The sequence below is a fragment of the Acartia tonsa genome, chromosome 13, assembly GCF_053477335.1.
Source record: "Acartia tonsa isolate MP-2025a chromosome 13, ASM5347733v1, whole genome shotgun sequence".
NCBI classification, from domain to species: Eukaryota; Metazoa; Arthropoda; class Copepoda; order Calanoida; family Acartiidae; genus Acartia; species Acartia tonsa.
In genome coordinates, this window is record NC_137272.1 from 19,506,799 (window position 1) to 19,578,887 (window position 72,089).

Sequence of the window (72,089 nt, forward strand, 5' to 3'; positions counted from 1 at the left end):
GCTTCTTATAGGTCCTGTGAAGGTTTTAAACAGTTATGGGAGGGTGTCTTGACCCCCCTCCCCCCAAAAATATATTTTTTTATTCTTTTGAAACTCAAATTTAAAATGGGAAGTGGTCGAGTTTTCCCCCTCCTACCTTAAGTGCCCCTAAAGGTTTCTAGGGGCGTAACCGCTAGTATTATATAAAGTAGTAAGATTGTTTTGTCTGTAGCAAAAGAACTCGCTAACAGCTAAATAGATTTGGGCCTTCTTTACAGAGATACTACTTAAGTGACTAAAAAAGGTTAACTATTTTTGGGGAGGGTACCCCGCCTTCTACGGATAAATCAACCCTAGAATGCATATAACCCCCCCAACTCAAAAAATTAGTGTTTTACTTTATTTGAATGAAAAGGGGTGTAGGGTGCCTCCCCCCTCAACACCCAAGTACCACTAGAAGCATCTAGGAGCGTAGCTTCCCATATCAAATAAAAAAATCATAATTTAATTGTTTTTTATTTTAATAAGCAGTACAATATTAATGTTTATTTACAAAAAAAATAGATAAATCAATTGATACATATAACAGTTAGGGAGTTGAATCCATTTTTATAGAAGCAGAAATATAATCTATGATTATGGTTTGGACCCTCTAAAACTGTAATCTACCCTTCCACTTTCCCCTCTCTTGGTGAAGATATCTTCAACGCCGATACGATTTTTGAAATATAAGATTCCACTTTTGTCTCTCTTGTTAAAGATATCTTCACCAAGAGAGGCAAAAGTGGAATCTTAAATTTCAAAAATCATATCGGCGTTGAAGATATCTTCACCAAGAGAGGGGAAAGTGGAATCTTACATTTCAAAAATCGTATCGGCGTTGAAGATATCTTCACCAAGAGAGGGGAAAGTAGAATCTTACATTTCAAAAATCGTATCGGCGTTGAAGATATCTTCACTAAGAGAGGGGAAAGTGGAAAGGTAGATTACAGTTTTAGAGGGTCCAAACCATAATCATAGATTATATTTCTGCTTCTATAAAAATGGATTCAACTCCCTAACTGTATAAGGATAAAATTATATTTATTGATTAAAACAATGATAAAACTGGTTTGAAATGACTTAAATACGTATATTTACATATGTTACAGTTCTGTAATCTGGGGTATTGATGTACGTTTTGTATTTAAAAGTCTCATTAATTCCTCCTCAATTTCTGATATGTCGACATCGAACTCGTGTGGTTCAACACCACCCTCAATCAACCAGCGGTCGTCAAAGGTGATAAAGGTAGGGAGTAGCTCGTCTGGCTGTGGTTGGGCTTTTGCTACTGGATAGGGTTTCCTGGAAAAAATGTATGTAATATTAAGTACAATTAAATTTTAAAAGCTATTTTTTTAAAATCTAAGAGGGGTGGGTAATTTTAAGTTTTTCACTTCTATAGGTCAAGCTAGGTTAGGTTACACTGGGGACTGGATTGCCAGCCTGGTTAGCCGAAAAGGGGAAAAGAAAAATGTTACCCCTCCCTCCTCCTAAAAAAAAGTCTGGACGTCCTTACTGAATTAAAAAAAAACTGCTAATATTAATTATCATAATCAATTTATAGTAAGTGTTTTCACCTTTTATCATAACTTTTTTTAGCAAAATGCACTGTTTTGCGTTCCACTTTCGGTGCCGGCAGCTGCTGCTCATGTTTGATAACCGCAACAGGAGAATTCTTCCTGCAAAAATACAAACTATGATTTTTTGAAAAGGAAAAAAATGTTTAAATCGGCACAGGACAAACGCAGGAGTAACAAACGTCGGAGTGGACAAAAATATTAAGTTAATTAAGTATTTCTATAAATGCTAGGTTAAATATGAATGTACAAATAAGTCCCACGCAGAGGTTAGCCTTAAAAAAATATATACAATGGTTTTAAATAGGTTAGGTTAAGTGTTCACTCCGACGTTTGTCCCTCCTGCAGTTGTCCTAGTGACGTTTAATTGACAACAACATAGTCATGTTAGAGGTGGGTGTCTATTTCTTAATCCCTTTTATGCCCAGACTCCCAGGTAAATCTTTGTGAACGCCAATGGCTTAAATGGGGATGAGCAAAAATAAGATTAACAAGCAACCACCAATATGAAGGTTTTTTTTTTTTTTTTTTGGGGGGGGGGGGGTAATATCAATTTTTAAAGTGTTTCAGTGGCACCCCAAACTTTAAATTTTTGTTATGTGTAAAATCTAATTTATTTATTAAATTTAAATATTTTGTTTGAGGGGGGTGGCGTGGGGTGGTAATCCAATCATCCCAGCCCCCAATTGGGATGTCTTTGTTTTTATTAAAAACTATACCTTTGCTCAACTCTCTTTTGTTGTTCTGGCCATTCTGGCCACTGCAACCAGACCTGCTGACTTTCACTGAAAATAAAATTGTTTCAATATTTCATAGATCATCAGTTCCACTTAATATGTTAAAAAAAGAGATAATGAAAATAAAATAAAAACGCAGGTTTCGTCGTATTTGCACAATAGCTTTTCTTCTATTTCTACCCCCAAAATAACCTATCAAAAACTACTGTAAAAATACGACGAAATCCACTACTTTGTATTCTTTCCATCATCCAAAATAAGAATTAATAGATATTTGCTTTTAGAATTTTTCGAATAGGCTCAGTAAAAAGTTAAGAAACGGTGTTTAAGTTAATACAAACCAAGACCAAAGCGAGATCTTTTGAAAAAAACAAAAATACATTAAAGGATTTCAAATCACATACAATCAAATACAAACCACACAGACAGACAAACTAACATTGATAATTGTATAGTGACAGCACTTTTGTTGTCTAAAACTAATTGTCCTAAAAATGGCTATGAAAAAAATAAGGTTGATAAAAAAGCTAAAATATAATCATTAAATTGTATATATGGCTTTTAAAATATGGTTATAACAAGGATGACAACATCCATAAAAGCGAAGCACTGAAACGGTAGGACAAACGGACATTAACGCTTGTATAGTGTCTGAACTGAATAATCAGAATATAGAAGTATAAGATTCGAAGGAAAATTATAAGTAAATTTGTTGAAAAACTGCTTGATACAGGATAATGTTTATGGATATACTTACATTTTTAGGACTTGATTATAGAGTTGCTTCGCTTATAATATTGTTCTTTGTTGTTCCAGAAATCAATATACAAAAAATCAGATCAAACGGATAATTAGATCACATAAAAATTTGTTGTTAAAAAAGTAGAAAAATCAACATGTTTAAAATGGACGTACGGACATTCTGGTACTGATTACAGAGTTGCTACGCTTTCTAAATCGTACCTAACTACTACAGGAATCATCATGCAAAGTTTGAAATCGATAGGACAATTCTAACATGCCTAAATTAACGAATAAAAGCTATCTATCTCGGACGGACGGACGTACGGACGGACGGACCGACCCTAATTATAGAAAAGCTTCGGTTTTAAAATTTATACAATTTCCTAGTTATAACGGATTATTACAGAAATTTCCAGGCAAGCTTAAAATAAATAAAACATTTCAAACATGTCTTATCTAACGATAACTGCTAACCGTTAAGGACACAATTAAAAAAAAACAATTATGACAACATCAATAAAATGGAAGCTCTGATATGGTAGGACAAACGACCATTACAACTTGTAGTGTCAAAACTGAATAAGCAGAATAAGTAAATATGTTACAAAAATACTAATATAGTTACATTTTTTGAAATTTATAATTATAACATACAGAAATTTGTTGACATAAAAGAAAAAAACAGCATTTTTTAATTGGACTTACGGATGGACCGACCCTTATTATAAAAAAGCTTCACTTTTAAAAACTTTAATTATAAAAAATGTTTACCTGTACTCTAGCTCTACACCCGAGTCTGTTGAGCTAACACTTCCACTCTCACGTTTTTTCGACAAAGACTTATGAATTTTATTCAGTAGAGAACTCTTTTGGGGTTTAACTTGCTCACTTTGTTCCATATTTTTGTCAGCTTCTTTAGTTTTTAACTTGTAAGGTATACGAAACTTTATTTTGGTATTTATTAACGTGATGGAGAACTTCTTACATTTAATGTAATACATGTTATGATATTATGGTTTAGGATTCAAAACAATTTACAACTGGTTTTATTTTCAAAACTTTGGCGTATATGAAAACTTTATTTTAGGGGGTAAGGGGACAAAGTTTACTTAGCAACATAATTTGACCACCTTCCAGTCCCCTGTTAAATTTCAATAGGAGCACTTTGTGTTGACATCAAATTCAGATAATAATGTCGACGTTAAGGATTCCCCATCAGACAATAGTATTTTTCATATATTATTTATAGGGTATCGAATTGTAAAAAATACCTGATATCTTCATCGACATCTAGACAAAAATAAATGTTGGCAAGTGGTGGTATCATTATGATGTTATGTCACAGGAATCATCATGCAAAGTTTGAAATCGATATGATAATTCTTATTGGTCTATTTTAATAATTACATCATCCAAAAAAGTTAAAAAGAGCATGTTTTAAATGGAAGTACTGACTTTCTGGTTAAGATTATAGAGTTGCTACGCTTTCTTATTTGTACCTAACTGTTATAGGAATTTCCATAACATGCATAAATGAACAATGAGAGCTAACCGTGACGGACGGACGGGCCGACCATAATTATAGAAAAGCTTTGCTTTTTAAAATGCTAACACAAAACTTTGATAGGGTTCCTTGTTACCCAAACTTTTATATTATTATTATTATCAATTATTTTATTTGAAAGGGGACGGTACTCGCCACCTAACATCGCCTTGGAAAAATAACACTTTGAAAATAGAATAATATTTACAAGGGTAATGGGAATAGGTAAATGAAAGATATGTTAATATTTATTGAACCAAAATCAGGGAGGTTATGGAGGCTATATCTTTATTAAAAATAATCATAGGGAGGTTCAACACCCACCTGCCACAAAGGGACTTGTATATTCCTATACTCCTATATATTCCTACTAGTGGCTTCTTCGCTGAAAAAAATGCGAATGGATCGCAAATTTTTGCGAATAAATGGCGAATTTGCAAAATTCGTAAAATTAAGTACCTGTGCAGGAGATGCCCCCGCTTCACCACTATTTTAAATAAAAATTGGTGGGGGAATTTTTTGTTTTAGGAGGGGTTGGGGGTGTCAAACCCCCCAAGAAAATAGCCCAAAACCACCACAGGACCAGTATGTATATTCCCTGAAGAGTAGAATCCGATCGGTTCAGTGGTAACCGAGATCTTAAGGGACAGACGGGCATACATCATTCTACTTTGTATTGTAGATAGTATACAGAACCCCCCTATAACCTACCTGATAATTTTCGTAGAAATGTAATTTATTTTTTTTTTACAGAGAGTTGATTATTTCCAGGGTGTAAAAGTTTTATTCGTCATTTTTAATATCTCTCAGTCCAATCTTGTTTTGTGAAATATTTTACCTTTCATTTACCTATCTTTATATCCCGTTGTATAAATTTTAGTTGTAAAGATTGGCGCGCAAGTAAAAAACAAGGAATAGCTATTTATTGCATCGTATTATAGACAGCTTTCCGCGGATATTGAGATAAAATATTTTAAGGATAAGACAATGGACGACAAATTGATATACATACCTAATCAGCATAAACAAGAGAACCCCTTATGTTGTATAGATTAAAAGACATTGGATAAAAAATTTGGAGACAATTATTATGAAACGAACTAAACAAAATTTAAAAATAGTACATAGTAACCAAAGTTTTTGTGCCAACGAAAAAGATAACGTGTTAACAAACTTCAGTGAAAAGTAGAATCAAATGTCCCCTACAGGCTTCCTCCCTGAAGAAGAATTAAAAAATATAAGTAAACTATTATTGTTTAAGAGTTCTGATAAGTTATTCAATCTGTAGTAAAATTGCTGTACATGCAAAATATGGATCTAATAACTTTTTTTCGGGGCCATATTTCTTATAGCCCAATACCTGCGTGCCCAGAACCAATAAGCCAATTTTGGTGTACACGGTCTCGCCGTTAACGAGATAGTACTGCACAATGAACAAACAAACACACATTTTTGTATGTTGATTTGTCCTATGAATAGGTTTTAAATCAATAAAAACAATTCTTTTATTTGAATATATTTTTTCAATATTCTACTAGAAAGAAAAGAACAAATCTAAGAGAGAGACAGTTGTTGATTTTAGGAAAATTGTATTTTTTTTATATTTTTTGAAGTTCAATTCTTGACACTAATAAAATGAACATAATGGAAATAATTTTTAAAACCTTATTGTGATGTATAGTATTTGGGGGTTGCCACTTCTACCACTGTGTTTTTGACAAAAGTTGGTGTGATTTTTTTCAATTACCTTTTTGGGCCGTATTTTTAGCAATATTTTTTATCCAATGTCAAAATTACTCTTTTACCGCTGTCATTAACACAATTGGGTGACATTTTCACACCCATGAATTTCAATGAGGCTGTCAAATTTACAGTTTTCATGACAAAAATACGGTACTACGTCAAACACTAGATACGTCAAACAGTAGATGCGACAAACGCTAGACAGACAAACAGTAGATGCGTCAAACGCTAGACAGACAAACAATAGATGCGTCAAACACTAGACTACGACAAACAGTAGAATTTTCAATTTCGCGACAAACAGTAGAATTTTTAAAGTGCGACAAACACTAGAAGCGACATAAGCTAGAATTTAAACTTAAAAAAATATTTAAAGATTTTTTCGTTCATAAACACTAAATTTATATTACTATCAATGCAGGGATCTAAAGGGATAAGATAATGGCCGAAAATGTACATCCCCTATAGCATAAAATTAGTGGTTAAAACGTTTGAACACTCAACTTATTAACCAACCAATCAAATTTATTAAAGTGCCAAAAGTTGCTTAGCCAACGAATAAGAAAACTTCCTTATAAAACTTTTGACCCCCCCATCAACCTCATTTTTTATTTCAGTATATTTTAAAATATTATTTTTTTTTTTTGGGGGGGGAGTAATTTCTTCTAGGGGCGAAATATCTTAAGAGGGTGGTGGTACCCTCCCCCAAAATAGTTATATTCCTTCCCAGGACCTATGAGAAGCTACCCTGTTCAGGAGAATCCGATCGGTTCAGCATTTAGCGAGATCCTTCGATATAGACAAACAAACATCCTTTTACTTTTTCATAAGGATTAATTCTAGCGTTTGTCGTATCTATTGTTTGTCGCCTTTAAAAAAAATCTAGCGTTTGTCATATTCTAGCGTTTGTCGCATTCTAGCGTTTGTCGTATCTAGTGTATGTCGTGTCTAGGGTTTGTCTGTATACTGTTTGTCTGTCTAGCGTTCGTCGCATCTACTGTTTGACGTATCTAGGGTTTGACGTAGTACCAAAAATACACCTATTTTTATTATAATCAAGATTAAGTATTTTAACTAAACGCATATAAACAAGGTTGACAGCATCCATAAGTAGCGAAGGTCAGAAATTATGAATGTATATTATAAATGTATTTACAATATACCAGTGTCATCCTATATATTTGATGAAATAGGGAAATGATGAAAACTTCAAAATCACGCAACCTTTAAATCACGAAAAATTAAAAATCTAGGAATCGATCTAGCACCACAATTTATAAACAAATCTTATTGAAACTTGATGGAAATATGTAGAATATGAACATATTCAATCCCTGATAATTTCAGCCGCAAATCCTGAATAGGAATTGAGAAAACAATAGAAAACCTAAAAATCTAGGAATCGATCTAGCACCCCTATTAATATAAAAATCGTAATAAAACTTAAGGAAAATGTGTAAAATGTAAATGTAAGCAATCCCTGAAAATTTTTAGCCCATTATCTTAAAAAGGAGTTGAGAAAATCAGAAAAACATGAAAATGTAGGAATTGATCTAGCACCCCAAATTACAGACGGATGGACAAAACAATGTATAGATTAGATGGGCATATGTTATAAGAATCTTCACTAAAAAATTCAGCTGCCTATCTTTTATAGGAGCCGAGAAAATCATGTTTCCCCCACTTTGTCTCAGACGGACGGACAGACGGACGGACATTTCGAATTATAGAGTAGCTTCGCTACTAATAATATAACCCACAACTATTTTTATAATAGTGTATATAACACTACACCTTTGTTTTCCTGACTCTGGGCGTATGTATGTAATGGTACTTTTCTCTATTTGGTGTTCTTAGTAAGAATTAAATTTAACTAAATTGGGTTATGTAGTTTGTTTCATTATTTTCTACATATATTTCGCTTCTGACAACTGAACATATAACTATAAATCCGGTCAACTGAATTTGAGTTTCCGATTGTGAAAAAAATTTTGATTTTGATTTTTTTTGTTTGAAGCTTTTTTAGCTAGTAGTAAATATTGAGATAGGATGTGGGTGCTATTTACACAATCGAAAACTTAATAATTATTTTTTTTGTGGGTGTTTTATCTAGTTGCCACCTTATCAATCCTTAATTTTGACATATAATAAATCAATCAGTTATATTTTTAAACAAATGGTTACATACATATAACATTATTATCTTATATATCAAAGTAAAACTGTACAAAATTTTAGTTCAAATATTGTTCCAGTTTTGTTGATGAAATACAATAAAAGAATTTGTAGAGGATTTAAGATAAACTGACAATTCCCTTCTGGATACAAAACAAATTACTTTTCATTATTTTTTCAAAAAAATATGAAAACAATGATGACAGCATCTATTATTTGCGAAGAATTGAAGCAGATAAAGTAATTTAGTGGATTTTTATTTGTCAGCTTTCTAAGGCTAACAGCTGTTAAGTAAATTACATAATCCTTTAAAAAACAAATTTCCTTATTAGGACGTCCGTGGGGCAAAGGAGTGTAGGTGATGGTTTAAGCCCTTAACGTTTTTTACAAACCAAGTGAATTTTCGACAACCAAATGAATTAACAAACAAGGATGACAACATCCATAAGTAGCGAAGCTCAAAAATTATAAATATATATCAGGAAAAATTACTATAAAGTGTCATACAATAAACATTAATGTTGATAAAATAGGGAAATCAGAAAACATTTAAAATCACGCAACCTTAAAAATCATGAAAATTTAAAAATCTAGGAATCGATCTAGCACCGCAATTTATAGACAAATCTTAATGAAACTTGATAAAAAATATTTAGAATATGAGTATATTCAATCCCTGATAATTTCAGCCGCAAATCCTGTATAGGAATCGAGAAAACAATAGAAAACCTAAAAATCTAAGAATCGATCTAGCACCCCTATCAATAAAAATCGTAATAAAACTTAAGGAAAATATGTAGAATGTAAATTTAAGCAATCCTTAAAAATTTCAGCCCATTATCTTAAAAAGGAGTTGAGAAAATCAGGAAAACATAAAAATGTAGAAATCGATCTAGCACCCCAAATAACAGACGGATGGACAAAACAATGTATAGATTAGATGGGCATATGTTATGATAATCTTCACTAAAAATTTCAGCTGTCTATCTTTTATAGGAGCCGAGAAAATCAAGTTTTCCCCACTTTGTCTCAGACGAACAGAGGGACGGACAGACGGACGGACATTTTGAATTATAGAGTAGCTTCGCTACTTAAAATGCCAATGTAAGTTTGAGGGTAAAAAATTAGTAGTGGGGAATTTTAGCCCTTGTTCAAGATTTGTATTCTCCTCCCATTACCATCAGACCAACGGACCAAGTCAGTTATGGACCAGATTTTCATTGACATGAGCACCTAATCTTTTAAATATTTCAAAACGTTGCTGTCTGATTTTAATTTTACATTAAGTTTTTTTAAAATTTTATAAACGAGGAAATTACATTGGTTTTACTTTATTTAGTTTGACTGATTGACGTACGGAAGGATTAGCTTTGCCTATAACAGAAAAAAATAGAGATTAATATATAGATAGACAAGTTTCTAATTATAAGCATGTAGATATTTATAGATATAGATAGATAAATAGCAGGTATAAGGTATAGCCAACAAGCGAGATAAATCTAAAATAAAATTTGGGGGTAAACGGAGAGGTCGTCAATTTTAATAAGTATTGCCCCCCAAAGACAGCTGAAAAACACGTATAAGTTTTGTTATTTTTTCCTGAATTAATTTCTTTGTTGGTGGGTAGATAGTCTAATTTTGTCATCTGATCTAATTCACTAACCAAGAGCTCTAAATCCCAAATTCTTTTTCCAGTCTTAAAAAAGAAACAAGATCACAAATAATCATTACAAGGGACGTGCACAGGATTTTACACTTTCCTTGCAATCTTTAACACCCCATAAATTAAACTCAAGAGGGTTGTAGGGGTTAGTTAGCTTGGGGGGGGGGGGTGTAATACCAACGTCAAAGGGGGTGTTATATAAATTTCGGGGGTATTGTTGGTGTGAGTTCAATTATGATAAGGGAGGAAGGTTAAATTGGGCTGAAATTACAAAATACCCAAATTTTTATAAACAAATTCTCTTATCTGTTGGCTTAAAAATGTTGGGCACTTTGTAGAGATTGTAGAACAAGCTTCGCGCTTTAAAAATGTTTTCCAACTCGACAATTTACTAAAGATCAATTGTATTATATGATACAAGAGGCTTCACCTTTTAAAAAAATACCCCCCTAGTTCTAATTTAGTTTCAAAAGTTTGACTACTTCTCAATCAAGATTTTATTGAACTATTCAAAGATTTTTAGACAATAAATAAAAGATAAATGCTTATTAAACATGGGGTAAGGTCCTATGTCCCCTCCATTCCCAGCAAGATATTACGCCATAGAGTCGCCTTCGAGCTTGTGTAATATATGTACCGAGTCCTAAGCTACCTCGAAACCCATTCGCCATGAATTAACACCTAATTTTATGGCGATAAATGTTGGAAAATTGGCCTTTAAAGCAAAAGGTAGCATACGAGTTTGCCATCAATATCGTACGGAGTATGAAGCAAAGTCGCACAATAGTAGCATAAATTAAAAGAGAGAGAGAGAGAGAGAGAGAGAGAGAGAGAGAGAGAGAGAGAGAGAGAGAGAGAGAGAGAGAGTGAAAGAGAGAAATAGAGAGTGAGAGAGAGAGAGCAGATAAAAATAGAAATAGTGAGAAATAAGAGCTGAGAGGCTTTTATACTGTAGAAAAAACCGAATAGAGAGCAGCATTATGCTACTCTGCTACGATATAGATGGCGAACTCGCCTGCTACCTTTTGCTTGAATGGCCGAATTTCCAACGTTTATCGCCAAAAAATTAGGTGGTAATTCATAAGCTACCGTTTGAGATATCGAACAACGTAGCATGCTACCTTTTAAAAAAGTTTCGCTGGGTTGATATTAAACATGTATTTTATATAACATGTTACAAGGCGATAAAAATAGATAAAGATATCCTTAAAATTTGTATGATACCCTATAGAAAAAATAGGGGATTAACTGATTATCCCTCTGCTATCCCCAAATGTGTATAGGAGACTTTGGGTTATAGCCAGTTGTCCTATTACTAAAGATCTGATAATGATTTGTTTACCGAGAGGAAGTTGATTGCTCGCTGCAACTGATTTTGATCAAATATTTTAGTCTAGATTGGTCCTACACAACATCACCAGGAAGAGGACAATGGACAAAAATTAATCTTTTCCTCTATTCATATGTTTAAATTTATCAGCTTATAATCATTGGAAAAAGATAGGGATGTTAAGTTTATTTAAAGAGCCATTGTCCCCTACCTCTATGAAAAAAACAACATAGATTGAAGATAAAAATAAAATAAAATTGTCAGGAATAAAAGGCAATTTTTTCACGCATCATATTGTTCAATAAGTTGCTTGCAAGGTAGTGGTCTTGAAGGCTAGGTATCGAGTTTGTACTAAATTGTATCCTTTAATTGGTGCCTTTATTCAGAGAGGGAGGAAGCAATGGGCTGTTTATTACACTAGTCCCAAAAAGTTTAAAATTCCGTTTTCTTATTCGGTGGCTTAACAACGTTGGATTTTGATTGGTTGATTTAATTAAGTTAAGTTAAGGCCTTGCAAAGAGTTGGTTGTCTGTAGAAAGTAATAGTAAGTTTTAGTTTTTGAATATAACTGCTACTCTACAAGTAGTGTCATCGACCGTACCACCGTCCAAAGACAGAGTTTAGTGATTTTCTTTTCTTTTCGCACAAAGTTGCTAATCTGCCGAATTCATAGAAACAGAAATCTTTGAGCAGGGATTTATGTCAATAAGACGATTCCAACATGCCTTTTTGTTTACTTTTTTTTAGGTGTTATATCCCTGTATTTTTTATAAAATTGGTGAGAAAAGGAAAAGCAAACAACTTTAATGTTATAGTCGCTACAAAATTACTCAATTTTTGATGCTTTTCCTCAAAGCGTCTATCGTGCACTGACCCCCTCGCACCCTATTTTTTCCAAAACATAACCCCTTTGGATTGCCTAACCCTTCAGAGCTAACAAGAACCTAATATATTCTGACCTAAACTGATCTATATTGACCAACAAATAAAAGAAATTTTACAACCCTCTTATTTTTAAATATATTTCAAAATAGTGTGGGGGATGGGGTTTATGTACTTAACTAGGCACTTTGACGGAAACTAACCAATTTTTGATCATGTTAGAAAGAGATTTTATTTACTAAGTATATTTGCGATTACTTTTATTTAATGAAATCTTCCAATTTTTAACATGTACAAAACGGCCTGCTTAATTGCTTCAAGATCCATGTCAGATCTATATAGGAAATAAATGTCTATAAACGGGCTCAAGTTTTCCAAGGAATATATGATTAAAACTCATAGTGCTCCAATAATCCATAATAAACTCTCATTGCCCAGAACGATAAGACCCATTATTTTACTTTATTAAAAATAAATTCATTTTTTTCATTTCATGTTGCTATTTACCTTATATTGATGTATTTAATTTCTAATCATAAAAAAGAAAATTTAAATTTATAATATGATAAATTTAAGAAAACTATGTTTTAAAAGAATTCGATTGTGGCGACATTTTGTGTGTTCAAATATTAAACTAAAATTGTAATCATCATCATTAACCCTTTGGTGATGGTAATGTAAAGAAAAAAATATAATTTAAAAAAATCTTTTAAAAATCATTTAAATTATTAAATATTTACTTTCTTTTAGATAGTAATGCCGGGTGAGGAAAATAGATTTATTGAGAAATAGATATGCATATAGAAAACTAGCCAATAGGGAGATAATTATATCGAGCCAACTCTAGTATAGCACAAGCACAACTTTTCTGTATTAAGAGCATATCTGGCTGTAAAGGATATCTCTAATCATAGGCGTCCAAGGGGGGGGGTAATGGGCCATTTGGCACCCCCAAACGATTTTGGGGGTGCCGTAGGCACCCCCAAAATTTTGTGAACAATACCCCCCCCAAAAAAAAATTACCCCTACCTTGGGGGTGCCGTAGGCACCCCCAACGATTTTGGGGGGGGGGGTATTTACCCCCCCAAACGATTTTGGGGGGGGTAATTACCCCCCCAAAATAAATGTTCTTTAAAAATTTTTTTTTGGGGGGGGGGTATTTACCCCCCCCAAATTGAATGTTCTTGAAAATTGAATTTTACTGAAAATTTTTTTTTGGGGGGGCCCTAGTTGTTTAATCTGAAATCATAGGTTTATAATTGCATAATACATGGAAAATCGCTATTAGAATTTGCCCATAGTAATCAGGTTAAGAGTATTTAAAACGCAAAATCTTAAAAGTGGCTAACATTAAAAAAAAAATGTTTAATAGAAAAGTCTTTAGTTTTCTTGCTCGAATAAAATGTGTAAGATAAAAAGTGAAAAATACTTTTGGTTTTTGATATAAAAATAGTGAACTTTGGATGTTATAATTACCTTATTTTTGTCTGAACTTCTTACTAGAGAAAATAGGAAAATGTCTTATCAAGTCTCCTAATTTTTACGTAGGGTCAAGAAATGTCACCATAGATTCATTAATCAAATTTGTTTAAGTGTTTCCTCAAAACTGTACTAGAATTTTTATTGAAATGAAATGCTTTATATTTTATCTAAAAAAGAAATTCTAAATGCAATTTAACTCTAGAGTTTTCCCAAAATTAAAAAAAAATATTTTTAAATATATTTGACTATTTTCTGAGTCTTTTTTTAAAGACATTGTACAAACAACCATACTGTCTCAAAATCGAAAATGGGATGGGAGGCATAAACTAAAAACAAGGATAACATGTTCCCTAAAAGTAAAGCTTAACAAAACAGGCGGATAATCGAATCTTGACAAACATTATTTATAAAAATTTCTCATAAAAATTAAATACAAAATATGTTTTATGCACCAATGTTTTTTTGAATGAGTTAAAGAGAAAATTATTATTACAGGGTGCCTGCCTAACAGCCATAGGAATAAACATTGCAAATTCCTGTTATTAAATCATCTATGTACATAATCTAAACATTTATATTCCTAATGTCTAAAGCATCTAAGTTTAATATGTACAAATTGAATTATTAGTAAAGTTTATAAATTGTTAGGTACATTTTTAAAATTTGTACCTACATTTAAAAAATATGTAATGTTTCAGGAATCGCATGTTTAAATCAAGAGGACAATTCCAACATATTAAGATTAAAGATCGAAGAAAGCTATACATTATGGACAGCCCTACCCTAATTAAAGAAATGCTTCACTTTATGGATTGAAATGTGTTTACATATTTTATTTATAGTCTTGAAAACTATCTTCTAATATGTTTAAAGTTTCATACAGAAAGGGGAAAGAAAGAACATTATAACTCCCCAAACCCCTCTTTTTACCCCTCCTCATTTATTACTATTGAAAGGTATTTCTTTAATACAATTAATAATTACTAATTCAAATTATGGACCTGTGGATTCGCCAAAGCATCTAGGGGAGGCCTAATACTAATAAGTCCTAAACCCAATTCCACGCAAAAAGTTAAATTTGATAATAAAAAAGGTCAAAAACCACTAAATTATGCTTCTCTAATATGGAAAGCTCATTCGCCTCAGCTGTTAACAGAAAAAAAGCTAAGTCTAACATATATGATGATCAATTTTTATAAAAAATGTAGCACAGCCACTCTATAGCTATGGTCGGTTTGATTGTTTGTCAGTCTGTATAATAGAGTGAGAAAAATAGATTTTCTCATCAAAGATAGAACCCTTCATTCATATAATATTAAGTTCAGACTTGTTTTTGCTATTCAAATATTTGTTGCCTTGTAAAAACGCTTTACACTGAGTCTGTTAGTTGACCGTTGGCGTTCAGTTAGTTATAGATATTCAAGGCAATAAGACATGTGCACATTGACAAAATGAACTAGAAACAAACAAAGAAATTAACAACAAACAGCATTAAAGTTAATCATCAAATTTATCCAGGGGTATGAAACTCAAAATAGGTTTCTTCTTAATAATAAAATACTAATTAAGATGAAAGTTATTTTTGTTTTATACTTCTAAATTGCTACTTTTTTTTGGCGTGTATGTGATATACAAATGAGGAGGATAGTTATGAATAGTTAATAAATCCAATTAAAATAATGATCATTTCCTTATTATTCAACTAAATTGAAGTTTTATAATAAGTATCTGTATCGTATCTTCATAATTGGTAAACTAATTATCAAACATGAAAGAAACAAAACTATTTGCAGATGGATTGCCAAGCTTCTGTATAAAACCTTAATAAAATTTTTGTTTGTTTTCTTCTTTTATCTATGAATACATATTGTTTTTTTGTGTCTATGTAATTTTTAGTATTAAAAAATATAATATTGAAGATTTTATTTATGAATACAGTATTTTCAAAATTAAGTTTACATCTCTTTATCCTTACTTTCGAAGGGGGGGATTTAAAAAGGGGGTAATGCCTACGAAGGGGGGGTTAATTTAAAAAGGGGGTTGCCTAGTCCTATGAAGGGGGGGGGGGCGGGAATAGGAGGGGGATAAGGAAGGGGGAAGGAGGCTTCTTAAAAGGAAGGGGGAAGGAGGCTTCTAAAAGGAAGGGGTTAGGAGGGGTCTTTCTTATAAGGAGGGTTCGAAAATGGAGGGGGGACTTTGGATAGTATTTCAAAAAAGGAGGTAGAAATTGGGTGGGGACTCCAGAATGGGAGGTAAAGTAGAAAAAGATTGGGAGAGGGTTAAACAGGGCTGCATATATTTGTTTCATTTTTGTACAAAAATAATTTAAAAGATTATATTGACAAAAAACTTCTTCAAGTGCAATGATTTTAAAAACATTTTTATGTTTAGTATATTTACCCTGAAATATAGGGGTCAACTTGTTTTAGGGGATATGCCATTACTATTGTCAAAATTTGGCATAAAGAAAGTAAACAGAAATTTGAGAACACTATGTTTATAATGAAATGCAATGATATTCCCTTTAATAGAAGACATTGGGGAACCTTGGCACCATGCTGACACTCTGAATTTAGCGTCTTAGACTACATCGGCGTAATATTATAAAAAATGAGTAGTAAATTTCTGAAACTTGATGACTATATTCATTTTAAAAGATTATTGTTAAAGTATTGTACTAAATTTATAAATTCAAATGAGTAGGGGGGGAGGGAGTAAACTAGTTATAAAACTTACCAGGACCTATAAGACGCTTCACTTTAAAGTATAATCATATTGGTTCATTGGTTAGTGAGTTAATTATTGTATTTTTATGTTCTAAAGAATGAGATACTACTATATATTTGAACTAGCGGCTACGCCCCTAGAGCTCTAGGGGCACTTAAGGTAGGAGTGGGAAAAGTGGACCTCATCCCATTTTAAATTTGAGTTTCAAAAGAGTAAACAAAAAGATTTTTTAGGGGGTAGGGGGTGAAGACACGCTCCTCAAAAATAGTTTAAAACCTTCCCAGGACCTATAAGAAGCTTCACTGTAAAGGAGAACAATATCGGTTCAGCGGTTAGCGAGATCCTTCGGGACAAACAAAAAAAACGCTTACTACTTTATATAATAGGATAGTAGTGGCGCCCTAAGCATCTAAGAACTCGTGTTTTCTAAAGGGTGAAAAGGGAGGAGAAAAATAGCCTAAAACCACTCAAAGGATTGACCTATAATAGTGTGGAACCATCATGGGATCTATGTGAAGCTTTCCTAAAAAGGAGAACTCAGTATTAAAAGTAATGAAATCTGAAGCTATAGTCAAATAAACCTTACTTACTACTTTATGTTATAGGATAGTACTTATTAACTTAATAGATTAGGTAGGTGCTTTTTTTACATAATTAAATTACCCCCCCCAAAAATTTTACCCCCGGGGTAAATTAGTTTGGGGGGGGTAATTCCCCCCCCCAACAGATTTGTGGGGAGTATTTACCCCCCCCAACAGACTTTAGGGGGGGTAATTACCCCCCCCAATCAAATTTTACCCCCGGGGTAAAAATTTTGGGGGGGGTAAAAAAAAATTTCGGCGCGCTTCGCGCGCCATTTTACCCCCCCCAAACACGAATTACCCCCCCCCTAAAATTTTTTACCCCCCCCCAAAAAAAAAGCTTGGACGCCCCTGTCTCTAATAGTAAATTTAGGTATGTTAGAACCGGTTTTTTTATTTAAAACCTTTAAGAAGGATCCCGTAACTATAAGAAACCCTGGCAACTTCAATTATAACCAAAAAGCTTAAAAGTCAATTTTGATCATGTAGGTTTTAAAACCAAAATGGTCCTAGAAATACGTCTGATTGGAAAAGATTAACGTGAATTTCATTTTCTTTGAAATTGCGGTCAATTTTTATAATGTCAAATATGTTAAGATCGCTTGTATGGACGTTGTCATCTTTGTTTTATAATACTTCCCTCCTCTGTCTCTTTTTATGTTTCAAAATATTTTCTTTCGTCAATCTTTGACCGTGTAAATACAACTCCCAACGGACAACCAGTTCTAACGTTACTTAATAGTATTAAAGTTGCACTAGAATTGTTATTATCCTAGGTTGACATTTTATTGTTATATTTTCGGGCAAAGGGCCTTGATGATTTTTGTAGTGTTTATTTTGTCGTTTTGTGACTTTCTTCCTATTTATTGTTTATTTTGCAAAAGAAGAAGGGATAGGATTTTTTAACAGCTGTATTATGCACAAAAATATCATGATAACCACTGGACCAATTTGGTTTTACTTTATAGATAAGCTATTTTAAAGACCAATTTTTGTTTTATCTCTTTTAAAAGTTCAGCAAATTAATACTGCTGTTGAGCTCGCTTTTAAGTAGCGAAGCTACTCTAAAATTCACTATGTTTGTCCGTTCTGAGCATCCATTATGTAATTTACTTTGATCGTCAGTCTGTTAGTAACCATACAAAATATAAATATTTAAAAGTATAAAAATATGTGAGTAGGTTCCGTGATTTTTCACATATAAATCTGTTTTGTTGACTTAGACAAATGCTCTTTAAATCTCCTTGTCCGTAAGTTTTTTTGTGCTTCGCTAATTATGGATGTTGTCATCCTTGTTTCTTGAAATAATTTCCCCTTTTTTCTTCTTTTCAATAAAACATAAAAATTCTGTGTAAATTTTTTCAATTTGTTTTATAATACCTTTTTGAATTAAATTCTTTATGTAAAATAAAATAAGGATTCAGATTCTAAGAAAAACAATTACGATAAAGTCTTAGTAGCGAGGTAAAATAATAGGAAATTGGCATTGCCTCCTAGTCTATGTCCAGTTCATACTTTAGTATCCTATTAGCAGCTACGCCCTTAGCACCTTGGGGCTCTCTATTCGAAGGGGCAGAGATGGGTTAGAAAAATAGTTTAAAACCCTCCAAAGACTTAAATCTGAAATCAAAAAAGCATAAAACCACCACAAAACCAATATGACGCTTACCTAAAATAGAGATCCAAATCGGTTCAGTAGTTTTTCAGCTTCAAACAAAAAAAAACCTTACTACTTTATCTAATAGGATTATTTACTAAGTATATTTGCGATAACTTTTATTTAATAGATTCTTCCAATTTTTAACATTTACAAAAGGGCCTGCTTTATTGCTTCAAGATCCATGACAGATCTATATAGGAAATAAATGTCTATAAACGAGCTCAAATTTTCCAATGAAAAATCGTTTAAAACTCATAGGGCTCCCATAATCCATAATAAACTCTCATTGCCCAGAACGATAAGACCCATTATTTACTTTATTAAGAATAAATTCATTTTTTTCATTTCATGTTGCTATTTACATTATATTGATGTATTTAATTTATAATCATAAAAAAGAAAATAAAAATTTATAATATAGTAAATATAAGAAAACTCTGTTTTAAAAGAATTCTATTGTGGCGACACTTCCTGTGTGTTCAAATATTGAAACTAAAATTTTAATCATATTAACCCTTTGATGATGGTAAACTGAAAAAAAATATAATTGAAGAAATCTTAAAATCATTTAAATTATTAAATGTTCACTACTTTATTTTAGATAGTAATGGCGGGGGCGGAAAATTGATCTATTGAGAAATAGATAAATAGATATATACTTATAGAACACTAGCCAATAGCGAGAGAGTTATATCGAGCCAACTCTAGTTATCCTATATTGAAGGTAGTAAGGTCATTTTCTTTCAGTTAAGACCTCAGTAAGCACTGAACTGATTGGGTTCGCCATTTTAGGGAAGCTACTTCTCTGTGGTTTTAGAATATTTTTTCATCGAAAAAGAGCATATTTTTGGCATATTTGTAAAGAAATAGAGAATAAACAGAAGAATATTCATACTATCCTAAGCTGTTCTGTTAAATTTTTTTTTAATACTTTTGTTCTGCATCCCTGTTTGTTGAAAAGATAGCAATGTCATGACATTTTTAAACAATAAAACACATTTTGTAACATTTGAAGGAAAGTAGCAGGATATGAAAATAATGAAAGTTTAGATTAAAATTTTATCTTATTTAAAATAGCATGTTGTTTGTTGAACCTAGTAATAGTGTCTAACTTTTTATCTTTGTGACGTAACAAAAATCCATATCTTTTTTAGGGGTTTCCTTTCCCACCTCCCCTCTCATCCTTCGATTTTTGTTACGTCACAAAAATAAAAAGTTAGACACTATTACTAGGTTCTGTTTGTTTGTTTTATAGTCTTTTTTTCTGTCATAAAATATCTTTCTTTGCCGCTGGATCGAGTTGGTGCTAAACGCTTTGGGATACTTGTTACATATCAAAGGCTGGTTTTCACCTATTTTGGTGGTTGAAATGACCTTATGATAAAGATGTATAAGGGTATATCGTATGAGAAACACCATAAATTATCAATAGGTGCGATTTTAACAAGTACAGTTTCGTGCAATAGTATTTTTTAAAAGCATTAAACAAGGATAACAAAATCCATAAAGGAAAGCTCTGAAACGGGAGGACAAACGAAAATCTACACTTGTAGAGTGACAGAACTGAATAGTCAGAATTTACATAAATGTAAGAAAGTCGAAACAAAATTATAAGTAAATTTGTTGAATAACTGATTAATACAGAATAATGTTTAAGGACATACTTACATTTTTCCTACATCAGATCATTCGGATTACAATTTTAGTTGTTAAAAGGTTAAAAATCAACATGTTTAAAATGTACGTACGGACATTCTGGTATCGATTATAGAGTTCTAATTGTAACAAGCCTAAATTAAAGAAAAAAGCTATCCTCTACAGACGGACGGATGGACGTCCTGACCGACCCTAATTATAGAAAAGCTTCGAATTTAAAAAGGAAAGCAATTATTATATTACTATACTTCTATACGATGCTTTCTAATAGTATTTTGTCAGGTAGTTGGAAAATAGAAAAAAATATTAGGTTAGGTAGATAGATACCATAGAAACCAAATAGACAGAAAGCTTTCTAGTTTAATATTATTATACGTATTTACAAAATAGTTCTTTAGTGATTTACTAAGAAATGTCATTTTAATTCTGTAATATATTTTTTTTTCAAATATGTAATAAATCCTTTTTAATAGTCCTTAATTAAGGTTGAATTCGGCCATAACACGCAGAGGTGAATAGTAAGATAAAAGCAAACAAAATGACAATGTGCATTTATTACCTATTGTTCTTATTCTTTGGTATTCGATACTTTGTTTTCAGTTAATTGATAATATTATACTAGCGGTTTCGCACTAGGGTCCCCACCCCCCTATTTTTAATTAAGGTTTAAGAAAATTAAATTTTTTTTATAGATGGGGTGGGTTAATTTTCTCTTGGGAGTGTGGTGGTACCATCTCCCAAAATAATTATTATCCTTCCCAGGACCTGAAAAGCTACCCTGTAAAGGACAACCGTATCGGTTGAGCGGTTGGCAAGATCCTTTCGGTACAAACAGACAGACATTCTGTTACTTTATTAAAAGGATTTTTATTCACTGTTCTGTTTAGTAATCTTAATAATGTTTCTTAGCTAATTTAATGAATTAAGTGTTTTGATTCTTTAAAGTAGACCAAAGAAAAAGATAAAAATAATAACAAAACCCATAAAAATGAAGCTTAACCAAACAGACAGACAAGAGAACCAAAGAGAGTTAAGTTGAGTGTTCAAACATTTCAACCAATAATTTTAATCTACATAAGGGGTAACTTTGTTTATAAACATTGGGAATGTACATCAATTTATCGGCCATTGTCTCATCCCTTTAGATCCCTGCAAGAGAACATTTACAGACATAGGGTGTTTACACTTCAGGGGTTCCCAAGGGATTTGACAATGGACGATAAATTGTTATACAGATGATAAACACGATTACACATTCTATATATTATAGTTATTGCTTGAAACGTATGGACACTGTAAGCTTTTGAACCAACCAATCAAAATTTGATAAAAGTACCCAAATGTTGCTTAAATCAAAGGAATAAGATAACGTAATTATAAAACTTTGGGTACCAGTGTAATATTAATTTCAGAAATGGAAAATGATTTGTCCAGGTATAGAGCGATGCTGTCTGTTCAGTATCTACTATTAATAACAGGTAAATTTCAGGGATCTACAGGGATAAGACAATGGCCGATAAATTGATGTACATGATCACACACCAAATTACCCTTTCTGTACGTACATTAAAATTAGTATTTGAAACGTTTAAACACTAAACTTAATAAACCAACCATCCAATCATTATTCAGAAAAACGACCCCAAAGTTGTTAGGCCAATGAATAAGAAAACGTTATTGTTAAACTTTGGGGACAAGAGCAAAAGACATCCAATTGTTCCCTCTCTCTCTCTCTCTCTCTCACTCTCTCTCTCTCTCTCTCTCTCTCTCTCTCTCTCTCTCTCTCTCCGGTGCGCTTGCTATACTTACAGAATATAATCATCCTTGTTATATTTAGATTTGTTGATTAACACACTGGTAGAGGCATTTAGACACGAGGCAGTAATTCTTCTTGTCATTTTTGTGTAAGTTTTAAAGTTAACCTTAAAAGAATTAGACAAAAATTAATGGTTGAAAAGTTCTGACACTATATTAGGATAAACCAGAAAAATCTAGATTAAATAAATGTCCCATAAGTATTTAAGCCAACAAAGAACATATTTATAAAACTTTTTGGGTACCAGTGTAATTTGCAATCCAATGATTCCTCCCTTCCCTAATATTAACAAACAATAATAAATATAGAGATGTTAAAACGCTTCCAATGTTGAAGTAACTGAATATTAGTCATCTAAAAGTCTTAAATTCTTTTGATATTAATCTAACGTAAAACTAAAACAAATTCAATTGACTCTTTCTTAAAGATGTTTACTAAATGTAGATTATCTTCGTTTTTAAAAAGTTATTAGCTATTTTATTAATCATCAAAAATAATTTAAAATTTTGTGTACGTATGTAATTGGGAAGACTATTAATTTTCAAATATTTAACTATAACAATTTCGTTTGTTTTAATTTGAATGATTTTTAAAAAGATTTAGAGGAAACTCACAAAAACATCACTTGTCTATCCTGTATAGAAATTTACATTTATCAAAAAAAAAATCAGACTTACGGACAGAAAGACATTTGGAATTAGTACAGACAAAACTATGTATAAGAAAATTTACGTTATTTTAGCTTGTTTGATCCTAATATATGGGTGTAGTTATCCTTATATAGTTATCTATGCATGCAATATTTTTAAGCCAGACTTTTCCATATTATTAATCCATTTACTAAATATTTTTCTTTATATCTCTCTTTCTCTTTATCCATCTATTTCACTCTCTCTCTTTCTCTTTCTCCCTCGAGGGGTTTCATAGAATAAAAGATAGCTATAGTATTCCAGTGGCTTTGAATCCGATTAATTTTCACTGGATTAGAACCAGTTCTGAACAAATATAGTAGCATATTGTGGACAGCTTTCCAAGGATATGAAAATTATAAGATTAATTCCAGTTTTGTAGGCTGTGAGGTGATTCTTATTTTACTTGTTACATGATACGATACATGAATTTTCAGTATGTCTCATAATCGATTCCAATTTAATGGATTTTAATCGGGTCCTTGTTTTACATAACATATCTCTATATATCCTTGTATATCCTGCAAAGAAGGTTTGTACACAGGAATTGAAAGGGATAAGACAATGACCATAACTTAATTTACATCCCCATTGATGATACACAACATTACTCTTTCAGTGGATTACAATTAGTGGTTGAAATTTGGACACGCAACTTAATGAACCAACCAACCAAAATCTTTTAAAAGTCTCCAAAAGTATCAAGCCAACGAATAAGAATGCATTATAATTATTAATGAAACTTAATTAATGGACCAGTGAAGTGCAATTACCAGCCTAATGTCCCCTCCCTTCCTCACTGTTTTGTATATGTTTGTACATAGTAAAGGGTATTATTGAATACGATAATTTCCATTATTGGCATTTACACATTTTTGTGTATACCCGCATTTTTTAACTTGGCAAAATTTCCCCAATCTTATAGTAGTACAGCTAGGAGAGAGAGAGGGGGAGGGGACAATGAGCTGTTTATGTGCTAGCCCCCAAAGTTTTTAATAACGTTTTATTATTCGTTGGCTTAATAACTTTGGGGAGTGAATTTTGATTGGTTGATTCATTAAGTTAAGTGTTCAAATGTGTCAATCAAATTGAACGATGCAAAGGGGGATTTGTAGTTGTTCCATTTACATTATAAAGGAATTGACCCCAGTTTACATGCAAGTACTACATAGATACCAGAATAAAATAAATTGTGGAAAATTATATTTTATTCAAACATCAGTTAATTCGCCTCTAGCGAAACAGCGTATAGTGTAATAAAAAATACAATACAAATGACCAATGATAGGCCAGTCTACATTGTAATTGGCTAATTGTATACTGGCCTATCATTGGTCATTTGTATTGTATGACGTCATTTTTTATTGTACACTATATGCTGTTTCGACCCTAGCCTCTTTTGGAGGGCAGGGAAGGTCAGAAAAATATCTTAATACTATCCAAGATATTTATAAAGCTTACCTAAAAAGCACAACGAATTCGAACCCAAAATTGTTGAGATTTTTAGCTTCTGTCAAATAAAACTTTATATTATAAGATAAATCCTCCGGGATCTAAAGTGATAAGACAATGGCCGATAATTTGATGTCCTTCCCCAATGATGATACAAAAAATTACGCCATCTGTAGATAACAAATCGCTTGAATACTCAACTTAATGAATCAACCAACTCAATCATAATTTCCTAAAGTCCCGAAAGTTATTGAGCCAACGAATAAGAAACGTTATAATAAAACTTTGGGGACTAGTTTAATAAACGTAAAAGCTTTTTATCATTACGTTCCAATATTTTTATCGGGGCTCGGAGCTCAATATTCCTTAATTACAAATTTGCATTGCAATATAAATATTGCCTGGCATCGGTGGTCCACCTCTTTTGTTTCCATCTAACTACAACAATTTTCTGATAATAGATATCTGGTCAAGAGCAGGGATGCAGGGACAGGACAATGAAGAAAAAAATTTCTATCCCATCCCAAAATTTTTAGAATCAACACTAAGTATTTTATACACTCTTCTTTATTGCAATCCAATCATAATCCAACAATTTGAGTTAAAAAATTACAGAACATTTTTATTAACTTTAGGCCCTGGGCATTTTTAATTTATTGTTCTATCTATCTCTGTAAGTCAAGAGGGCTATGTTTATTTTGTTTATTTTTAAACATCTTATGCTTTGTAATTGTATTTATTCACATACTTTTAATATTTTACTAGCAGCTGCGCCTTCAGCATTTAGCTCCTCTGTATTAATGGGGTATTGGAAGGGCAATAATAGCCATATCCATACTAAGAATCAAAAGAAAAAGTTTGAAACCATCCAGTTTAGTAAAAGTCGAATCTTATTATAGACAAGAAAAAACCTTACTAATTTATCTAAAAGAATAAATACATACATACGTATTTTTTCTTTAATAAATGAAAACTATATCCAATCATAATTTCAGGATTAGAACAAATTAAACAAAATTCCTCCCTAAGTAAATAAAAAAATTGGGAGAAAAAATGATTTTTGTTTATTGTTATCTTCTTTTTCCTTAGTGAAAGCTTCCAAAGGTAGGTACTAATTATAAAAGAAATTTTATTTATACAGAATAACCTGTAATCTGACTGAATATATCAAACGCTTTGCTGATGTCCAACCTACACTAATTACAGAATCGCGGAGGGAGGGGCATTGGAATGTAAATTATACTGTACTCCAAAGTTTTATAAAGATGAACTTTTTTGACTTTGGGTACTTTTATAAACTCTTTATTGGATGATACTTATAAACCTTTTGAATCCAAACTTTCTACGTTTCATTTTAACCTAGGGAATTTAATCATTTGTCTTATCACATAAGATCCTTGTTTACAGACGAGTTATTTTAATGTTATGTAAATTATATGAATTTTATTAAAGTGATTATAGCTGACATATTAACAACATAACTTCAACATTATTTATATAATCATCATACAAGATGTAATTTCTGTCACAATATCGAGATTATTCTCAAATCCCAACAAGATACTTATTTATTTTGATTTTAGGATTCAAGATGTTTGTTTGATATTCTCAATTATTATTGTCTTTCTTTCCTTTTTCTCAACACAGATTTTTCAGGTAATATTGTTAGAATTGCTGCTAATCTATAAGTAGGAAATGATCTTACATCAGTTACTCTGAAAGTAAAAGTAATCTATATTCTAGCTACTTGCTAGTCACATGGACCTGCCCATATATGCCCTTGACGCTCTCGTGACCATTATTAAAACTTTTAATCTTCCTCTCTAATTCTTGTACATCTTTTTATTATTAGATATGATTGGCTTAAAGCTTCCCTAATGAAGAATACTATAATTTATTTATAAAACAGTTTTGTTCAAAAGGTGCACAGCAAAAAAATATTTAAGTAGTTAGGATCTGGAAGTTAAGATACTGTTTAAACATGAGAAAATCTTAGGAGAAGTTTAGTTGTAAGTGAAGCTAAAGAATAAATATGCTGCATAATATAAATTACTTTGTGATGTTCTATTAGTGATTGAATCATAATCATAATGATAAGTATGCCGATACGTAAATAACTTATATAACAGACTTTTTTGCTGTTTTTTTATGTATTAAAGTTAGTAGGTATGTTTTTTCTACCTATTATTTTTTAAATACACTATTCATAGACATGATGATATATTTCAAGTTTAACAATCATTTTCAATTCATTTGTCTAACAAATATAGGTATGAGACATTAGAAAACAACAAATATGATCAAAGATATTTAACATAATTTTTTTTTAAATGTCACTTTTATGTCCTTGGCTAATTATGGTGGCTTTAATCCTTGTTTATTAATGCATAATTATATTATTTTAGGCTGGCTTTGTTGGGTACATCTTCAACAAGTTTCGTCTGGTTTTAATCACCTCAGTATCCTATCTTATTCTGTCAATAGTTTATCATTCTTGCTCCCTCAATATTAGATGGTAAGAATAATTTAAAAAATTAAACGCGGCATTATTAGGACTATTACGCTTCAAAAAGTCACTTTTGTACGGCATTAGAATAAAACTCTAGAGGGGGAAGGGGTTAAATAACTGTATATTCCCATCGCAGTGTCCTTGTGCCGATTCAATTGTGTTATGGAAAATCAACCAACAATTTTATAGCAGACGATAAAGGTCATTGAAAAAGGGAGGGAGGTAGTTATCTGTATATACATCTATACTATGCTATAGTTTTTCTTGTATTAGATAAACTTATAATTATTGCTTTGCTAAATTTATTAGATTGGCATATACTTGAGTACGTCTATGTGTTGCTTTTAATCTCTGAAAGGTCTATATCATATACATACTACCTTAATATAGTCTTCAATATTAGATTGTAAAAACTTAAAAGTTAATGTAAAAAAACCAAGTGTATGGGGCTTAATTACTTTAAAATTGTTGAACTTATTGATCTGTCCTACCTTATTGTTTCACTAGCAGCTTAACTCTAGGGGCTTGCTGTCTTAAATATAAAAAATCAGCATGTTGTTAATAGACGTACGGACTTTCTGGTAACGATTATAGAGTTACTTCGATTTCTAAGTAGTACCTAACTGTTATAGGAAACATCATACAAAGTTTGAAATCGATGGGACTATCATAACCTGTTTAAATTAATGAAAAAACAACCGGAAAACTCTAATGTACGAACAAACGTACTGAAAGACATTATTTATAGAGTAGCTGCACTTATTTTTTGATCCTTTAGGCACAATCCGAGATCCTACTGGTGGACTGAAGATATGTTTGTTCTTTATATTCTTCATAGGACAGGTCAGTATACGGACATGATGTTATCATAGAGTAGATGCGATGATTCACAAAAATATATCTTTGCTATATTGTAAACACTACATGGTTGAACATTATTTTTTTCATTTTATGGGGGAAACTACAATGTTTGGATCAAGGGCCATAATATCACCAAACATTTAGCTCAGATACATATCATTGGGATGAAATGTACACGGAATATTGGGTGCAAGGACAAAAACTTTATGCTTCTTGCGTGCCTAGGAAGCACAGGAAAACCCTCTCACCCTCTCATTATTTATAAAATGAATTGCATAAGGGGAAAGTTTAGTTTTTCTTTCTACCCCATATAGCCAAATTTATCCTTAAGTATAACCTCACCCCTAACCATTTAATTCAAATTTATTTCAAAATCAAGTGGAGGGTTCCGTGCTGGACTAGGCACTAATGGAAACCGCCATAAAATATTAGAAAACGACAGACAGACATGCTGTTACTTTTATTAAGGTTTTATATTTTCAGTTGCATGTATGTATTACTACACCTACAAGAAGACAGCGCTGGTTATTACTGACCCAAGGTATAATTAATCTAGTTATTTAGTAGCTGCACTACTAAAGGATATTTATTATGCTATATAAGTTGGAAAGAATTTTAATATAATAGATTTGAAATCTGCATAAAAGGGGTAGTTTCACGAAATGCATTTGAACTTAATTTAGTGAACCGCATATTTTTTGCTAGTTAATGGGTTAAACTATATTTATATGGCATATATTTGAAAGAATTTCAATTTTCTCGTATTCATTTGAATCCGGTCGATAGGAACCGGTTCTCATCCATACAAAAAAACTATGTCTAGCATCGTATTATAAACAGCTTTCTACGAATATAAAAATGTACAATTATAACCTATTTTAAAAACATATATAAAAAATATACTATGAAAACAGTAGAATCAGACTGCAGAGCCTAAATTTGAATAAGTCCCCAATAAACTTTTTTGGTGGGATTTAAAAATTAATTTTTACTGATGCTCTGGTCATTTTTGACCAGAGCAAAAGGTCTTTTTTTATTGGGGTAAAATTCGTAGCTTTTAGAGTGTTTTGCTTCATAAATCTTGTATCATGGTATAGAGTAAAATTAGGCCTTTTGATTTCATCTAAATTAATTCATTAAAAAATTAATTCTTTGTAATATATCAATGAATTAACATTAACATGTTTGTGTTCTATCACTTATTTTAAAAACATAAAAAATGGCTGTAAAGGGTTAAATGACACCAAATGTTTATGCAATACAACAAATTTATTTTTGTCACATATACAAATGTGATATAAAATAATAAAATATAAAATAAAATTATTCAAACTTTTTTTTAAAAATAATTTTAAAAAGTATATATCTTTTATGTGTATGGTTTTCATTCTTTTCATTTTAATTAAATAAAAATTATTTAACTACATTGGAAATAAGTCACTTTGTGAAAACACTCTTTTTTTGAATTGTAAAGAATTGAAATAAAACAAGACTTCTTATTGGTTAGACTTCAGAATTATTTGTTTTATTGTAAATGTTAGATTTTTCAATGAAATTAATTGTTTTGGAAAAAAAATTATTTCCAATGAACAGAGTAATGTTTTTTTATTGTACCAATATAAAGTGAATTATATAAAAATGTTCTGTAAGCCACAATATTATCCGAAGTAAAAAAAGAGCTTTTGCTCCGGTCAAAATGACTACAGCAACACTAAAAATTAATTTTTAAATCCCCCCAAAAAAGTTTATTGGGGACTTAATTCAAATTTGGGCTCTGAAGTCTGAATCTATGGGTGTCCTAGTATATTTTTGACCCACCATTCAAAAATAGGTTAAAAACAGTTTAATCTTATAATTGTACATTCTATATCTGTGGAAAGCCGTTTATAATACAATGAAAGAAATAACTATTCTACCACGTAGTTTTGAAAATATCAAGACTTGAAAATTGTCTTTTTGTAACATATGCAATTTAAAAAGACAATTTTCAAGTCTTGATATTTTAAAAACTACGTGGTAGAAAATTGAATTTCTTTTAAATATATGCCATATAAATGTAGTTCAACCAATTAAACAGGAAAAAATATGCGGTTTACTAAATTAAGTTCAAATGCCTTTCGTGAAACTACCCCTTTTAAGGATTTTTGTATAATTCGTTTTTTTGTAAAATTCTTTATTTAAAAGCGCAAATACAATTTCAGTTAATTAATTTTGACCAATAGGATAGGTGGATTGGAAACTACCTGAGCTCTAATTGGTTGAATGATGTACGACACTTAAGTTTCTCCAATCAGAGCGCAGATTGTTTTCAACCCACCAATCACAGATGTCAAAATTAATTAACTTAAATTGTATTTGTGCTTTTAGATGAAGAATTATACTAAAAACGAATTTCATAAAAAATCCTTAAAATTTTATGCAGATTTCAAATCTATTATATACATCAAAATTCTTTCCAACTTATATAGCTTAATATATATATTTACCGAACTAAAATTTCTAAGTTTGTTAAATATCAAAATGTAAATTTCGCTGATGGAAGCGTAGCAGCTTAAGAATCATGGTATGATCATACGTCTGTCCTGCGGTCACAAACAGGGATATATCTGTTCACTATATAACATTACTAGCGGCTACGCCCCCTAGAGGCCTTTAGGGGCACTTGAGGAGAGTCGAAACTTATAACTTAATTTATTATTTTAGATTTTAAAAGAAAAAGTAAAAAAAAATTTAGGAGGTGGGGGGGAGGGGGCGGTCCCAATCCCATTTATTATTTTAGTTAATTTTTTTTTTAAATTTTGGGGGGGATTTTTTTCTAAGGGCGATTTCTCTTGGTAGGCTGGTGGTACCCTCTCCCAAAATAGTTATAAACCTTCCCGGGACCTATGGGAAGCTATCCTGTTAAGGAGAACCCGATCGGTTCAGCGGTTAGCGAGATCCTTCGTTACAAACACACATACACATCCTGTTACTTTAGTATAAGGATAATATGACATGTTGTTTCGTTCGTTGGCTCTAATAACTTACAAAAGTACAAAAACGACAAAACTTTTTAGCCAATTACTACAGTCTACAGGAGGATAATGGCATGATTAGGATTGTACATTTGTTCATTTTCCTTTGTCTTATACCCTAAAATCCCTAAAAATAAAAGACACCTCTAATATAGATTTGCTATATCTTTTTATGTTAAACATTTGTATAAACCAAAACTGTATATTTCAGGCTGTACAAAGATTTGAGCTGGATCCTGAAGTAGAGAAATTTTGAAATTATGTGCCAAATCATTTTTTAGATTTATTGTATTTTGAAATTGTAATAATAAATGTAGAATTTTGAACCATTAGGCATATATGGCATATACTATTGCCTATTTTATGAATGAATAATAGTAAATTACTCAATTGAAGAAACATTCATTCAATCAAATCCGGTGGATAGAAATCGGTTCTCATCCATACGAAAAAACTGTCTAACATAGCATTATATCCAGTTTTCTACGAATATGAAAATGTAATACCATAAGATTAAAATCAGTTTTTTAGCCCCGACATGCAGGAGGCAGCATGTGCTTTTAATCTTATAATTGCACATTTTTATATCCGCGGAAAGCTGTTTATGATACGATGCAATGAATAACTATTCTATTAAAGATTCCTTTATTTAACAAATTTAGTGGGTCATTTTCTGTAAAAATGTGTTAGCGTTTATTCAAATGTTCATATGATTATTTCAATTATTTATATTTGGTCAGATTTTATAACATTTTGACTTAATAAGAGTATTTGACTAAACGCTAACACACAACATTACGGGGAAAAAGTACCCGCTTTTTTAAGTAAGCTTTGCGAGCATATTTGTAACTTTCTTTATATTTTATATGTATTTCTATTTATAATTGTGGAATAAATTTACAGTGTGTGTTTATTGTATGTTTATTTCAAATAAAATTTAAATATATTAATCATTCAATAAAATCATAAAATATACATCAGCAATCACAAATTTAAAATCATTTTAAGATCATAAAGGTAAAGTTGAATTAGTCAATATAATAATAAAATAAAATCAAAATATATATTTTGAGATCATAAAATAAAACCCAACAGGAGATGATGTGTAGTTATTTAGGCCTCCTCTGGTTTAGGCTCAGCAAGAGAAGACGCGGGAAGATTGAAATTCTTTGGAACCTAAAATCAATATTCATAGTTAAATTAATTTTAGTATAAGTATGCTTTATAATATTAACAAGAGCCCAGTCGAGATGATATGTTATGCATTTTACACTCAAACACGCCTAGTTCTTAGATAAAGTTAAAGAATGGTTGTCTGTCCGTCCGTCTTTACTACAAGATCTCGCTGGTCCGATAAATCTCTCCTTTAGAAATCACCTACTTAAATTTAAGTCCAGAAAGATTTTTATTTTTTGTAGGACCATCATATCTTCTGCAATTTTCGCCTTTTTCTTTTAAAAACTAAAATTGGAAAGGTAGAACGTAACCGTTAATTTTTAAAAAGCTGGGGAGAGGGCGGATTATTGTAAAGAGATCATATCGCCTATTCATGTGGCACTGAAATAGTTATAGATTTTTTTTCTAATTTAATATCATATTTATCCAAATACAAAATAAGACTTTACTAAAAGCCTATTACAAGCAACATTGAATCGAACGTTTTTTACAAAGTGCCCCAAACACTGTGGTTATTAAAGGCCTTCAAAAATACCTTATTTCTAAAACATACACTTACCTTATGTCTGACTTTATTAAGAATCGGGGCCATTTCTGTACAGAAGTCGATTTTCTTTTGGTCATAGGCAATCTAAACAATACATAATTAATCATAAAATTAGGGAACTTTATGATCAGAAATTAAAGTTTGTATAAGAATAGTATAATATCAAATAGTTATATAAATACTACACCATCCTAATTATCAATTCATTTACGGTAATTTACCCAGGGGGATAAGACAATGGCCGATAAATTAATGCACATCCCCTGTGTTGGAATGATTTTTCTTGTATTCCCTGGCAAGTTCGAACCCATTAATTCCCTTTTCCTTACACCAGAGAATGAGTGTGTTACGCGGCATTCCTAACTATCTCCGCGCGTTGCTTGTAAACAAACAAGAAGCCGCGCATTTTTCCTTTGATGATTCCCATGTGAAGAGCTACGTGAATGAAAATAATGTATTGGTTGAATATACATGCGCTCTAATCCGTGGAAGATCTCAAATAAGCCTTCCTGCTTAGTTTGACATCATATGTGGTAAGAATTTATCTTTAATTCTTAATAATAAGTGTAGTATGGTATATTTTTACGAAGAAATTTAAAACATTAATTTTTCAACAAATAGACCATTTAACTGCTAACTTTTGACATACGAATATTTTCCTTAATTTTATTGATCATTTGAATCTAAAATTATCAATTTCTGATGCTATTTAATATGTTTCTTGCCAATTTAAAGTTTTTTAGAAATTTTATATTTTTAATTAAATTGAAATCACGCAACCTCGATCTTACAAAAATAATAAACCATTAATATTATGTAATTAATTTTTATATTTTTGTTTTAGACTCACTGTTTTCATGGTAATAAATACACATTTGTAAACTTCGCTATGTTGGTCATTCGGAGGGCTTGGAGATAAGATTTCGAGAACGGCAAGGCATGCGTTCCGAAACATCCCCAATGATGAAACAATAAAATAACCCTTCTGTAGATTAAAATTAGTGGTTCAAATGTTTGGACACTCAACTTAATGGATTAACAAATCAAAATTCATTAAAAGTTCTCAAGTTGGGAAGGCAACGAATAGAAAGTTTTTTTTAACTTTGGGAACTAGAGTAATTAACAGCCAATTGTGTCCTATATCTCTGGTAATTTACCTGTGTTTCATATGGATTTTTCTGAATCCAGGAGAGAATTGTCTCTATACTTGTGGTTATCTTGATTCCCTCACTGTCAGTCAGCGCCTCCATTACCTTAACACAACAATATATTGATTTATAAGCAGTGCAGCAATTAAGCTAAAAAACAACGATATTGAAGGGAGGAATATTGAGAAACTTCTGGTTAAAAGATCAAAACAATTTAGTTGTGTGGTAATTATATTCTGTTTATTTTTGCTTTTTGGAGAAAATATTTTTACAAACTTATAATTTTAGGTTAAGGGGTTTAAAAGCTATGCCACATTTTTCCCTTAATCATGTTAGAAATTAGTACTTAGCTTTGCTATAACAAAACATAATTTTTTGGGCGTGATTTTCAAAACAACAAGTACTTGGGGCAAAGATAATTGTAAAGTATTTGCCTAAACCCTTTTATTATGTCATACTTTAATAAATATTGGCCATTTTAGGTATGACTGGATTTTAAAATAACAGACCAATCCTAGTATAGAGTCGCTACTAAAACTAAAAGTTGAAAGCAAACCTCCTCTTCAAGTAGTTTATCCCTGAGTCCGGCCAACAAAAATTCCAGACAAATCTTGGCTTTGATTCTCTCTTGTTCTTGATGATCCTAAAACGACAAATAAATGCAAAATTGAATTCAGTGTTGGGTTCAACTAATGATTTCTTCGGAAGGAAGGGGGGAAGGTAGGGGGGTATTCCTCAAGAAAATTGCTTAAAACCATCAAAGGAAAAGTAATGGTAAACAAAATAACCCCTTCTGTAGATCATAATCATTGGTTTGAAAGTTTGGACAAAACAAGTTTGAAAAAAAAACAATCAAATTTCCATCAAAGTATCCAAAGTTTTTGAGTCCACAAATAAGATAACGTGGTTACAAAACTGTGGGTACCAGTTTAATTTACCTCATATCTATATTCTTCGGATTCTTTCACAATTCTCTCCACCTCTTCTGCATTTAGACCACTAAAAATATGTTAAAATTTTGATGGAACAAGCTTTGACAAGTTTAAAAGAGAGAGGGGAACTACTAGCGCAATGTCGAGCTAACTTCCAGCTTAAGCTTTTATTGTACACAAAGTTTATTTTAGAAAATGTTAGACCCAGAAAAAAAGTTGTTAGTTGCATACACAACAGCCTATATTCATTTACAATTTTAATACGGATGGACATACGGAAACCCCTGATTATAGAGATACTTCCCTACTAAAAATTATTTACCTGTGATCATGGTGAATGGTGACCCTCTCATGAACACCTGACTTAGGTTCTATAGCAGCCACACTTAGAATTCCGTCCACATTTACATCAAACTTCACCTCAACAGTTCTAAAAGAAAAATACAACTTTTTAAAGACCATTGTTTTAGAGGACCTTAGAACCATATAAAATTTTAAAAGTACCATTAAACTTGTTTTTAAGGGAAGAAAATGTAAAAATTATAATCCTTTTTTGCAAAAAAAAAGGCATAAAAAAATTTAGTTTGTTTTAATTTAAAGATTTAGAGAAATTCAATTTACCTTTGACCTCTAGGAGCAGGTTCAATGCCATTGAGGTCAAATGTTCCAATAAGAATGTTGTCCTTTGTCAAAGCTCTCTCTCCTTCATATACCTAAATTAAAGAATTTTTATCAAAAAGCAACTATATTACATTTTAGATATGATTTTTGTACATATAAATGCTCTTTTGTTTTATAAATATGACTAGCGGCTTCGCCCATAGCCGCTAGGGGCTTTGAACCAAGAAATGATTTTAAAAAATTAAAATTAATTACTACTGGTGCTGCCAGTAGTTTTATGTGAACTAACTTGCCCATAAACAAAAAAAAGTGGGAGGGATTATTTTGTTTTTTGAGGGGTAGGGGTGGCCCACCCCCAAGAAAATAGCTTAAAACCACCACTGGACCAATAGGTATATACCCTGAAGAGTAGAATCCGATCGGTTCAGTGGTTACCGAGATCTTAAGGGACGGACAGACATCAAGCTACTTTGCATTATAGAGATTTACAACATGAATTTGTCCTTTTATCTTCATGTGTTTTGACTGTGTATTAAATCTTACTCTTTGAATGAAAATCAATAATATAGAAATAACAGGATGTCTATGTGCCTCTCTGTAAATTAAGATCTTCCTAACCGCTGGACCGATAAAATACTTCTAATGAACTATTAAGGGATATTACCTCCCCAATCCCAAGAGAAATAGCCCTGTAAAAAAACATTTAGAGGCCTCTAAGGGTGCATCTGCTTTGAAATTATGAACTATTTTTAAAATTATTCCAATGAGGACAAAAAGCTTCAGTAATAAACATACCTTAATTGTTACAGAAGTCTGGTCATCAGCATTTGTAGTGAAGTGATGGACCTTGTGGGCAGGCAGGGGGGTGTTTCTGGGCAAGACTGTCGTCATTACACCTCCAGATGATTCAATACCTGGTAAAAAACATATAACCTACATACAGAAAACCAGAGAAAGAGGGGACAATGGGCTGTTTATTACACTAGTGCCCAAAGTTTTGTAATCACGTTTTCTATTCGTTGGCTTAAAAACTTTGGAGTCTTCAGTGAATTTTAATTGGTTGCTTCATTAAGTTGATTGTATAATCGTTTCAACCACTATTTTTAATCACTAGAAGGGTAATTTTTTGTATCATCATTGGAGTTGTACATTAATTTATCGGGCATTGTCTTATCCCTTTAGATCCCTGCAGTAAACAATTTGGTAACACAACCTTTGTCTTGAAGAAATTCAGTGTGATGGTAATGATTAAAGGGATAGTTCCACGAAGTGTATTTAAAGAGTTAAGGTACTTAGAGTAGTGAACTTTTATATGTCATAGAAGAATATATTAGGCATTGGATAGATATGATTATGTGTTAAAGAATTTTGTATAAACAGTTTGAAGTTCTATTAACTAGTAATGCTATCTAAAGTTGTAATTTTGACAAAAAAGTTTCGCTATATATAACATTTAATGAAGATGAAAATAAAAATGAAAAACTCATCTTTTGAGGAAAATCCCTGGTCAAATCTTTTAATTTTAATCAATAACTTTATATTATGCATTACTACGTTATTTAAAACAGAGAAAACTTACAGTTCCCTTTTTTTTTTAAATGCACTTCGTGGTACTATTCCTTTGCCTTTTTCTAAATGTTTTTAAATACCATAGCATGTACAAAGTAATTTGATATCTTAATTAAAAAAACTGCCTCATCTATTTACAAACGAGGAGTTTCAGATAATTTCATGTCCACTCTTTTGTTCCAAAACAAAATGGCGTATTGTTATGCGTCAGTGTCAAAACTCTGCATTTCTACACCTATGTTCCAAAACAAAATGACGTACTGCAATTTTACAATAATTAATTGCCTATGTAAAAGTTCTGAATGTCTCCTTTATAATTCCACGTAAAGTTACCTAGTGACAAAGGAAGAGTATCAGAACTCTGCATGTCTACACTTTTGTTCCCAGACAAAATGGCGGCCTCAATGGCGGCACCCATAACAACTGCTTCCTCTGCATCAATGGAAGTGTTCACTTCTTTCCCACCAAAATGCTCCTAAAACAATGTATTAGTGTAAAAAATAAATCCTCAGAATGATTAAGTTGATAAGTTTTGGCACTAAAGCTTTATGAGAAAAGTATGATCAAACATACTGACAAACAAGCCTAATAAGTACAAAAAAAAATAGATTACCTTGAGAATTTGTTGAATTTTAGGAATCCTGGTACAACCACCAACCATTACTATCTCATCAATGTCACCTTTCTGTAATCCTAAATATAGATTATTTGATTTTTTGTGGATACAAATTTAATCAGACCAAACTAATTACGACTTTTCTCCGCCCAAAAGACCAAAGAGCTAGTTTAGAATATAAGCAAACAAGTATATTAAATCCACAAAAGCAAAGTTCTAAAATCAGAAGAAAGGACAAACGAACAATAACTCTTGTAGAATGTCAGAACTAAAATAAGCACAATATTTTGTTGTCAAAAAGTTTAAAAATAACAGGTTTTAAATGGTCGTACAGACTTTCTGGTAACTATTAGTGAGTTGCTAAGGTTGGTAAATCTACATACCTAATTGTTATAAGAATCAATGATGCAAAATTTGAAATTGATAAGACCATTCTAACATGTCTAACATAACGAAAAGACGTACAGACGAAAGACGGACTGACCTTTATTAGAGAAAAGCTTCGTTTTTTTAAAGTGCAAAAGTACAATAATAATTCTAAATTATCGACCAACCCAAAACTATGAGAGATGGTGAATACCTGCATTTACCAAAGCAGCATCTACGGATAGGAGGGTATATTGAAATAAATCCAGACAAAGTTCTTCAAATTTGGCTCTGCAGTACATAAAATAATTATAACAAGACCAGTTTTTATGAAACTAATGCCATTTTCAAATGAAAAAGAAATATTTATTTAATTCCTTTTGTCTATAGATACTTCCAGATATTTTTACAAACACACAGACAAACTTTTGGAGGTCACTGTTTTGGAGGTCCAAAGGGCCATATAAATAAAATAAAGCATTAAAAAATTTTGTGGAAGTAAACAAAAAGGCATAAATTATATAGAATTATTTTAAAATAGAACAAAATTTTAAAGATTATTTATGATAATTTGTTTTAAATCATATAAAAGATGAGATAATCATATAAAGGATTTCATAAAATTATTAATATTCCTTGAGAGACGAGTAGAGTAGTCTTGACCTTCGTGCAGAGCATCTAACTCAATCTTTGTTTCAGCAATGGTAGACAACACACGTTTCGCACGCTCAGCAGCTGTTCGTAGACGGCGGAGAGCCCTAAAAAATGATCGTATATTTGTACTTTTATTTTGTCTTAAAAATGTTAGGAAAAGTCATTTGATGCGCTCAAAAATAATAGCACAATTGGGGGGTAAAATATACGGTACCCAAGGTTTTATAACCACGTCTTATCAATTAGCTCAAAAACTTGTTTTTTTAAAATTATACTTTATATGTAGGTTAGTTCCCAAAAAACTAAACCAAAGGGGGGGGGGGGTTAATGCAACCATCTCGTAATCAGTGATTAAATGGCACTTAGAATTCGAATTTCGATCTGAACTTTTGCATGAGTAATCCTTGGTAGGTCTATTTTCCCTAAATTGAACAAAAAGTTGGAAAAGTAACGGCTGGCGGCTTAGCCGTTTAGCCGTTTTTTGCCTATTTTCAGGGTAAAATCGTCATCAATTACGTAGGAATCAACTTTTTAAAACATATTTTTGGTTTAATTCATGGTGAATGATAGTAATAACCATTTTTAAAACTTCTAGTACCAACAGCTACCGTCTAAAACCGTTTGATAGCGTTTTGAAGTAGAGAAGAGTATTATGTGGAGATAGGTTTCGTGACTAATTTGCAATATAGATATCCAAAAATGGCAAAACCGTTGAGCCGCCAGCCGTTAGCCGATACTTTTCCAACTTTTTGTTCGATTTAGGGAAAATAGACCTACCAAGGATTACTCATGCAAAAGTTCAGATGGAAATTTGAATTCTAAGTGCCATTTAATTACTGATTCTGAGATGGTTGCATTAAACCCCCCCCCCCCTTTCAGCCATGTTTGCTATTCCCATACTAACCTCTTATTAGCCCCAATGTCTTTGCCATGTTTGAAAGCAAATTCATCTGCCAGAAAATCAAGAACCCTGTTGTCAAAATCCTCTCCACCCAAGTGGCTATCGCCAGCAACACCTTTCACCTTAATAAAGAGGTTATAGATCCTATGTGTAAAAGATATAAGGGAAGAATAAAAAAAATGTCTTTTTGCAAATAATACTCTTAGAAAAGTAATAGGATTGAGTGGCCTGTTGCTTTAGATCTTGCTAACTGCTTGACTGATATGGTTCTCCTTTACAGTAATGCTTTTTATAGGACCAGGGAAGATTTTAAAACTATTAAACCCCCACAAGAGAAATCTGAAAATAACACCACCTACCAAAAGAAAAAAAATCATATTAAAACTAAAATACCTTCCATTAGTCGTGCATACAATTTACTATAGATATAGAATAGATCCAATATTTTAATTATCTATATTTAATTTCAAATGAGCTGATGATTAATTAATATTTCAATTTTAGAAACAATTTTGAATAAATTAATCCTTTTTGTGAATAATTTATCTACATCTTTGAACAGTGAAGCATCTCTAAGATTCAGGGAAGATTTAAAAAATATGTGGGGAATGGCGGGTATCTCCACCCTTCCAATAGAGAACAAGCCACAAATAATACCCACTAAAAAATAAAACATGCATTCTAGAACCAAAATTGTAAGTGGACGTTGTACCCCCCCCCCCCTCCCATCTCTTAATTGGCCAAAGATAGTTATAGAATAGAAACAATATTTCAATTAATAAGATTAATTGATATTTCAATGTTAGAAACAATTTGTAATAAATTAATACATTCTTGTGAATCTACATCTATGATTATTAATTACATATTCAACACAGGGGGAGGTGATTATGTAAAATTCTCGTAAATAAGGTATAGAAGACAACTACATATTCAGATACATCTTTTAATTCAATTTTTTTCTCAACAAAGCATTTAGTGTATTAAATTGAAAACATTATCTAAACCTATATTTATATCAGTCAAAATTATTTTTTGATTTGCATAATAGAAAAATATACATTTTCTGTTATTTTACCACTTGTCCTTAATTTTTGGATTACATTAACTACATTAATTACCTCCCCATTTCAAATCAGAATTTAAGATTCATAATAAAGGGGGGGGGGGGGGTTAATGCAACCATCTCGTAATCAATGATTAAATGGCACTTAGAATTCGAATTTTGATCTGAAATTTTGCATGAATAATCCTTGGTGGGTCTATTTTCCCTAAATCGAACAAAAAGTACTAGAAATATAAAAAATGGTTATTGCTATCATTGAACATGAAGTAAACCAAAAATATGTTTTAAAAAGTTGATTCCTACGTAATTAATGATTAATTTGCCCTGAAAATAGGAAAAAACGGCCAATCGGCTGAGCCGCCAGCCGTTACTTTTCCAACTTTTTGTTTGATTTAGGGAAAATAAACCCACCAAGGATTACTCATGAAAAATTTCAGATCGAAATTCGAATTCTAAGTGCCATTTAATCATTGATTATGAGATGGTTGCATTAACCCCCCTCCCCCCTTATTCTAAATGAATTCCTAGTATTTAATAACATGTAAATGAAATATGCCAAAGGACTTTACAATTTCGTATATCTGCTGCTCAAAAATTCTGCTGTCTAACCGTGATACTTATACTTAAAACCATATAGAGCCTGCCGTTTGACTGCATCTACATATTATTTAGATTAAAATTCACTTACATTAAAGACTACTATTAATGTGCATATGCTTGTCAGTGTTAATGTCTTTACCAATACCATTTAATGACGTACCAACGCACTAGTAGCGTGCAGACATAATCAAATTATAGAGTAGCTTCGGAAAAAAATATATTACTACACCTGTACAACGGCGCCATCAATTGTAAGGACAGAAACATCAAAAGTACCGCCTCCGAGGTCATAAACCAACACATTCAGAGGTCCCTGAACAGTACAGTAAATTCTAAAAGTTTCAGAAAATATTAGGTATTCGAAGCAAAATGCAAAATTTATCAATTCACCATGCATAAGCGTGCGGAAAGGGGATAAAGGAAGTGTAATTCCCCCCAGTAATAATAAATAATAATTTTCTACTCTTTTTTCTCTGGTAAAACCTGTCCACGCCACCGTAACTTGCAACTATTAAATATTTACTAGGGGGAGAGCTACTCAAAAACAATTCAAATCGCTTACCCTGTTTTCACTTTTAATGTCCAGACCAAAAGCAATGGCAGCAGCAGTTGGCTCATTCAATAACCTACAAAATTTTGCTATTAGCCAAAATGAAAAATGTTAAAAAAAAATAAATATTAGGTATTAAGTTTTGCAAATAAACGTGAAATAAACTGCAATATTTTTATTCTGTTAAACTTCTTAAAATAATTCAATTCAATAAAATTTTAACTTACATTCCTGAAGAATAAAGAAATAATAGAAACATAGTTAAAGCCACATAAAAATCTTAAAAATGAAAGCCAAAAATTACCTCAAAACGTCGAGACCAGCAATTTTAGCCGCATCGATGGTTGCCTACAATAAATCACCAATATAAAATTATAAAAATTAACGGTTCATAATGATGAGTTTATCAAAAATGACCAGGGAAATTAATATGGAAATAAAATAAATATGTTCCTTAGAGGTTCGATCTTTTCATAGAAGATTATCACCATCAGCGCATAACTTACTTAAAAACTTTGAGTAATTTTATTATATTTTGATACGGTGGTTCCAAACTAAATGTAAAAAATGTTAAACTAAAAATTTGTATCTACAGAAGGGTTAATTTTGCTTATCAACATAGGGTACATACATCAATCTATCGTATATTGTATTAAAATTCAACAACAAAGTTTTACTTGATAAACGCGGAACTCATTATTTAAATCCTTACAATTAACATATATTACCTGACGTTGTCTGTTATCAAAAAATGCAGGAACAGTGATTACAGCTTTCTTTACTTTGTAACCCAGATGGGCTTCTGCAGTTTCCTAAAAGGTATTATTTTACTATAAGCCACAAGGACTAACATGTTTTAGGTTAGTAGTCTCCCACCTAGTTTCATTTACTAAAAGCCACAAGAACAATTTTTTTGCAGGTTTAGCAGTCTCCTAAACATAGTTTTACTCAAATCCACAAGGACAATTGCTTTCAGCTTCAGCAATCTGATCACCATATTTTCAGTACTACTATACAAAAGAATAATAATTTGGGAATTGTCGATTTGTCGTATTTTTAAAATGGATTTTTAAAGGTTATTTTAGGTTAGGTTAGGTTATATTGGGTTAGGTGATTGCCCCACAGGGTTAGAGCCCCCCGCATGGGCTATAAATAGGAGAAAAATACGAAGAATCGCCTCTTAAGGTGCGATGTCACGAAAGGGACTAAACCCAATAATTTTACTGAAAGTCACAAGGACATTATTTTTCAGGTTTAGCAGTCTTACTTATAAAACTAGTTTTAGTAACAGTCACACACAAGGACAGTTATTTTATCTTTATCTTCAGCAATCTCCTAATTTAAGTTTATACAAAATCTTTGGCTTTAGAAGTTTCCAAAAAACAATTAATTATAATTAAAGGACAATTTCAATTGTACACTTAAAAAGTTAAGAAAAAATCTCCTTTAACATATGTATATTGTATATGATTTAATGATACAAACAGCCATCACATTGTCCGAATAACATTAGAAAAAGTACACAATAGTTAAAGAGAAGGTGCATGGTCCAGTTACAATAATATTGACATACCTTCAATTTATGTAGAATGGAGGCACTAACTTGAACAGGGTTGACCAGCCTGGCTGCTCCCTGGCATTCCACCTCAATCTTGATTTTGCCCTCATCATCCAAAACCTAAAAAAATTCTATGATAGTATCCAATTTTTTTGACCCAATTATTACATTATTAAAATTTGTGCTCCAGTGTAATTTAACATTCAAATGCCCCCTCCCTTCCTTATCATAATAGGTATTGTGCGAGATTATCTACCGTCCATTGTCCTATCTCTAATAATGAGTAAAGAAATGCAAAACTAGTAAGGGAAATAAGATTAATGCAATTAGAAAATAAATTGCACTTCCAATAACTGAAGAGATACTGAAGATTTCCCCACCCCCTACCCTAAATCTCATTTTATTTATTTATCTATCTATTTTATCATTTTCATATAAAAAACATTTTATCGAACAAGGAAAACAGCACCAATTCTTTTATATTATAAATATTAAGTTTTTCTGTTGGAAGCTAAAGATATTGGATATCGGAAAAAACTGGTCGGATTGAGTTATGGTTTTCAGAGAAGCCTCATACATATATAATAAATATATTTTGCACAAAAACATTTTCCAAAAAATCAAATCTATATCAGTGTATAGGTCGTCTTATTCATAAAAATAACTAGAATTATAGAAAAAAAAGAAGCAAAATATTAATCTTATCACCTTCTTATCTGACTAAATATAAAGCAATATCTATTTAAATTACCTTGAAGGGGAAATAGGCAATGTCAGTTTTAACGACAGGGTCGTCGTAATTACGGCCCAGTAGACGTTTCACATCCGACACAGTATTCTCTGTGTTGGTATCCCTGAAATTAGACAATGAATGGCTGATAAATTTATCTCGTAAGCAGGGTATGATTCCTGTAAAAAAGCTAAAAGTACACTTATAATATATTCCTAGAAATTGTCATTCAGAAACTCAATGTGAAAAGTTTGTAATACCTTTTTCTAACAAGATTTATTTGATTTTTTACCTTAAGATATTTATCGACACCTATAAACCTTTTTGGTGATTCCAATATGATTCTAAGTGTCATAAAATCACAGATCAAACTCCATTCCCGTCTACCTTTAATCCAGAGAGAGAGGAGACAATGTGCTGTTTATTACACTAGTCCCTAAAGTTTTTTTAGTTTTGTTTTCTTAATCGTTAGATTAGCAACTTTGGAGACTTTGGTGAACTTTGATTGGTTGATTATTTAAGTTGAGTGTTAATTTTAATCTACAGAAGGGGTAATTTGTGTATCACCATTATAAATGTACAGATCCTTTAGATCCCTGCCTTTCACCAATCAACTATTACATTGATATTTCGCCTTCAATATTAAATTCTAATACAACTTACCTTTGATCTACGGCTGTTTCTCCGACAAGTTGACCCCTGTTTGTGTAGCCTACAACACTTGGGGTCAGTCTGTTACCAAAGAAATTGGGAATTATTTCAACCTAAACAAAAAATAAAATAACTTACATTGATAAAAATCTCAATTAATCAGATACTAAACTTAAAGGAAGTACAGAAAGAATAAATGATTAAAGGGTTGCTGTGCCAGCTTCCTAATAATACCTCATTGTTATAGAAATCATAATACAAGCTTGTTGATAAAATTGTTCGGATCTTGCAAAATAAACAAAGTAGAAGGTTTTGTCATATTTCCCCTATTTTTAGCCTCATCGGCGGGCTAAAACCCTGCAGAGCCTATTTTCAAACCCCTGCGGGGCAATCAATAACATTTGCATAACATAACCTAAAATAAAATAACCTATTAAAAGCTACTGTAAAAATACGTCGAAACCCGCTACTTCGTTTTCTTTCTATTAATCAATTATACTAATATATACCTTTCCTCCCTGAAGAAAAGCGACACAGCTGTAGTTAGTACCCAGATCTATTCCAATAGCCGCCTCGGAACACATTTTTATCTTATTAAAAATCACATTAGCAAACTATTTTTTAGTTTTCGAAGAAAACAACAGAACAACTTATCACTCTGATTAGAGTAACTGTGCTGCTAATAATAAAGCTATTATACGTAAATTACTAGCAAAGCAAATTGAAGAAAAAACGGAGCTTAACAGACGGTCGGGCATAATAGATGTTCAGTAAATTGTCATATAAATCTCCACGCAAAATTTCTTGAAAGGGGTAGTTTCATGAAATGCATTTGAACTTAATTTAGTGAACCGCATATTTTTTCCTGGTTAATTGGTTAAACTGCATTTATATGGCATATAATTAAAAAAATTTCAATTTTCTACCATCTAGTTTTTAAAATATAAAGACTTGAAAATCGTCTTTTTAAATTGGATATATCACATCAAATATTTTTTCCTGGTTAATTGGTTAAACTGCATTTATATGGCATATATTTGAAATAAATTAAATTTTCTACCACGTAGTTTTTAAAATATCAAGACTTGAAAATTGTCTTTTTGTGATATATGCAATTTAAAAAGACGATTTTCAAGTCTTTATATTTAAAAACTACGTGGTAGAAAATTGAAATTCTTTCAAATATATGCCATATAAATATAGTTTAACCCATTAACTAGCAAAAAATATGCGGTTCACTAAATTAAGTTCAAATGCATTTCGTGAAACTACCCCTTTAATGCATTTCAGAGCATTAACACTAGATTTGTGGTTAAAGAGATTTAGTCAGTTAATTTTTCTCAAAAAAGTCAACCTTCTATGTTAAATAACAGATAAGTAGATTTTATGTTTTCTGGACCATTACAGACACCGCATTAAGTAAATTATAATTTATATGCGGATATTAATAAGGAGAAGCTCCCCCAGGTTGCTCTTAGTATAGGTAGAATTTTTTTTTTGTATTATAAAAATTATACAAAACATACAAAAGTACTATTGTATAAATTTTTTAAAAATTTTGTACAGTAAATTTTTTTGGCAAAGTCCCCTTGTACATGTTGTATCAATTTTGTATACAATAGTATATTTTCTGTTTTTTTTATTAATAAGTATATTTTTTTGTTGTACACTTTTTTTTATTTTCGTACTAATACCATTTTCCTGATTGTATATCTTGTATTCTTTTTTTGTACAATAGTATTTATTTCAAAAATTTGGCAGAGTCCAAACATTTTTTACTTTACTGAATATTTTAATATGTATACTAAAGTAACAAAAATAATTAGGTTATAATTTGTGGATTTAAAACAGTTTTTTGTTTCATGCTTATTATATTAATTTTTTTATACAATAGTACAAAGTTTTGGAAATTTGGCTAAGTCCAAATTTTAGGACTTTGCCTAAAAATGAACATAGTAATTATTGTATATTTTTTTTTGTATGATATATTTGTATATTTCAAAAATATTTTCCAATATTCCAATATTTTGACTCTAACAAAATTTTTAAAATGTATACAATTGACAACCAAAAACATACAATAACCTAAATTTTGATAAGTTCCAAAACTGAGGACTTAGGAAATATTTTTAAAAACATTTTTTGAACATAAAAAAAAATTTAGAATTTGACAAAAAAATTGTTTAATTCTACAATTTTAATTTTATTTTTGAGTACAAATTTTTTTTTAAGTAAAAAATTTTGGGACTTAGCCTGATAATTGAAAAAGTGTACAACATATACAAAAATTAAATATGTTACTATTAAACATAAAAGTACTATTGTAGACAAAATTGATACAACATGTACAAGAAAAAGATTAAGGGACTTAGCCAAAAAAAAAGGAAAGTACAAAATTACAAAAATAATTCAATAGTACTTTTGTATATTTTGTATAATTTTCATAATAAAAAAAAATTCTACCTGATATAGTTCAAATTTTTGTTGCTAGGTGTCTTTCACTTTTTAGAAATTTTTTTTTTTTAAATATTGTCTAACTCTACAATTTCAATTTTGTTTCTTGGTTTTTTTCTAAGTACAAAAATAGACTGTACAAAATTACAAAAAAATAATACAATAGTACTTATTTATGTTTTGTATAATTTTCATAATACAAAAAAATTCTACCTATACTAAGAACAACCTGGAAAGACTCTTAATCTTATTATATAAAGTAGTAACGATTTTTTTGCCTAAAGCTTAAGATTACATAGACTTCTGAACTGATTGAATTCTCCTTTTAAGGGAAGGTTCACATAGGTCCTGTGATGGTTTTATGCTATCTTATTTTTAGATTTAAGCCCCTAGATGGTAGAGGCTATTTTTATGTCGCCTTATTACACTAAAAGGGGGGCAGCTGCACATAGACGTCCAAGGGAAGGGGGGGGCGGCAATGGGGTGATTACCCCCCCAAAATGAATTTGGGGGTCACCCCCAAAATTTTGGATTTTCAATTTTTACCCCCCCCCCCAAAAAAAAATACCTCTATAAAATAAAGATTACCCCCCCCCCCCCCCCCAAAAAAAAAATTTTGTATTTTCAAAATTTTACCCCCCCAAATAAAAAAGCTTGGACGCCCCTGCTGCAAGTGAATAATAACAAGGATGACAACAGCCATAAAAGCTAAGCTCTGAAACGGTAGGACAGACGAACATTAACCCTTATAGAGTTTCAGAACTTTATTTACAAAATAGAAATATAAAAGTTTTGAAAAAAATATATGTATATTTGTTGCAAAACTTATTAAAATACAGAATTCTGTTTAAGGACATACTGGCATTTTTAGGACTTGATTACAGAATTGCTTTGCTTGAAATCTTGGTACCTTATTGTAATAGGAATCAGTACTCCAAAAATCATATCTATCTGATGATTATATAACATAAATATTTGTTGTTAAAAAAGTTAAAAACACAATGTTTAAAATGGACATACGGACATTCTGGTAACGATTATAGGGTTGCTACGCTTTCTAAATCGTACCTCCGCAGGTATCATTTTGAAAAGTTTAAAATCAATAGGACTATTATAACTTGCCTAAATTAACATAAAAAGCTATCTGTTACGTACGGACTGACGCTAAATATAGAAAAGCTTCTTTTTTAAAAAGATATACATAGAGAAATATAAAAGAAGAATTCTATTATATAAAGCAGTAAGGCTTTATGTTCTGAAACTTAAGATCTCAATAACTACTGATCAGGCTTTTTATTTCAGGTAAGCCTAATATTTGTCTTGTGATGGTTTTAGGCTATTTTATTTTAAGTCGTAGATTGGTTTTATGCTATTCTATTTTAAGTTTTGGGAAGGTTTTTTTCTAGGGGCGTAACTGCTAGTATTATAGAATGGGTTATTATTAAATGGATTTTACACCAGATTATCATGTACTTTAATAAAGTGAAACTTGTAGCTGGCTAAAAGAACAAACAAAGAACCCACTTTACCCCACCCCTCCCCTCCTACTGGAAGAACAAACTATCAAATAAATGATATTCAAGTTGTGAACCATCCAATGAAAATTCAATAAAAGTACCCAAAGTTGTTAAGCAAACAAACAATACTAAGACTTTGGGGACTAGTGTAAAAAACAGCCCAAAGTCCCCTCCCTCCCTGTGTATAAAATTGTGGCGAGCTGGCTTTTATTCACTTTTCAATGCACATTTTAAATGGATTGTAACAATTTTCTACCTTATATAGTTAAAATTTTCGCCGCTAAATGTCTCTTACTTTTTAGAAAAACTTTATTTTTTGGAGTTTTTTTAAAATATATGGTTGTTTAAAAATGCAAGAAGTAAATCTTATTTAAATTTGTTTCCCTTTTAATTGTTTTTTTTCAATATTTTAAAATATATTTTGATTTTAATAGTTACAAAATTTAAACTATAGAGGTAAGTCAATCAAATCTAGTCAAGTGTTAAGTCAAGTCATGATAGAGTTGAAAAATAAAATTTTTCACCCTACTTCAAATTATGAAGTACTCTTATTATGCTAAAACAGAGTTAAACACATGGAAATATATCCCTTAACTCAATAATATTTTTTGAGGAAATATAATTCTGTTCAAACTGTCTGGATGGCATCACATAATAATTACAAAATTGGTAGTACTTTTGGATAGAAATGTAAACAATTTGGGCTTACTTTTGCATCCCTTCGTATCAATTTTTTAAATGTCGTACGAAATTTGCAAGGGGTCCTAAATTTTTTCTTTTAAATTTGTCGTATACATTTTTTGTGCTTTGTACTAATTTTTACTCGTATTAATTTTTAACGCCTCGTACTAATTTTCTAACCCACTGGATCACGACCGAAAAATGGTTTTCGTATATAATATATGTCTCTAGTACTAACAAAATTTCTCGTACCCTCGTAAGAATTATTGCATAACGATGGTATACTTTCGTAGAACCAACAAATTTTCTATACTATAGTATAACAAAATTGATACAATTTTAGAGTAAGACCATATATACTATTGTAAACAAAATGATATACGAAAAAAAATTTCCACCTATACGAATGATAACCTGGGCCACTAATATTGATCATCCATACAACTAAACTGGTAGCCAAGTAAATACAATTTTCACTTTGAAAGTCAAATTAACGCCAGAGCAATACTTAGTACATAAATTCTCGATAGTTTAGGGAATCTTCATACGAAATTTCGACCAACTATCATGAATGACAGCCGAGAAAATCACGTTAACCCCTTAATATAGTTGAATGACAAACAAACGGACTGACTAACTGACAATTCAAATAATCTTCGCACTACTAAAAACATAACATTTTTAAACCACAATTATAACAAATATCACGTACTAATGCAAGGACCTTAGGAAGATAACAATGGCGATTAAAATATTCAACAAAGCTTCTTCCCCCTAAACGTTTAAGTACTTAAACATTACCAAAGGAGGAATTTCGCTTTTATGATTAATTCATCGTCTATTGTCATATCTCTAAATCACAACGAAAGTGTCTTGATAAACGTTTAACCCTAGCAAAGTTGAAGAAATAACTGGATACAAATTATTCATGTGATGTTTATTGATCAAAATGTACACACACACACACACACACACCCTCCCCACGCATATGATAGGGTTAAGGATGTTTTTTAAAAGACGCAAAAAGTATTTAATTAATTTTAGCGAAAATATTTGGAATGTTAAAAAAAACTTTCTCCAAAATGAGAGAAATGTAGATAAAAAGAAATGATACATTTATGTATTATTGTATTATGTGTATTACTTTGAATTGACACTAGTGGCTAAGCACCCTAAAAGACTCCTAGAAGCAACTAAGGTGAGGTGGGGAGAAGTCGCCCCATTAAGCAGAAAAAGAAATATTTTTTGGGGGGGAGGGGCTCATGGGAGAGTGGAGATAAATAGTTAAAAACCTTCCTATAATCTTCAAAAGGCTTTATTATAAAGGAGAACCATATCGGTTCTGTAGTTAATAAGATACTTCGCGATAGACAAATATGCTTACAACTTTATATAATAGGATTGGTATATTATCAGAGGAGGTTAATTGAAAAGTATTTTTGTCTACTTATAATAAAATTAAGTTGGTGTTGTATTTCTATTTATATCAAAATATCTCGCTAAAATTAAAGTGGCCAAGTGCTGGTTAGTAAAAAAATGTTATAAAACTATTTTTCTTAGAATCAAATATCTCTCGGATTATTTGTTTGTTCTATCCAGTGAAGCATTCTAGTGGTCCTTGAGTAGGGAAAGGGCTTTTGGGAGGCTTATGTTAATAAGTACAAAAATGTATTTCACACAATGGTGAAAACACTAATCTGACTTGTGATAAAAATGAGAGTTTTTTAAAACTCGCTAAAGAACCAGTTTTGACATTAGCCAAAGCTAATTTATAGTTAATATAACTTCATATGGCTTTTAAGTTTTTTTTTGTCAATGTAGAGGATTTCAATCTAAAATATTACTGTAAATCAAAGCGACGCTATTTGAAACTATTATAAGCTAGGTAAAAGGTATGGATTTTGTTGGACGAAACGATTGACGATAAATTTCTTTACATACTGATAATGCTGAAACAAGGATGACAACATCCATAAAAGCGAAGCTCTGAAACGGTAGAACAAAAGGGTACTAACACTTGTAGAGTGTTAGAACTGAATAATCAGAATATAAAAGTATAAGAGTCGAAGCAAAATTGTAAGTAAATTTATTGAATAATTGCTTGATGCAGAATAATGTTTAATGACATACTTACATTTTAGGACTTGATTGTAGAGTTGCTTCGCTTAAAATATTGTACTTTGTTGTCCAAGGAATCAGTATACAAAAAATCAGTTCAATCGGATAATTAGATCATATAAAAATTTGTTGTTAAAAAAGTGAAGAAATCAAAATGTTCAAAATGGACGTACGGACATTATGGTATCGATTATAGAGTTGCTACGCTTTCTGAATTGTACCTAACTGTTACAGGGATCAAAATTACCCCTTTATACATAAAAACTATTAGTGAAAATATATGACTCTGATATACTAGTTTGTACACAGCCCAATCAAGATTTAATAAAAGTCCCAATTAATTAAAAGTCAACGAATAAATGAACATGACAAAAAAACTTTCTCAGGGACTCGGAGATATAGAAGATGAAGTTAGTAATGGACGGGGACAATAGATCGAATATTCAATTTTTAGGAGTCTCAGACTTTAAGTACTGGCTTAACGGGAATGTACAAGAATTTAGCAGTTTCTGACTGACTTTGGGTACTAGCGCAACAAATGCCACAACTCGTGTGTTAGTTTTGAATATTGCAGACAAGTATCAATAAACTTAATTTGTTATGATGTGGCTGGTTTTAACAATTTTTTCTCTCTCAAGAAAATATAATTTCATAGATATAAACTTTATTGTGAGATTTGTTTAAAAACCATTCGAAGAACCCAATTAGATTTTGGGTTATGGGGCTATGGGTTGAATGGGTTCCAGGGAGATTTTTATAGTTATTAATTAAAGAATGATTTTGTCAGTCTGGTGTGCTTGTATTCTAATTTTCAAATGAATTCTTTTTTCTTGGAACTCTTTTCTTATTTTATAGTTTTCTGTATTGTATTAACTCTCCCTTTATAATTTCCTTCATGTCTGGATTAATCTGGATTTCATAGTATTTCAGCGATAACTCTTAAATTGAATTAATTGCCCATTGTCCCCTCCCTTACTCCCTGAGAAGATGGGACAATAGTCAATGAACTCATTTTATGGTTTCAACTTAATTGTCTTTAAAACCAGATCTAATTATTTTAAAAGTACAAACTGTATTAAAGGAAACAAAACAATAAGGACGATGTCATAGGAGAAAATGTTTATTTGGATTTAATGTACACAATAAAATAAATATTATGTAATAAAGCACTAAATTATGCAATTGCCCTATTTCTAAATCTTCCAAAAACTGAAGGAAGAAGGGCAGCCAGACAGACATAGTAACTTATAGAGTAGCTCTGCATTTACATTTACAGATTGAAATAAACCATTTAGTTCATAAATTTATTGTAAAAAAATATTACAGAATACAATATGTAGAATGTAGATTTTAAAAAATCAATCAGGATCCTTTTCTGGTTAATTTTTTACTGCCCGGTATTTTGCCAGTTGTGGGGTTTTTACCCCCCGCCCCCTGAGTATTCCACAACTTGTGGTAGGTACCTCCTAAAATATCGGATATATGATAGAGAAATGTTCTACTTTATCAAAATTTATTATAAGAGGTATTATTTTCTTTTCCATCATTTTCATAACTACTTTATATCATTTGTTAGCTAAACATTTTTGGGTATTTACCATAGAATTTAGTTTGGCTGGTTCCAAACTAGTAGTGTCTATACTTTTCAACCAACAATTTATTCTATAGAAGGGGTAATCTAGTTTACTTCTATAAGGGATTATTTAAATCAAATTATCGTCCATTGTCTTATCTTTTAAGATCCCTGGCTAAGGTAAGGTATATAAAATGTTCAAGAGATCGTCTTTTTTAGAGTTGTTGAGGAAAATATAAAGAACATTTCTGACATATCCGACACTTTCCTATATCCAGAAGTTGTTGGTGTGTACCCCTCTCTACAATTCTGCCTCCCTGCACCACGTAGATCATATCACAGTTCTTTATCGTGCTCAACCTGTAATTATAGATATATTATACCATATTCAGTTTTTATAGGTATTGTTTTTCTGTATATGGGCAAAAAAAATAAAAAGTAAAACGCCTCGTTAAAATTCTCAAACCGACGCAAATGTTAAATTATTGTTAAAAAGAAGCTTCGCCCATTTTGTAAATTATCTACCTGTGAGCAATTGTAATGGACGTGCGTCCTTTCTGTGCGGAGTCCAGGGCTAGTTGGACCATTCTTTCAGATTCTGAGTCCAATGCTGAGGTAGCCTCGTCTAGTAGAAGCACTGGCGGATTTCTTATTAATGCTCTAAAATAAGTAATAATAAATTCTAAAATTCCAAACACAAGGATTAATTCAAGATAGATAGATACATACATGTATATTGTATAGGGATTAAGAAAGAGAGAGAGAGAGAGAGAGAGAGAGAGAGAGAGAGAGAGAGAGAGAGAGAGAGAGAGAGAGAGAGAGAGAGAGAGAGAAAAAAAAGATAGATTTAAGGACTAAAGGATAATGGATTTTGAATCAGTTTTAAGTTTAAATTTTTTGAAAGTTTAAAGGGAAAACATTTGGAAAATTAAGTTTCACGTCGTTAATATTAAATGATTTAATTAAAACCAAATAGTGTGTAAATTTTATATCATAAGCAGATATCATCAATATTTTTTTTATTCAAGATAGATATTGATCAATTTATTTTAAGACATTTACATTTAAACATTTTTTTTAATCAACTAATAGAAATTAGAAAATTACAGTAATTTATACTGACAGACATAAGACCATACCTATTCAAGTTGTAGGGTAACTGTAAAATATGAAGCATTAAAAACCTGGCAATTGCAATTCTTTGCTTTTGTCCTCCAGACAATTGTGTACCCTTCTCTCCGACATTTGTCTCATAGCCCTAAATATATATATTAATTTATTTATTTCTGTCCCTCCTCAAGACAATTGTATTCCTTTCTCTCCAACATTTGTCTCATAGCCCTAAATGTAGATATTAATTTATTTATTTCTGTCCCCCCAAGACAATTGTGTTCCTTTCTCTCCAACATTTGTCTCATAGCCCTGAATATTCATTTATGTCCTCCTCAAGATAATTGTGCCCCCTTTCTCTCCGACATTTGTCTCATAGCCCTAAATATAGATATTAATTTATTTATTTCTTTCCCCCCAAGACAATTGTGTTCCTTTCTCTCCAACATTTGTCTCATAGCCCTAAATATAGATATAGATTTATTTATTTCTGTCCCTCCCAAGTCAATTGTGAAGCTTTCTCTCCTAAATTTGTCTCATAGCCCTAATTGTAGATATTAAATTATCTATTTTTGCTCCCCCCTCCATTCCTCTAGACAACTGTGTCCCTTTCTTTCCAACATTTATCTCAAAGCCCTAAATATGATTATTAATTTATGTCCACCTGAAACAACCCCTTTCCTACCACAGTTTGTCTCATAGCTCTAAATATAGATATTAAATTATTTATTTCTGTCCCTCCCAAGTCAATTGTGTTCCTTTCTCTCAAACATTTGTCTCATAGCCCTAAATTTATATATTAATCTATATATTTTTGTCCCCCCAAGACAATTATGTACCCTTCTCTCCGACATTTGTCTCATAGCCCTAAATATATAAATTAAAATAAGTATTTCTGTCCATTCTATACAATTGTGTTCATTTCTCTTCAACATTTGTCTCATAGCCCTAAATGTAGATATAGATTTATTTATTTCTGTCCCTCCCAAGTCAATTGTGTACCTTTTTCTCCAACATTTGTCTCATAGCCCTAAATATAGTTATTAAATCATTTATTCATGTCCCTCCCAAGTCAATTGTGTCCCTTTCTCACCAACATTTGTCTCATAGCCCTAAATATAGATATAAAATTATTTATTTATGCCAAATCTCCCCCCCCCCAAAAAAAAAAGATAATTGTGTCCCCATTCTCTTCAACATTTGTCTCATAGCTCTAAATATATATATTTAATTTTTTAATCTGCCCCCCCCCCCACCATGATCATATAGGCTCTTTCTATCCAACATTTGTCTCATAGCCCTAGATATAGATATTAATTTATTTATTTCTGTCCCTCCCAAGTCAATTGTGTTCCTTTCTCTCCAACATTTGTCTCATAGCCCTAAATATAGATATTAAATTATTTATTTCTGTTCATTCTAGACAGTTGACCCCTCCCCCCTTCCCCCCAAGGTCATTGCGTCCATTTACCTCCAACATTTGTCTGTCTCATAGCCCTAAATATAGATATCAGATAAATTACTTGATTTTGCTTGCCCCCTCCATCCTTGCTATGGCAACTAAAAAGAATTCAACCTTATATTATTTACATTTCCGCGGTTTATCTAGAACATAAATATTATATATCTTCAATTGAAAGAATTTATTAGTAGAGAAAATACTCTATAATTAACTCTATATATCCGTCCGTCCGTTAGTCAGTTATTCCGTCAGTTCGTAATAAAATGGAGAAATGTAATTTTCTCAGCTGCTATTTAAGATAGACAGCTAAAATATTCAGTGAAGATTCTTGTGACCTTCTAGTCTTCTAGTCTATACAATTTTTTTGCCGCCTGTCTAAAAAGACAAAAAAACTTTATGAATGGTGTTTGTGCTTCACTAATTATGAATGTTGCCATCCTTGTTTTATTTTTATTACCTGAGGTAAATTTGTTATAAATTGATGAATATTTGCTTTTCTTGCAACAGCTATTATGTCTTCCATACTCATTTCTTCAAAATTTCATATTTAATACAATATTTGTTTGTCTGTTATAATTAGATTGAGAAACAGGGATAGTGAACTATTTGAAAATCCAGGGCTCGGCAACTGCATTCAGCCCCGACTAAGTCTCAAGTTTATACCTTTTCAGATTCTTTGAATTTTTTTGAATAATATGGTCAGGTATAGACTTACAGCTGATTTTTGACATTGTAAAAGAATGATTTCCCTGAGGCTTAAAGGTTACTGATGTGCGGTTGCCGAGCCCTGGAAAAATTTATATGGCTATATTTTTTTTTGCCACTGAAAACACAATAAAAAGTTTGCCTTATTAAAAATTTTGTTTTTAAGATTAAAAATGCATTTTTTTCTTGATAATAATCCTTTCATGGGTTTTTCAAAGATTGATGTAAAAATTATTAATTACAAAATACAAATGTCTGGTTTGTGTAGCTTAAAATGTTAGGGAGAGGTTAATTATCTTCCATTTACCAATCCCTGCACTTATAAAGAAATAGTTTATAAATATTGTATTAGAAACCTTTAGAGTTATCTCCATAAGCAATATTTTCAGCCAGTGTTCTGTTGAATAAAATAGGTTCTTGTGATACTATGGATAACTTTGATCTTGTAAACGGTACATTTAAGGCCTTTAAATTACAGAATGATGATTTTTGCGTATTTTTTAGTCTACTCTATAAATGCCTTTTGAACCACCAATGGCAAGAATTAATAAATAAATATTTTTATAAACATCATCATTTCCTTAATATCATGGTTGTCCAATGAGATATCCCCCTCATCCACGTCATAAAACCGTTGAATCAACTGTACACATGTAGACTTGCCGCAGCCAGACGGACCAACCAGAGCAACGGATTTTCCCGCGCTAATTTCAAAATTTAACCCTTTGAGGACGCGCACTTGTTTTCGATTAGGATAGCTGAACTCGGCATTACGGAATCGAATCTCTCCTTCAATCTAAATCATTTATACAAATATCAATAAATATGCAGGGATACAGAAATACTCAATTCAAAAGCTATTATCATTCCTACGCTAAATTTCACATACAAAATAAACAAATTTTACTTGTTTTGGGTTGAATTTAAATGTAAGCTTATTTAATGTTGTTTTAACTAAAGCATAGCATTTGATTCAAGTTTGATTTTCAATCAATAAGGAATTATTAGTTATACTTCCATAATTCACTTCTTAAAATGTATAAAAATCTATATTAAAAAAGGATTTAGCTTGTCGTAAATATTAAATATGAGTTGTCAATTATTAAATCTTATAAATATCATAGTTGCCTTACCTCTGAGAGTCTTAAACCAGATCCGGCTGAAGTATCAATCTTGGGTTTTCTATCAATCAGCTTAAACACCCTAGCGGTATATACTTAAACTATTTTGAATTTTCTTCTTTTGTTTAAACGAATATTCTTAGAATACATTTCTAATAATTGCTAACAGATATTTTTATTTTTGCTAAACTTTTATAGAATCAAAACATTGATTTCAAATAATCATTGTTTTAGCATCTTAAATTATGATAAAGTTCGATCAAAATTTAGAAATATCACTTTCATGAAAACTATAGAAAGTATATATATAGAAATGACAATAAATAGAATATGAATATGTTTAAGTATTCATCCCTAGCAGCTGCAATCATGCCCTTGGTGTAATTAGGGGCGAATGCACTTGCCTGCCCAACCATCATTGTACCAAGGATCAGGGCCTCTGCTACCTGGGTATAAAGATGAAGATGAATAGATAAAGATATGTAAAGATAATAGATAAAAAATAAATTGAGCAACAGATGAGTTTTTTAAAAATCAATTAGTTTAATAGAGGCTCTACTTTGAACTGTAATTTTAAAAGAATTAGTAAAAAAATGGGATCAGGGTATTTTTTTTCTAGGAGCGATTTTTCTTGAAAGGGTGCTGAGAATCTACACTGTAAAGGAGAACCATATTGGGTAAGTGGTTAGCTAGATTTTAAGGTACTTACATAGACAGACAGACATCCTGTTACTTTTACATAAGGATTATTTAAAAAGACAGGTTAATAGAAAAATCTTGTTTTTTGACTTATTGAATACTTGAAATGATAATTTACCTTGAAAACAACTTTGTACTTTATTCCTTCAGCATAAACTAAATATCCACCATAGAACATACACCCACCATAGGCAAAGAATGGTATAGATTGGGACATACCAAACACTATTCCCCTTACATGGGATCTTTTCTTGGTTTGGTCATGGGGACCTTCCAATTCTTTGGAATAGGCTTCCACAAAATGGTGCTCTTTTCTTAAACCTACAATAAATAAAAGCATGAATTCAATATTTTGTCTGTCCCTTAAGATCTCAGTAACTACTTTGGTTTACCTATGGTTCTGTGATAGATATTTTCTATTCAATTAGGACAATGCAATAAAAACATGAACAGTAGGGGTATTCAACACTCCTACTTCCCCATCGCTTTTTTGATATTTAAATTCCACTGGCCAATAGTAAAATTATAAATTTTTCTTTCAAAAACAATTATCTAATACCTGCAACAGTTCGAATATTACTGATAGCCTCAATGGCCAACTTTGATGCCTTCTGTAGAGCCTCCTTTTCTACACTGTCTGTCACTGTGATTATCTTATACTGCATCATTGTACCTTGAAAAAATATGAAATAAACTTTTCGGCGCTTTCACAAAAAGTACCCTTTTAAGCGCTAATAACCCCGCCCCCACTATTCACAATTATTTTTAAAAAATCAATTGGGGGGAGGGGTACTTTTTTCGTTTTTTTTTTATTACTTTAGCTGCTGGGTAGACATGCAGGGTCAGGGTCTCACAGAAGGATTATGCATTAGGCAAAAAGATGAAGGGGAGTTATCAGTGCTCACCAGGCACTTTGTGTTATATCACCCAAAATAATCTTCATTAAATAAAAAAAGCAGTTGAACTCCTTGTTGTGTAGTACCTAAAATTCTAATAACCTTAAAATACTGACCTACTAGAACCAGAGGTACAAACAGACAGCCCACCAGACCCAGCCGCCACTCCAGAGAGAGTGATGCTGTGATGGAAATAATAAGAGTAAACGCGGCATTTAACAGAGCGCCAATTCTGCTTCCAGTGGCGCCTTTGGTCAGTAAGGATTTTAATTTTCTGCATAATCTATAAAGTTTCGGCCTTTTAGCTGTAAATTCTAAAAAAGGCCAATATTTGAAATATGTTGTCCTACAGTTAAGAGTTTTTAGAAGTATTGTTTGATTTTAGTGATAACATTTTTAATTTTGATGTTGGTTTAAAGGCAATGCTAAAATCAGGTAAATTGGCTCCTATAACCGCAATCAAGACCACTTTTGGGATGATAGTCTGTGAGGCAGCTACATTAAAATCCTATTCCTTGAACAGCAGCCGAGTCCGCAGCTAATCTTGATAATAAAGCTCCGACACTGTTTTCTGAAGAAAAAAAGTTTTTTATACGCATTATTTGCTAAAAAAGCTTTATCTGTCTGATGTTTGTCAAAAGAAAAAAAAGCTTTACACTTAGTATTCAAATTGGTTGATTTATTGCTTGTAACCAATTTCCATTTAATTTTCCTCTTTGTACCCACAAGCCATTGTTTACAATAGTATATATATTTTCTTAATTCCAAATCATACTAATAGGCAGAATCACACAGGGATCTATAAGGATAAGACATTGGCAGATAAATTGATGTACATTCCTATGATTTTACACAAGATTATATCTTTTAAAGATTGCCATTAGTGGTTGAAACATTTAGACAATCAAATAAATGAACCAACCAACCAAAATTCAATAAAAGTCCTCTAGTTTGTTAAGCCAACGAACAAGAAAACATAATTATAAGACTTTTAGGTCTTGTGTAATAAGCAACCCAATGTCCCTTTCCTCCCTGAGAATCACATCCACTAAAATTGTCTAACTTTTGAAAGAAGAAAAGAACTGGAAGGAAGTATTTTCACCTGGTCTATCAAACCATCCAATTTCTTGCCTAAGCATTGCTTGGAACGCCTGTTTTCTACGTCGCTGGGTCAAATGCTCGCCGGCTATGACAAACATGGTGATCTGCAGAAAGATGGCCATACCCGCCACAATTCCAGCAACTATAAAAAGTTACATAAAATAGGGGGATTTTTAAAAAGCAAATTTAAAAGTTTTAATTTTGATGATTATATCATAAAAGCAAAGCTTAACAAATTCGACAATCAAACGCTACCAGTTCCTGAAAGATACAGATTATCAATTAAACATTTTAGAGGTTCACTCGTCTAAAATTTAACAGGTAAAATACATAAAGTGTTAATGTTTATTAAGTGATATCCAATGAGGTTTAATTATGTTTTTACAGATTTATAAACATTATGTTAATTATCACAGAAAAATATCCTTTCAATAATGTCAATGTTTTTTTAAAAATTGAGAAAAGTGTTTACCCTCATTGAAACAATAAATGCGTTGGATAAACACTAAACCTCTCTGAAACAGAATAATTTGACATATCTTAAGCAATGTTTATGTGTTTATGATGCTTTGTCTTAAACCTGGAATACCTGTAGAGGACGGGATACACAATTAGGTGTTATTTAGTAAATCTCGCTACTGAAGTGCATGATTAAGCAGCCAAACGTTCTACAGACAGCCAACCCATTGATTGCACGAACCTTTTCTGAAAAGTACTAACTGTTCATGGTAATGAGTTGCGCCTGTCTATGGACCAAGGCATTCCTAATACTCTAACTATGTCGCGAACCTGACATATCAGCAGTAGGAACCATTTTTAACGTCTTTGGTTATGACGCAGTGTCAGGCCGAGATTCGAACCTATATAACCTTCCCGACAACGAGCGGATGCGCTACGTGTTACGCCACAGTCGCGGTTTAATCTTACCTAAGAACATGCCACTGTAGAAGACAGACTGTGTTCTAGCTTCTTCAGTTTCCAGTGATAATATGCCCAGAACTTCTCCAAAAAGCAGGGCATACACAGGCATTGCTCCACCCATTAGCATACTTCCTAATAATACATTCAACTTTAGAGTAGCTACTCTATTAATCTGGATTGATGGATAGTTGGTTTGTCTCATTATTTATCAATCCTTCTATAAAAGTAACAGGATCTGTATCTGTCTGTCTGTCCTGAAGAATTTCACTAACCAAACCACTGAAACGAAATGTTTGTTTATAAGCATTTCGGGTGGAGGTTACCACAACCCTTCAAAGAGAAATCGACCCTAGAACAAATTATTCATCATCCGAATTTTTTCTTTTCAAAATTTAAATTAATAGTGCATGATCACCCCCCACCCCCTTCATTAATTAGCCCCTAGAGGCCGTTGGATCTATAATACACTTTATGCAACCTGTGATCTTTTAAATAAAAGACCTTTTTATACAATATGAAGCTGAACATTTACTTTTTATTATTTACATTTTCATTAAGAAAATGTTCAGAGAAAAAAACAGCTTGCAGGTTTAAATAAGGGATTGTGAAATTGTGAGAGAAAAAATTTACCTAATAAGCCTACAAGAACATAGGGCCACTCTTTTCCATTGGATTTCATTATCCTCCAACCACTAACCTATCAAAAAAAATTATTAAACTTTAAGATTATACTTACAATTCACAACAAAACGGATAATAGTAATATTAATAAGTCTTTATTCTACCAAAGTTAACAGTACTATGTTCAAGTAATCTTTTTTAACATTTCTAGTCTATTTTAAACTAAATTAAGTACAGTAAAAACAAATATATATGTGCTTTAAACTTTATATCTTTCATATTTTATAGGATTTTGCAAAACTTGAATCTTGGAAAAAATGTATGTGATCTTCTAATTAAACATGAGGCAGTAAAATTATCATGCCTCTTTATTCTGGAAGATATTGGCCAGACTTTTATAATATCAAAGATTATAACAATGTAGCACACGAATTTTATGAACTAACTATGTTAAGATTTCACAAACCTGTTCTAATTCTTCCTCAACTGGAGGAACAGTAGTAGTAAGATCATTATTAGCTGTCTGATCATTCTCTCTCTGCACAAAACATGATTTTAAAAACTACAAGGAGGGAGAGGACAGGCTGTTTAGTGTTTATTGCACTAGTCAACAAAGTTAAAGTACTCTATAAAAGGAATAATTTTGTGTTTCATCATTTGCGATGTACATCAATTTATCGACCTTAGATCCCTTGTCCTAATTGTGAATAAATTTGATATTTGTAATGTGCAGTTCAATATTAATATGTCTGTCCTATCAAAGATTTCCAAATTGTAGGTTTTGGGTTATTTTTTGGGGGTTCCATACTACCAATTCGACATTAATATAGATTTGTAGAATAATGAATATATATGAAAAATACGTTTTAAAAATTCATAATGAAATCATATTTTTCCTTTGAAAAGCTCTTTCTTCTACTCGTTCGTGTTGATCCTCCCCTAAAAATTAGAGAAAAAATAAAGAAAACTAAAAATATCTGTTTTGTCCATAGAATGTAACATACAATATAAAGTAAAAAGATGTTTAAAAGTGCAAGTCTGACAATCTACGATTTTACACTAAATACCCTTGTATGCAACCCCCCTAACTTATTTTGAAATAAATTTAAATTTGGGGAAGAATATTTTTTTTTTTGTTCATTACTTTAAGTCACATTAGGTTAGGTTTTATTAGGTCATGTGTAGCCCTGCAGTTTTATGGCACAATGACACTTTTAATACAGTCACAATTAATTATCTCAATAAAGATTATTTCTTACCTGGCAATACTGATGGCTTGAGCGGCCACCTCCAGGCTGTCCTCTACCTGGATGGAACTTTGTTGGGCAGTACTGTAGTTACTAGGTACACTAATCTTCCTGTTTTGCGTTTTAAGTCAGAGATTTTTCGTAGCTATGGTAAAATTAAGGACTTATTGTTCCTCGTGTAAAGACAGTTATCTTCAAAAACAGCTTAGTGACGTATGAGGGGATGTACGGACAGACCGGAATATGAGTATAGAGTAGCTCCGACGCAATATAATATCAATAATCTAACACAAGTATGTTTATAAAAAATATGTTTATTTACATAAAAAAATGTAGCAGAACTAGCAATTGAATATATATATTTATTTAATAGGATAAGGAGCAATAGTAAGTCAATAAAAGCTTGGACGTCCTGTTTCTTGGCAGGCAAGAAACGACGTACTCAAACACGTGGGAGATATGGTTACCGACGGCCTAGGCTTATAGGCTTGTAACCAACCGAGTACAGACAAAAGGTGAGGTATTCACACTAAGGCCTGTAACAATCAACTGACTCTGGAATCAGCAGGACGGGGCAAAGTGGCGGGATCATTAGTGTGGGTCTAGCTCAGTTGGAGAGCTATAGAAATAAGGACAGGGATATGTATATATTCAAATAAAGGAGACAGGCCTTTTCTCCACATTAGATAGGCCAACAAATATTAAATAATCAAACAAACAAAAACACTACTTATTTGTCACAAAGACATCTGAATATATTACTGAACGATCTCATATCATTTTCAATTACTTAAATCCCTGCAAAAAAAAGAAATACAACTAGTAAACGCCAGTATAAAAGCGCACAGACAAACGGAAACCTCATTTCTTTTGTGGTATCCGCCTAGGGTAAATGGCAGACACCAGAGTTCGAATAAAGACTACGGCAGTGTGAACAGACGTGGACACCTTACTATAGAGAAGCTATGCTTCTCTAGCATTCACTAGACAAGAATCAACATCTATTTCAGTTGTCACTTTATTGGAGGTGTAAAGGATACTAAAGTTATATACAACAAACAATAACTACATGGATAGGAATAAATGATCATAACATAAAAGCATGATAATACATATACAATAGTCAGTTTGGGCAATCATGATTCCCCATCCCTGGAAAGGGTGGGGGGGATTAAGAATACAGTTAACCATAATATAAATACATATGGATTAGGAATAAAGATGGTTAAAGATAAATCATACAGTAAAACATAGATAATTGCAATGGTTAGGTAGATGGCTATCCCTGTCTGGGGCAGGCAGGATAGCCCATGGAGCAGCACAATAGGTAGATAAGCATAGAGGGGTTGAGTGGTAGGTCTGGGTACTAAAGAGGGAAGGTTTGATGATTACTTGTGACAACAACAGTCTGTGTGGGGGCAGGTTTAGATCCTTTATCCTCAGGGTTGAGGTGGTGCTGATAACTTGGTGGTTGAAGGGGAAGGTTCCGGTGCTTAAGATGGGAGAGGGAGGGTTAACACCCCTCCCTCCATTGGCAGGACAACTGAGGGATAAAATCAGTACCGTTATCTGACATCTTTTCAGGTGGCTTCATAATTGTAGAATAACAGGATTTAACTAGGTGCGTAGCATCACTATAATGTCTTGGTTTCTGCATGGTCCAGAGCTGCCGCATACCACAACTCTCCCCTCGGAAGGCTGGAGGGGTTGTCTGCACCGCCAGACTTCCGACAGTGGTGGCGGCCTTCAGTTTGTTGTCCTTGTGGAATGGGTCCGCCAGGATACCAGTTGCTGGACGGTGGTGGACTCCAGCCCTCCCCAGGTCTAACGGAATCGGCTATATCTGCTGGAGTAGCTGGTCCTGTTGGATCTTCTGGCCGTTGGATGTGTACCTCTGAGGCCACCCTGGCAACCTCCAGGGGTGGCACAGCACCTGAGGGGGCTTGGACCAACAGCCTCCTGGTGGACACCTCTGCAGGTTTCTCCACTGGGCTGGTGGTCTCCATCGTGTTGGTCACCTTGCTGCTGGCAGGCTGGCTACTGGATGCAGGCGCAGTTTCTTCGCCCTCGGGGCTGGTCAGGTTCATTTGGCTTCCAGGGTCTCTGTCAATGCGGGCAGGTGGTGGTTGCCATACTGTAGGAGCGTTGCCTCCTTCAGGCTCATTCTGGACATTGGCAGGGTGGTGCATGGCAACCCGACCTGCGGGGTAGGGAAAGGTAACAGTCCACCCTTGATGCCGGAGGCTGTCTTGGATCTGCAAGGGTGGCTCCGCTCTAGTTGGCTGGGAGACAGGCCCATCCACGGACACTACTGCTGGTGGACTGGAGGCACAAGGCTCCGGATTTCCTCCCCTAGCCTGAAGGGGTCCAGGCACATTGTCTCCATCTTGGGTAGACATAATTGTTGGGGATCCTCTACTTCTATGGTTAGGCTCGGCACTTGGCGCATCTAGTTGTGTTACTCCCCAGGCAGCGGTCAAAGCTTCTCCAGTTTGGCTGGTCATGGATGATACCCTGGCTCCTGGGGCAGATGCAGGGGGCGCAGGCAAGTTTGGCCCAGCCCAAACGTCCTGGTACACCAGTGCAATACAATTACCCTGGCTTGGTTGAGGGAGGTAGACAGCTGGATGCAGTTGAGGGTGAGGGACAGCTGGACTCTCCCTGCTGGCTGGGGGCTCTGGCTGGCTGGGGGTGACGGGTGTCACCCCTTCCTCTGGGGCTGCGGGTTCATTCCGGGGTCCAGGTATCTCGGTGGCGGCGACGGTTGTCGCCCCAGGCACCAGTGTGGGGGCGCTGGATAGCACCCCCCAGTCTTCACAGGGGTCCAGGTCTCTCGGTGGCGGCGACGGTTGTCGCCCCAGGCACCAGCGTGGGGCGCTGGATAGCACCCCCCAGTCTTCACAGGTGGCGGCGACGGTTGTCGCCCCAGACATCAGCTTGGTGGTGCAGGGAAGCACCTCTCGTTCCTTCCAGGTGGCGACGCCGGTTGGCGTCCCATACATCGACTCAGACTCGCTGGCTAGCACCTCTTGCCTCTCCCACTCGGCGGCCGCCAGGGCCTCCCCGTACACCGTCCCGGTGGCGCTGGGTAGCGCCCCTCGGCTCTTGCTGGGGGTGACAGGGGTTACGGACACCGGTCCCCTGTGGTTGCGGCTGAGGTCCAGGCCAACCCGGTTGGGTTCAGCCGCTCCTCCCAGCACGTTGATCCTGGCCACCATGGTCCCAATCTGAGACACAGACTCCTGGGTAGCCGCGGCCCCAGCGGCGGCAGCTAGTTGGGGTGACGGCTGGGCATCTCCCTCCAGGTGGACCTGGGTGGCAGACTGGTTGCCTGCAGGTTGTTGGGCGGCCTGGTGTTTCTTCATTGCCCGGTCCCAACCGGTTCTACACTTGGCGGCTGTGTGGCCGTTGAAGCGGCAGCGCCCCTTCGTCCAGCTGGGTCCCATCAGGCCGGCTTCCCCAGGGTGTATCAACCTGCCAGGTCTCTCCTCCTCCAGTTGGGGCACCAGCTGACAAACAGGGTCTCCCCTACTAGGGATCAGGCGGTGCTGGGCTGCTTGTGGTGGCTCCTTGGTTACATTCAGCCTCCTCCCCATACACACAGGTTCCTTCCATCCAACAGCGGCTCTCCTCCCCTGGGTGGCGAGGCCAGCCTCGGCCTTAGCTTCTGCAGGTGCTTCTCCACATGAGGGATCCTGCCTCTGGGTATGCCAGGTGGTTGGTAGCAAAGGCTGTGGATGGTGCCAGTCAGAAAGGGGGCTATGACCTCTGGGGGGTACCTGTGGCCAGTGTGTGGACAGGTACCCACAGGTGGACCAGCAAGGCCCAGAAGATGCCATACTGATGGTAGCCTGAACTGTATTCCGGACTGTCAGCAGACTGTTGGTAGCCACCTGAGTTGGGCCAGAGTTGCCAGCTAGTATTGCGTCCCTGCCAGGCTCCGTCAGCTGCTGGTGGGGAGCCCCTGCGGTGGTTCTGGTCTTGGCAAGGGGTGGCCTTCTTATTGACTTTCCTAGTTGGAGCTCTGCATCCTGGTGGGCCTCCATCTTCAGCAGCATGGGGGAACTTGGCTGGGACATGTGCAGTGGTTCAACAGAGTAGCGGCATCTGGTCTTGGAGTGTGGGGGAACAGCCTCACTGCTGCTGGTCAACCCTGTTCCCTCCGTGCTGGGTAAAGTCTTCCACTGCAGCAGGTCACCAGTCCCCATCCTTAGGCCGGTCCCCAGTCGTTCCATGCCTGGGGGCTCCCAGGGAGGCTTGGGTGGCGGCTCCCCCACCCCCAGGTACGCGTCGGGCATCTGGGTGAAGAGCCTATTCCCCTGGGACAGCTCCCCATCCTCCAGATTGGTGAGGCCAGTGCCAGGGAGGACCTTTCCACCCCAGAAACAGGTGGTACTGGCCCTAGGGCTGGGCCCCTTTGAAATCTCAGTTCTGGGAGTAGTGTCCATCTTGGGGCTGGCCACTAGGTCTCTGAAGCTTGTCACCTTCTCATTAGGCTCAGTTGCATCGTTCAACACCCCCAGGAGGACACCTACAGGTTCAGCAACCCCCAGTCCAGTATTGCTATTTCTCGTACGTTGAGCACCAACTGAACAGGAGCTGTGCAGCGGACATTCAGTCACCCTTCCAGACAAGGGCATCTCAGGGACCAGGGGTCTGTGACCTGGCATGTGTTTGATGTTCACTGTACTCAACACCGTAGGCCAAAGTAATAACAGAAGTAGTATCTTGTAGATATAGAAGCAGAGTAGAGTAGCCGCGCCGCAAGGAGGTTCGAGCCGGCTCACCCCTAGTATAAATACTATAGCTGTGTAATTAGGGTGGTAGTCCACGTAGCCGTAGGCTCGGTCCTCCTGGCTCAAGAGTTTCTGTGGCTGGCGCGCCCCCATGATAAGTAGCAGGGTGTTGGTCCGTTGGTGCCAGCGTCTTGTTTAACTGTTGAGCCTGAGTTGTTCTCCTTTCCAGTATAGCTCTTGATTTCTGTGGTAACTAGCGGATCTTAGCTATATTCGCCCTTTAAAGGTAACAGGGAATATGTTAGGCACCCACAGATGTCTCTAGGAGCGTATCCACTAGTAGATATATGGATAGGTAGGCTATCTATATATATACATGGCTACACGCCCATATATATATATATACGTGTATAGGAATATCCCCAGAGCTAGCTAGCTTTTCCTCCTTGCTCCAAAAAATCACGCTTCCTCTGTATATAGTTCACTACTATGAGGGTCGATGGTCCAGGTACACACCACCACTGCCCAGTGTGGGGCAGCAAGTCAGGCTATGTCCACAGGGTGGGCGTACTTTCGTTCAGTTACCATATCAGTTTCCAGTGTTGTTTGGTGAGGTTAGTATTCACTTGATTGTACCCATGATACAAAAAAAAACAACATTATTTATCACTTGGGTATTTATATATACATATATTTGTTTCACTAACCACTCAGCTTTGAAGTAGGGTTGGCAGAGCTAGGAGATGTTGAGGGTCTGAGCGGGTTCAAGGAACTGGTTTAGTTTTCCTTATCACACTGTAGACAGGGAGGGAGGAGCTTGCAAGTTTTTCTCCTAAAAAAATATCTCTGATGTATGCTATAGAATGGCCCCTCTCCTGTGTGGGTGTGTGTGTGTGTGTGTGTGCGTGAAATCTCCTGTCCTTGCAACGCGCGTCCGCACCGTCAAATCCGCGCACACGGGGAAAACGCGCTCTCACCCCTCAACTCGCTCTCTCATTGGTCCGCTTCGTCCGTTAGATTTATGATATTTTCCGCACTCTGTTGCGCTACCCGTGAATGGCGCTCTGTGTGTCCGATAGCTAGCCCCACACTACAGACGGACTTAGTCTAGTGTGGGTAGGAAGGGGGAAGCGCGTAAGGGGACGGGGGTAACTCCGTCCGTTCCCCCTGTGAGGGAGGGGGGTAACTGTGGGCTGGTGTAATATTGCCTTTTCTGCTTAATCCTAGGTTTATCTATTATATCACCCTGATTGTATTTGCCTTCAATGGAGAGGGGGGCCCCTCCCCTTCCCCTAGAATAAGGGGTGTATTGTTATTGTGCTGTGGGCTTGAGATATTTTGATTGTGTATCAGGGTCCTTGTTTATATTGCATCTAGCTTTTATTATTGTCCTTATCACAATTGCATAACAAATTTGTTTACCAACTCTGTCCTATTTTTAGTTGTTATCACAATACCCAATAATCCAAGCCTGTTCTATTCTTAGATTTATACAAACAACAATTTGTTTGCCAAGCTTTGCTCATAAATCTATTGTTTGGCCATAACACCAGGGTGGTAATCCTTGCACTGTAATATAATATCTGTTTTTCTAGATGGGTGGCTGCGTTGTAGCCTCTCAGGACACTTAGAGTTGACGTAGTTTTTCTCTGTTCTGGTGCACTACACTCGTATGTTGGCTCGCAGCTTGCAGCTATGTGGCATGTTTCAGCCTATCGGCGGCAGGGAATGTCCCGTCCTGCTAGCGCCGCTTATCCAAATCCAGCTGATGGCGGCAGGGAATGTCCCGTCCTACTAGCGCCACTGGTTCGGATCCTGCTATTTCTTGCAGTAAAATTGGCCTATTTTCAGCCGTTTACACTTCTTTGGCTTGTTTCAGCCGGTCCGCAGGCCTGTTTCAGCCCTTTTGGCGCTCAATTCTCCGTTAGATATCAGCGCTGCTCGCGGTTATTCATCAAATTTCGCTGTCTTGCTTCCACAACTGCCGGATGCAGAGTTAAACTTTGCTATCCAGGGTGGGTAATTCAGGTTGCTTGCGTCAGTTTTGCCAGATTCACTGCTGGGAGTACCTTCGTCTCAGATGCGCGTCTGCTCTACACTTGTGGTTCGCCGTAATCTCACACAGCTGTCACCAAAATTGTGGTATCCGCCTAGGGTAAATGGCAGACACCAGAGTTCGAATAAAGACTACGGCAGTGTGAACAGACGTGGACACCTTACTATAGAGAAGCTATGCTTCTCTAGCATTCACTAGACAAGAATCAACATCTATTTCAGTTGTCACTTTATTGGAGGTGTAAAGGATACTAAAGTTATATACAACAAACAATAACTACATGGATAGGAATAAATGATCATAACATAAAAGCATGATAATACATATACAATAGTCAGTTTGGGCAATCATGATTCCCCATCCCTGGAAAGGGTGGGGGGGATTAAGAATACAGTTAACCATAATATAAATACATATGGATTAGGAATAAAGATGGTTAAAGATAAATCATACAGTAAAACATAGATAATTGCAATGGTTAGGTAGATGGCTATCCCTGTCTGGGGCAGGCAGGATAGCCCATGGAGCAGCACAATAGGTAGATAAGCATAGAGGGGTTGAGTGGTAGGTCTGGGTACTAAAGAGGGAAGGTTTGATGATTACTTGTGACAACAACAGTCTGTGTGGGGGCAGGTTTAGATCCTTTATCCTCAGGGTTGAGGTGGTGCTGATAACTTGGTGGTTGAAGGGGAAGGTTCCGGTGCTTAAGATGGGAGAGGGAGGGTTAACACCCCTCCCTCCATTGGCAGGACAACTGAGGGATAAAATCAGTACCGTTATCTGACATCTTTTCAGGTGGCTTCATAATTGTAGAATAACAGGATTTAACTAGGTGCGTAGCATCACTATAATGTCTTGGTTTCTGCATGGTCCAGAGCTGCCGCATACCACACTTTAACACAAATATATCCTACTGCTTTTGAAAATGGATGCAAATTATTTAAGTCGAAAATCTGAAAATTAAAAAAAAATCTCTAAATTTCCTTGATCTTGTAGATTTATTTAAGCTTCCTTTTAGAGAAGCTAAAGATAATATTGATAGAGGACCTCCAAATTTTTCTTCTTCTAGATTCTCCTTTAAAATTTATAATATAATAACACTTTTTGAGTGTTGTAAATATATCAAATATGTAATGAAACATCTATATTGTCCATTGAAAATAACGTCATACAATACAAAGGACCAATGATAGGCCAGTATACAAATTACTATTGGTCAATTACAATGTATACTGGTCATCATTTGTCATTATTATTGTATGACGTCATTTTTTATTGGACACTATACGCTGTTTCATATGTAATAGCACATAAAAGAATTTGGGGATATGTAATTAAACTTGCAGGTTGATTTACTCTCATATTATATTTTAGAAGTAATTGAAAATAAATGGGGGGGGGGGGGTATTGTTTGTGTTTTGACAGAATATATTATTGGATTAGGTTATTACAGAGCAAAACAACAATCGCATTTTATTGATTTGCTTTTTTATCCGGATTATTATATTTCCTGTTGATAATCATCTTGTTGTACAATAATTTCATCTACGTCAATCTCCTCAGTACTGTCCTTGTTATCCTAAATTAATACAAAATTTTAACAGACAGTCTTTTTTTAATAAAATTAATAATGAAATCACGAAACCTTTTAAAATATTATTAAAGACAAATGTACAGTAGAATGATGTCTTTCTGAAGCTTAGGATCTCGCAAACCGCCTAGCCAATTATGTTGAGCTTTGAATATATATCTGGCTCCCAGAGAGAGAGAGAGGAGACAATGTTCTGTTTATTACACAAGTCTCCAAAGTCCTATAATAACGTTTTCTTATTCATTGTCTAAACAACTTTGGAGACTTTAGTCAATTTTGATTGGTTGGTCAATTAAGTTAATTGTTAAAACGTTTCAACCACTAATTTTAATCTATAAAGGGGTATTTTTATGTATCATCATTGGGGATGTACTTTAATTTATCGGCCATTGTCTTATCCCTTTAGATAACTGTATGGCTCCAGTGGTGGTTATATTTAGGAAACTTTTAAAATAAAAATTTGATGGACTATATCTCATTCACCTCTTATTATTATTATTAAAACTTTATTATAAAATGTAATAAAAAGCGAAAAGTATGAAATCACATGTTAATAATATAGCAATGAAATGTACATAAATATATAAATTATTAAAGGTATATAAAATTTGGTTAATTAAAATATTTGTTTAAAATAATGATTAAAATAACGGTGAAGTTTTAGAAGGTAGGCTCTTGAAGGGCGATTTTGAGGCCTTCAATGTCTTCCTCTTCCATGGCTGTGGATGCAATGCTGTTAATGCCCTGCTCGACTGGATAGTCGCTGAACAGCAGGTTTGTCAGCTTCGGAGGAGTGGAGTTCCTCCTGGAGTCGAGAAGAGACAATAAAAATTCTGCCAGAATAGTGTTGGCAACGCTGTTAAGGTGGACTTTATCCGTTAGGTAGCTGGCAGGAAAGTTATCTTTGAACATTTCCTGGAAGTGCACCAGGAA

The 72,089-nt window shown here is 33.5% G+C and overlaps 4 protein-coding genes across 4 annotated transcripts in view; 1 reads left to right on the top strand and 3 right to left on the bottom strand.

Moving 5' to 3' along the window:
* Positions 1-1,021: 1,021 nt before the first annotated feature.
* On the bottom strand, positions 1,022-4,406 carry LOC145334861 (uncharacterized). The gene is made up of 4 exons (XM_080180468.1): positions 3,851-4,406; positions 2,318-2,383; positions 1,599-1,700; positions 1,022-1,323 (listed from the first exon to the last, which is right to left on the bottom strand). Exons 1-4 carry the CDS (start codon positions 4,078-4,080, stop codon positions 1,125-1,127), a joined length of 597 nt encoding a protein of 198 aa, XP_080036594.1. The 5' UTR covers positions 4,081-4,406; the 3' UTR covers positions 1,022-1,124.
* A 17,531-nt stretch (positions 4,407-21,937) lies between these two features.
* Positions 21,938-31,200, top strand: LOC145304296 (transmembrane protein 138). Its single transcript, XM_080146150.1, has 7 exons — positions 21,938-21,999; positions 22,359-22,425; positions 26,062-26,134; positions 26,884-26,993; positions 27,766-27,830; positions 28,332-28,389; positions 31,074-31,200. Exons 1-7 carry the CDS (start codon positions 21,966-21,968, stop codon positions 31,105-31,107), a joined length of 441 nt encoding a protein of 146 aa, XP_080002276.1. The 5' UTR covers positions 21,938-21,965; the 3' UTR covers positions 31,108-31,200.
* Positions 31,201-31,772: 572 nt separating this feature from the next.
* Positions 31,773-45,187, bottom strand: LOC145304491 (heat shock 70 kDa protein-like). Its single transcript, XM_080146374.1, has 21 exons — positions 45,057-45,187; positions 44,560-44,660; positions 43,918-44,020; positions 43,182-43,286; positions 42,337-42,420; positions 41,913-41,956; positions 41,621-41,684; positions 41,288-41,371; positions 39,396-39,514; positions 38,473-38,595; positions 38,052-38,128; positions 37,469-37,548; positions 37,189-37,330; positions 36,082-36,200; positions 35,287-35,378; positions 34,988-35,095; positions 34,672-34,732; positions 34,290-34,376; positions 33,743-33,838; positions 32,598-32,669; positions 31,773-32,038 (listed from the first exon to the last, which is right to left on the bottom strand). The coding sequence occupies exons 1-21, from the start codon at positions 45,129-45,131 to the stop codon at positions 31,976-31,978; spliced, it is 1,899 nt and encodes a 632-aa protein (XP_080002500.1). The 5' UTR covers positions 45,132-45,187; the 3' UTR covers positions 31,773-31,975.
* Positions 45,188-52,658: 7,471 nt separating this feature from the next.
* Positions 52,659-72,089, bottom strand: part of LOC145335192 (ATP-dependent translocase ABCB1-like) — a 57,585-nt gene continuing 38,154 nt past the window's right edge. Inside the window, 21 exon segments of the mRNA XM_080180924.1 lie at positions 52,659-52,781; positions 53,157-53,250; positions 53,416-53,550; positions 54,075-54,148; positions 55,920-55,993; positions 56,524-56,631; positions 56,747-56,963; positions 57,301-57,368; positions 57,641-57,734; positions 58,106-58,308; positions 58,547-58,660; positions 59,000-59,131; positions 59,383-59,454; positions 59,986-60,126; positions 60,912-61,037; positions 61,536-61,602; positions 61,993-62,064; positions 62,408-62,465; positions 62,786-62,884; positions 70,546-70,638; positions 71,074-71,144. Of these exon segments, the coding sequence (XP_080037050.1) occupies positions 52,680-52,781; positions 53,157-53,250; positions 53,416-53,550; positions 54,075-54,148; positions 55,920-55,993; positions 56,524-56,631; positions 56,747-56,963; positions 57,301-57,368; positions 57,641-57,734; positions 58,106-58,308; positions 58,547-58,660; positions 59,000-59,131; positions 59,383-59,454; positions 59,986-60,126; positions 60,912-61,037; positions 61,536-61,602; positions 61,993-62,064; positions 62,408-62,465; positions 62,786-62,884; positions 70,546-70,638; positions 71,074-71,144 (2,214 nt within the window). The 3' untranslated portion in view covers positions 52,659-52,679.

Bases quoted from the DNA above. Each gene is read 5' to 3' on its own strand.
- LOC145334861 (XM_080180468.1), bottom strand. From the start codon at position 4,080: ATGTATTACATTAAATGTAAGAAGTTCTCCATCACGTTAATAAATACC. The intron at 1,701-2,317 runs GTATAGTTTTTA...GTATTTTTGCAG, and splicing joins CAAAAGAGAGTTGAGCAAAG to GAAGAATTCTCCTGTTGCGG. The intron at 1,324-1,598 runs GTGAAAACACTT...CATTTTTTCCAG, and splicing joins AAAAAAAGTTATGATAAAAG to GAAACCCTATCCAGTAGCAA.
- LOC145304296 (XM_080146150.1), top strand. From the start codon at position 21,966: ATGCTGTCTGTTCAGTATCTACTATTAATAACAG. The intron at 26,994-27,765 runs GTAAGAATAATT...TTGATCCTTTAG, and splicing joins TGCTCCCTCAATATTAGATG to GCACAATCCGAGATCCTACT. The intron at 28,390-31,073 runs GTATAATTAATC...TGTATATTTCAG, and splicing joins CTGGTTATTACTGACCCAAG to GCTGTACAAAGATTTGAGCT.
- LOC145304491 (XM_080146374.1), bottom strand. From the start codon at position 45,131: ATGTGTTCCGAGGCGGCTATTGGAATAGATCTGGGTACTAACTACAGC. The intron at 43,287-43,917 runs GTAATTTAAATA...GAATTTTTTTAG, and splicing joins TTGCCTATTTCCCCTTCAAG to GTTTTGGATGATGAGGGCAA. The intron at 34,733-34,987 runs GTAAATAATTTT...ACATATTTTTAG, and splicing joins ACCATTCACCATGATCACAG to TGGTCTAAATGCAGAAGAGG.